Genomic DNA, 72,089 nt, shown 5'->3' with positions numbered 1-72,089 from the left:
GACAGCTGGTGCTTAAAGCTAGTGAGGGAGATATGAGTCTCCAGCTTCAGTGATTTTTGCAGTTCGTTCCAGTCATCGGCAGCAGAGAACTGGAAGGAAAGGAGGCCAAAGGAAGAATTGGCTTTATAGGGGTGACCAGTGAGATATACCTGCTGGAACGCGTGCTACGGGTAGGTGCTGCTATGGTGACCAGTGAGCTGAGGTAAGGCGGGGCTTTACTTAGCAGAGACTTGTAGATGACTTAGAGCCAGTGGGTTTGGCGACGAGTATGAAGGGAGGGCCAGCCAACGAGAGCATACAGGTCGCAGTGGTGGGAAGTATATGGGGCTTTGGTGACAAAACGGATGGATGGCACTGTGATAGACTGCTGTGGTGGCTAATTTCTGCATTACCAAATGAGGAGAGTTACAAACACACCAGTCTGAGTTAACTACATCTTTAATACTTAAGATACTTTTGCAAAAGCACTTGACCTTCAATAATGCACTCTCTCGAATGAACCAGGAAGGTGACAACACCTTCAATACAAAGAGCTTTTATACTCAAGGACCACCCCTCTCAACGTACATGACAAACCACAGATACATAGAATGGGTCACAAGGTTAAGTTTTGTATGACAGATATCCATAAAACACAGCAGGCAGTAACTGCTATATCAACAAGGTTCATTGTATAGCCCAGTATCTGGTCCCCTTAGAACCGTCCCTCCCTGGTATGGTATTGAACAGAACTATTAGCTCATGTCCTCTGGAATGCTTTTTAGGCGTTCTTATCAAAATACATCATAAATCTCCTCTGTCAGTGCTATCTCATAGAGGCCCATCCTCAGTAAAACACCTCTTGTTCCCACTCCTGGACAGGCTCACTGGGGGGAGTGAGCCTCTAGGCAATATACTATCACAGGATAAGTGCGAGATCTAAGAGAGGACATACAATGGTCCCAGACACTACCATAAACCTCCCCACAATAAAGAAAAGGAGGGAGTGACTTGCTCACAGACATTGTGGAGACAAGTCATTGGTTCCCTATTAATCACGCCATCCCTTCACATGGTTTAAGAATAGGTAAAGAAACATTCACATATAAAAGACAAGTCTGACCTCTCCCCTCTCTGGGCCCCAAGTGACTGAGCCCCAGCTAAGGGAAACGTGAAACTGAAACATACCAGAGTCCAAAGGACACTTTCTAATGACAAGTATCTCACATAAGCATATTATACTAATAAAACATCTTAATCATCTATGTTACCCAACTAATTCTGATTCATCCACCACACTGCATCCAATTTGTTGAATAGAGTGTTGGAGGCTATTTTGTAAATGACATCGTCGAGGATCGGTGGGATGGTCGGTTTTACGAGGGTATGTTTGGCAGCATGAGTGAAGGATGCTTTGTTGCGAAATAGGAAGCCAATTCTAGATTTCATTTTGGATTGGAGATGCTTAATGTGAGTCTGGAAGGAGAGTTTACAGTCTAACCAGACACCTAGGTATTTGTAGTGGTCCACATACTCTAAGTCAGAACCATCCAGAGCAGTGATGCTGGACGGGCGGGCAGGTGCAGGCAGCGATCGGTTGAAGAGCATGCATTTAGTTTTACTTGCATTTAAGAGCAGTTGGAGGCCACGGAAGGAGAGTTGTATGGCATTGAAGCTCGTCTGGAGGTTAGTTAACACAGTGTCCAAAGAAGGGCCAGAGGTATACAGAATGGTGTCGTTTGCGTAGAAGTGGATCAGAGAATCACCAGCAGCAAGAGCGACATCATTGATGTATACAGAGAAGAGAGTCGGCCCGAGAATTGAACCCTGTGGCACCCCCATAGAGACTGCCAGAGGTCCGGACAACAGGCCCTCCGATTTGACACACTGAACTCTATCAGAGAAGTATTTGCTGAACCAGGCAAGGCAACCATTTGAGAAACCAAGGCTGTTGAGTCTGCCGATAAGAATGTGGTGATTGACAGAGTTGAAAGCCTTGGCCAGGTCGGTGAATACGGCTGCACAGTAATGTCTCTTAACGATGACGGCTATGATATCGTTTAGGACCTTGAGCGTGGCTGAGGTGCACCCATGACCAGCTCTGAAACCAGATTTCATAGCAGAGAAGGTGTGGTGGGATTCGAAATGGTCGGTAATCTGTTTGTTAACTTGGCTTTCGAAGACCTTAGAAAGGCAGGGTAGGATAGATATAGGTCTGTAGCAGTTTGGGTCTAGAGTGTCTCCCCCTTTGAAGAGGGTCCAGGTGAAAAGGTTCAGAGCTTGCGGTAGGAATCTGGGGATATGGAGAGAAAATGGTCTGGGATGCTCTGGTTTGAGTCACGTTGTACAAACTGGCGAGAGGTTAGCTGATGACCACTAGCAGTGTTTAGCTGACTACTAGCTAGTAGCTAGTGAGCTGGCTAGCTTCTGTTGGGGGATTCCGTTTCCAAGGTAAAGAAAAATACTTTAGAAAAAAACAGATCCAAACCACATTGGGTGAGGCGGGTTGCAGGAGAGTATTTTGAGGTTGAGGTTTAGAAAAATATAAAAAGATATGCGAAGAAAAATATATAAAAAGATATATACATGGGACACGACAAGATGAAGGACAATGACGTCTCACTGCTCCTCGATCTTGGATTCCTGTGGACATCTGTTCTGCAATGAGCCAGCAGAGCATGATACCCTTTGTTGGCATAATTGATCTCTTTCAGGCAGAGTACACCTGGCATACCCCTTTTTATCCACTGTATTGAAAAAGTGTGAGAGGGAAAGTGTGTGGTGTTCCTTTCACCTCTATAGTAGCATCCAGCTTAAGCCAGGCCCAGCTCCAGCTACAGTTGTTTAATAAGCAATGTCTCATTTTCTCATTCTAAAAATTAACCACATACTGTGGAGGGAAAACATTAGTTCACAGATAGTAGTTTGTTCGTTAGCTAACTATAATTAGTTAACATTTCACACAGATTGCCAGGGTCCAGTAAGAATCTAACACATTATAACTTGAGGAAAGGCAAGGAGTCGTAGCGAATTGGTTAGATTACTAACGTTAGCTCATCTTACGTTGTAACGTTAACTGTCTGAATTTATTAGCCAGCCAATTTTCACCCATTATACTCAATTATTTGATCAATTAAGTTGGCTAATGCTCATCATTTCTCTGGCTAGCTAACAGATAATTCAAACCAGCTAGCAAGATACTTAACAATGCTAACAATACTTGGTCCACCACACTTTTCTTTTTGTGTGATGTAACTTAAAACATCACACTTCACTGCACCTATCCGGTGTATGTGACAATAATAATAAAAACACAATAGAATGAACTTGCCTGTGCAATCTAGCAAGGCGTTTCTGAGAGCTGGTTAGCGTTTTTCGTCATGAATCTTATTTTGGAGGCAGCTCTGCAGAGTGTTCACTAGCTGGCACAGCCACAAAGTCAAAAAATCTTAATTTTAACTTTGCAGCTGGCCTATCTAATGCCAAATTGCTCAGTTATGCCTCCAGGACAAGACTCATGACAATAAACGTCAACCTGCTTTCTGGGAAAGACTTACTCTAAAGAGAAACTCTCTCCTCCTCCTGCCCCTCTCCTCTCTCCCTCCCTTCCACACTCCTCCCTCTTCCTCTCCTCCCCCTTTCCTCTCTCCCTTCCCCTCTCTCCCTCCCCAGAGGTCAAATTCCAAGGAGCTTGGACAGGAATCTCTGACTCAGACAAAAAATAACTGAACAGTGTGAAACGACCGTTTCTCTCGGGCTGCTTCCCAAATGGCACTTTATTCACCAAAGGGCTCTGGTCAAAAGTATTACACTACATAGGGAGCCAACTTTATTTATGGCACACACATTTATAGGACCCGTTAGTTCATGCACTCACTAACTTTCACTTTCTCTCTCTTCAAACCACTTTGTCTTTATCTTACTTCTTTTTACAATTACTCTGAAAACGGGTTTCTCAACCATTGGAATTGGTGTGTGTGTGTGAGAGAGAGTATTAGTATTGATAATAATAGCAATGATTTCTTCTCTCTCTCCCACCCACACTATATTTTTATTTCTCTCTCTCGCTCTCTCTAGGCGCAACAGACACTGGAGCATTCAGCACTACACAGCTACCTTCGAGCAACACCAAACTCTCTGCCCCCTCCGGCCATACCCCTTACCACCCCCGGCTGCCCGCTCCTGCCCCTCTCCAAGTCAACTATTTCCCCCATGACTACCCCTGGACCCTCTGTGTCCAGGCTCTCCCCCTCTCCACTCTCACCACTGTTGCTTCAGCTACCCATGTGACCAACCCCTACCCTATGCTTCCATTCAGCCACAAGAGCATTAGTGAGGTCAGGCATTGATGTTGGGCGATTAGACCTGGCTCGCAGTCAGCGTTCCAATTCATCTCAAAGGTGTTCGATGGGGTTGAGGTCAGGGCTCTGTGCAGGCCAGTCAAGTTCTTCCACACCGATCTCAAAAAATAATTTCTGTATGGACCTTGCTTTGCGCACGGGGCAGTGTCATGCTTAAACAGGAAAGGGCCTTCCCCAAACTGTTGCCACAAGGTTGGAAGCATAGAATGTCATTGTATGCTGTAGTGTTAAGATTTTTCCTTTCACTGGATCTAAGGGCCCAGCCCGAACCATGAAAAACAGCCCCAGACCATTATTCCTCCTCCACCAAACTTTACAGAAGGCACTATGCATTCGGAAGTGCCAGATGGTGAAACATGATTCATCACGTGATTCATCACTCCAGGGAACATGTTTCCACTGCTCCAGAGTCCAATGGCGGCGAGCTTTACACTACTCCAGCCGACTCTTGGCATTGCGTATGGTGATATTAGGCTTGTGTGCAGCTGCTCGGGCCATGGAAACCCATTTCATGTAGCTCCCGACGAACGAACAGTTCTTGAGTTGATGTTGCTTCCAGAGGCAGTTTGGAACTCGGTAGTGAGTGTTGCAACCGAGGACAGACGATTTTTACTCGCTACTCGCTTCAGCACTCGGCGGTCCCGTTCTGTGAGCTTGTGTGGCCTACCACTTCGCAGCTTAGCCATTGTTGTTCTTTGACTTTTCCACTTCACAATAACAGCACTTACAGTTGACTAGAGCAGCTTTAGCAGGGCAGCAATTTGACGAACTGGAAAAATGGCATCGTATGACAGTGCCAAGTTGAAAGTCACTGAGCTCTTCAGTAAGATCATTCTCCTGCCAATGTTTGTCTACCGAGGCTGTGTGCTCGATTTCATAAACTTGTCAGCAATGGGTGTGGCTGATTTGAAGAGGCATCCACTAACTTTTGTATATATAGCAGTGGCGGTCAGTGCCGTTTAAGATGAGGGAGGACACATTTTTTTTCTCATGAGCATGGCCTTATTTCTATTACAGCATATTAGATGACTATCATTCATATTCCATTCAGCCAGTTCAATGTAACAGCAATGGATTTTGGCTATTACATGATACTCTAATTTTCCCTATACCTATCATGAGGTTGTTACAACCTAGCCTATGAATGAAGGTTTACAACGTAGGTGCGCGCAGGTCGAGAGAAAATTGAGGTGACAGACAGTGACACATGGACAGACAGTGACACATTCAATATTGCCTTGCACACTCTTACTTGCATCTAGCTGATATAGGGTGTAATCATCAGTCCAGGTATGTTTATCCCTGTTTTGTTCCGTTTAAATGTTTTTCAATCATGCGTAAACACAGTTCACTTTCATAACAGCCATGTTGTATTCCTTCTCGCATCTATGCGCTCTCCTCCTCTCATCTTTTCCCTTAGTCGTTTGTAGACGTCAATGTACAACACATCAGTTGTATGTGACCAGGCGAAAAAGTATTTCCAAGCCAAACCATATCATAACTGCTACACACAGCACACATCGTTGTCACCATATTAGCACTAACTAACGCGTTAGTAAACCTGCTACAATCATGCAGTAATGTTACAGCGAACAGTCAGTAAGCAGTTTAGCACTTACTTCGGCGGGCCCCGGTGGCAAAAAATTAGTAAAACCAAAAGCTTACCTTGATTTGGGTTGTGCTGTTCCTATGTTATGTTGGTGTAACGGCTGTCTGAGGAAGAAGTGGAGCAAAATGCGGCGGAGTTAGGGTTCGTCATATTTAATTAAACGAACACTATGCAATTTACAAAAACAACAAAACTGACAGCCAACACAGTCCTGTCAGGTGCAACCACAATGACAAGAACAATTACCCACGAAACACAAAGGAAACGTAGGCAACTTATGTGTGACTCCCAATCAACCACAACCCTCTACAGCTGTGCCTGATTGGAAGTCACACGGCCAAAATCAATGAAACAATAAAAAACACACACTCCCTTCTGCCACATCCTGACCCAACTACACCCTCAACTGGTCAGGACGTGACAGTACCCCCCCCCTCAAAGGTGCATACCCCGAAATGCACCTACACAAAACACAGAAGAAAAAAAAAACGACAACAAACCAAAAAAATCCCCTAAACAAAAAAAGGGAGGGAAGGGAGGGTGGCTGCCGTCAACGACGGCACTGTGCTACACCCGCCCTCCCCAACCCACTTATCCTGGAGGTGGCTCAGGTGCAGGACGTGGACCTCGCTCCACCTTCGGCATCGCCCACTTCGGTGGCGCCGATAGCTGCGCCGGGCAGACGGGCCACTCGGGCTGACCCTGGCAGACGGACAACTCTGGCTGGGCCCGGAGGACAGACGGGCCACTCGGGCTGACCCTGGCAGACGGACCACTCGGGCTGGGCCGGAGGACAGGAGGGCCACTCTGGCAGCTCCGGGCAGTCTGGCCACTCTGGCAGCTCTGGGCAGTCTGGCCGCTCTGGCAGCTCTGGGCAGTCTGGCAGCTCTGGCAGCTCCGGGCAGTCTGGCCGCTCTGGCAGCTCCGGGCAGTCTGGCCACTCTGGCAGCTCCGGGCAGTCTGGCCACTCTGGCAGCTCCGGGCAGTCTGGCCACTCTGGCAGCTCCTGACTGGCGGGCAGCTCTGGTGACTGTTGACTGGCGGGCAGCTCTGGCGACTTCGGACTGGTGGGCAGCTCTGGCGACTTCGGACTGGCGGGCAGCTCTGGTGACTCTTGACTGGGGAGACGTAACGGAGGCCTGGCTCTGGGCGCAGGCCCTGGACTCACCAGTCTGGGAAGACCCGCTGGAGGCCTGGTTTGAGGAGGTGGCACAGGAGGGACCAGGGTGGAGAGACCCACTGGAGGACTGGTCCGTGGAGGAGACACGGGCTTGACCAGGATAGGGAGACCCACTGGAGGACTGGTCCGTGGAGGAGGCATGGTCTTTACCAAGATAGGGAGACCCACTGGAGGACTGGTCCGTGGAGGAGGCACGGGCTTGACCAGGATAGGGAGACCCACTGGAGGACTGGTCCGTGGAGGAAGCACGGGCTTGACCAAGATAGGGAGACCCACTGGAGGACTGGTCCGTGGAGGAGGCACGGGCTTGACCAGGATGGAAAGACATGCAGGAGGCCTGGTTCTGGGCGTAGGCACAGGATGTGCAGGGCTGGGAAGACATGCAGGAGGCCTGTTTCTGGGCGCAGGCACAGTCTTTACCAGACAACCAGCACGCACCTCAGGACGAGTATGGAGAGCTGCCTCAGGTGACATCATTCCCACAACACGCTCATTAGGGCGAATGCCGTACTTTATGCACCACACTAGCAGCTCTCTCATCTCTCTCTCTCCTAATTTCCCCATTAACCCCGTCACAGTCTCTGCCTCATATCCCTCGCTCACCTCCAATGTCATCCCGACTGGCTCTGGTTCCGACCTCAGCTCCACCGACTGTCCCGTGTGCCCCCCCCCAAAAAAATTATTGGAGCTGCCTCTCGCGCTCGTTGCGCTCTCTCTCCTCGTAATAGCGCCTCTCCGCTCTCGCCGCTTCAATCTCCCACTGCGGGAGGCGATAATCCCCAGCCTGAGTCCATGGTCCCTCTCCGTCCAGGATCTGTTCCCAAGTCCATTGGTCCATCACGCTGTACTCCTGCTGCTCCTTCCTCTTCCGCCGCTTGGTCCTGGTTTGGTGGGTAATTCTGTAACGGCTGTCTGAGGAAGAAGTGGACCAAAATGCGGCGGAGTTAGGGTTCGTCATATTTAATTAAACGAACACTATGCAATTTACAAAAACAACAAAACTGACAGCCAACACAGTCCTGTCAGGTGCAACCACAATGACAAGAACAATTACCCACGAAACACAAAGGAAACGTAGGCAACTTATGTGTGACTCCCAATCAACCACAACCCTCTACAGCTGTGCCTGATTGGAAGTCACACGGCCAAAATCAATGAAACAATAAAAAACACACACTCCCTTCTGCCACATCCTGACCCAACTACACCCTCAACTGGTCAGGACGTGACAGTTGGATAGTCATAGCGAGTTTGAGCAGGGTTTTTGAGTAGGCTGAACTATCTAGCTGCATTTGCTAGCTAAGTAAGTGAAACTGTTAAAAAATGATGAAATCTCTCTCTCTCTTGCTTCTCCTTCATTTTGGAAGAAATGAATTTGTTCAAAACTGTTCAACTATTGTCTTTCTCTCTCTGAATCAACTACTCACCACATGTTATGCACTGCAGTGCTAGTTAGCTGTATCTTATGCTTTCAGTACTAGATTCATTCTCTGATCCTTTGATTGGGTGGATTGTTGCAAGAGCTCTGATAGGTTGGAGGACCTCCTCTGGAAATTGTAATAATTACTGTGTAAGTCTATGGAAGGGGGTGAGAACCATGACCCTCCTAGGTTTTGTTTTGAAGTCAATGTACCCAGAGGAGGACGGAAGCTTGCTGTCCCCCGGCTACACCATGGTGCTACCCTACAGAGTGCTGTTGAGGCAACTGTAGACCATTGCAAAATAGTATTTTTAATCAATTATTTGGTGAGTTGATTATATTTAGTATAGTTTTATCTAAATAGGATAACTTGTGTTAATGTTTAATAAAAACAATTCTGATAATGGGGTTCACCACACCAAAATCCTTGAGTACTGACTTCTCACATAGAAAGTGAGTGTATATGAAAGTGGTTATATGGAGAAAGAATAAAAAAGAATAACCATAAGTATTGGCAATATTTACAGGCCCATAGAGTATTGAGATCCTGAGGGAAGAAGTGCTGCCAGAGTCACCTGAGCTTGATCGGGTCCATCGGACTTTCCAACCTATGCCAGCACCCGGCGCGAAAGGTTCCATCAATACTCGGTGAAGGAGAGGGTCCTTCGCTCAGCAAGCAGAAAAACACTTGAGTTCCAAGGATATCAAATCCGGCTGACCTCAAGCTACTCCAGCTAGGTGACCAAGGATCGGGCTGCATTCCATAACATCAAGACTGAGCTGTAAAACAAGGGGGTGAGATCGGCACTGCGTTTTCCAGCAACTCTGAAAGTCTTCCATAACAGAGAGGAATTCCCGTTCAATGCAGCAAAAGACGCAGAAAGTACTACAAAGAAAAAATACTTCCTCACTGTAAGCACAAGACGGTCTGTCACGTCCTGACCTGTAAAAGGGGTTGTTTGTTATTGTAGTGTGGTCAGAGCGTGGCAGGGGGTGTTTGTTTAGTGTGTTTCGGGGTTTTGGTTTATGTTCTATGTTTTCTATTTCTATGTGGGTTTTCTAGTTTTTCTATATCTATGTTAGTTTTGGGAACAACCTCCAATTAGAGGCAGCTGGTTGTTGTTGCTTCTAATTGGAGGCCATATTTAAGTGGGTTTATTTTCTCTTGTGTTTGTGGGTGGTTGTTTCCGGTGTATAGTCTGAGCACCTAACAGGACTGTTTTCATCGTTTGTTTTGTGTAAGTGTTTTGTTTGGTTTTTCTTCAATAAAAGGAAGATGAGCATTCACATAACCGCTGCGTTTTGGTCTACATACAACGACACTTATGACACGGTCGAGGAGTATATAACTGATATTGAAATAGTCATATGAATGTAGCCAAGTATGACTTTTTACTTTACTAGAGACAATAAGGGAATAATTCAGAGAAACTCATGTGAATGAAGGCTCCTTTTATTATTATTTTTTATCTTTTACCAATGGTTATAAATCATGGTCATTGGGCTTGTTTTCACTCTGTAATAATGGCTAAGCTACTTTGTATTTATTTTTTTATTTAATTTCAAACACCATTTGAAATTCGACCAAAAGAAGAAAGGGGAATTACACATTATTCCTCATAAATAACACAAAGAACTTTACTTTGAGCAGAATAACTTTCAAGAGGAAAATATATTACAGTTTTTCACAATTGCTAAAACACAATTTTGCAAACTAGGCTGGTTTTATCAAAATACTTAACACAATTCACAAAACCACACACCCAAACTGCAAAATACCTCATATATCCTGCAAAATGAAGCACTGCCACCAAAACTACATATAGCATTATCAAAATCAAACGTTTGCACGAAATGGCACAAACTTCATTCATATTACCAGATTTTTGTCTAACCAACTACACACTGTTGGGCATAATGAAAAGCACTCTCATCTTTAGTATGCTTTGCCATAATACTAAAATAGTTCAAATTGTAGAAAATTTGTCAGATGCACAGAAATATTTGCAGATACACACACACATGCTGTTGAAACATTTTATTTTTTTATTTTTCACCAAACAAGTCAGTGCAACATATGCACAGCAGATATATTTACATTGGACTGAACAAAAATATGCTCACAAAAAAACAGTAAACTGAAATAGAAAATTGCAGAAAAAATGTGCAGAAAAAAATATATAGAAAAAAAAAGAGGCAAGAAAAAAAAAAGAGGCAAGAAAAATAATTAGGCAGCATCTTGCCGCACAGCAGGGTCTGGCCACAACGTCTCGTCCACATCACAGGCAATATCTTCCCTTGCCAGACATCGAGGGAATCGCACCCACATCAATCTCATCACATGCCTCTTCCATAGCCTGCACAAGAGGCATGCGCACAAAGGGCAGCCGGTCATATACCTTCCACCGCCATGCCAAAAAGAACTCTTCTATGGGGTTCAGAAATGGTGAGTATGGTGGGAGGTATTGCACAAGAAATGGTGGGTGGTCAGCAAACCAGTTTTGGACTGGGGCTGCACGATGAAAGCTCACGTTGTCCCATACTACAATGTACCTGGTTCTTTGATGGTCTGCATCATTCATACACTCTGGTGGTATGAGAATGTTGTGGAGTCTGTCCAGAAATGTGAGAATATGGGCTGTGTTGTATGGTCCAAGGTTGACATGATGGTGGAGGACACCATGCGTATTGGAGATGGCAGCGCACATTGTGATGTTCCCACCACGTTGGCCAGGAACATCTATAATGGCTCTGTGGCCAATGACGTTTCTCCCCCTTCTTCTGGTCTTTGCTAGGTTGAACCCAGCCTCATCTATAAAGATGAATTCATGTGGGATTGCATGAGCATCCATTTCCAGTACTCCCTGAAAACAAAGAACAAAAGCAGTCAATATGGTGTTATCCAGTACACTGGGAAACAATGTTGCGTGTAGTGTACTGCAGTCAATATTGTACTTACATCCACATATGCTCGTCTGACCTCTTTGTTTCTTTGAGAGTTTCTCTCAAACGGCACCTTATAAAGTTGTTTCATTCTGATTTGGTTTCGCTTGAGAATGCGAGCCAATGTGGACAGACTGACTCGTTGAATGTTGTTGAATATGGTGTTGTCTTGGATGATGTGGCTTTGCATTTCTCGTAATCTGATTTCATTATTTTCCAAAACCAAGTTTACAATGGCAGCTTCCTGTACCCCGGTGAACATTTGGCCCCTTTCTCCACCATGGTTGCGTCTCTCAGTCCTTTAGAAAAACAAATAAACAAAAATATAGGGCTTGGACAATGCAGCCTAAAGATATTTCCCCCACAGCAGAGTAAATTCTACAGGGAATTTGTGCAGTTAGTGTATGACATCAGCCATTCATGAAGTAAACAGGTGTCACCCAACTGATACACTATGACATGGGGTGTACTACATAGTGTGAAAGACATTTTGGTTACATACCTGTACTCCAGTCTAAATGTGCGGATGACACAGGCGACAGTAAAGCGGCTCAAGTTGGGCTGCACTCTCCTGTCCAGCCTCTCGCATTATCAGCCCATGGTTGATGACATGATCAACTAAGGTTGCTCTGATTTCATTTGAAAGTTGTTGTCTTCTTTGGCCATGAACTCCTCTACCAGCTCTACCCCTACCTCTCACTCCTCCTCCCCCTCTCATTCTCACCCTCCCTCTTCCTCTTCCTCTCTCTGCAACGGCTTCCATTGTTGTTGTAAAACAAAAGGTGCTCACCTGTGGTCTTTTCATAGTGCTTACAACCTGATTGAAGTCGTAACAATTAACCATTGAGGTGTTTGGCCAGGTGGCACATGTATTGGCCAATTAGCTCATGTAGTGTCATTTTGAATGGCAGTGTTTTGAAATGGCAAACATGTGACTTTATGTCAGATTGTTGTGTCTTATGCAGAGAACCGTGTGCAGTGCATTTAAAAAGTGCCCTTTTGAATTGCAAAATGTGTCTAAAGCAGAAAATGTGTTTAGACTTTTGGAGACTTGAGAAGAGGTTTTGCTCTCTGTGTGTCAGTTTAAATAATTGTGCTGTGCATGTCATTTTAGTGTGTTAGCAATTGGAAAAAACTGTAACAATAGCAATGAACTTTGACTCCACTGGACACATGAACATTGTCCACACAATTAAATGAACTATGACATTGAAAAACAGGATAATTCAAGAGAAGAATCATACACTGTAAGACTTTTCTGTAATTTCAACAGTAAAACACTGTAGAATGCACAGTAAAATACCTGAAATGTGTTTTACAGCATTAATGCTATAGATTACACTGCATTACAGGTAAAATGCAAAAAAATACTGTTATTAAGTGTAATTGTAAGCCTCCTGTAAAAATGACTCTAACTTACTGTATTTCTTTACAGTAGTACCCAAACACTGCTGTAGTTGGTAGCGACAAACGGTCTGTTGTGTGTGTGTGTGTGTGTGTGTGAGTGAGTGAGTGAGTGAGTGAGTGAGTGAGTGAGTGAGTGAGTGAGTGAGTGAGTGAGTGAGTGAGTGAGTGAGTGAGTGAGTTAGCGAGCGAGCGAGCGAGCGAGCGTGTGTGTGAGAGAGAGAGAGAAAGAGAGCTGTATCTCATAGTTGAAACCAAGACTGTTTTCAGGGCAGGTCTGCCGGTTTTGACTAGCAAAAGTTACTTTTCGTAGCAGGTTACGAGAATTAACGCAGCAGTTTAGGATAATTAGGTAAAGGTTAGGGAAATCTAAAATGCTAACAATGTCCCCGACGCGACTCGACCCTATCTACAACCAGGCCTGCCCTGAGAACAGACTTGATTTCCACTAATGCAATGTTCCGCGCCAAACGGTCTGTGAGGGAAGGCTCATGAGTAAATAAGCTTTCTGTTCTACTCTAGCTATGTTATTTTTTATTTTTGTGGAAAAGTCACCTAAATATTTTTGAGCAGCTGCTAGGTATGTACTAATTCCATATACTATATACTTCTATACCGACTGCAGGTTTTCTTAACTAACCTACTAACTAGGCTACTAAGCTACTAACTTGTTTGCATTGTGTTAGCTAACAGTAACAAAGTTGACATGTCGGTCTGATCTTTCTTGCTGGTAAAATTATCAGTGATATTGTAGCTATAGAGCAAATCATTTTAGTATTAACAACGTGCAGAAATCTCTATGTGTGTTTCTTTGGATAGGCTACTTAACTGGTGGGTGCATTACATGGGTGGCATGGTGTTAACTATGGTATTAGTGGCAAAGTTGTTCAGTTGTGCACCGGGGCCTCCCACTCCTCTTTCTATTCTGATTATAGCCAGTTTTCACTGTTCAGTGAAGGGAGTAGTACACAGCGTTGTACAAGATCAGTTTCTTGGCAATTTCTCGCATGGAATAGCCTTCATTTCTCAGAACAAGAATAGACTGATGAATTTCAGAAGAAAGTTCTTTGTTTCTGGACATTTTGAGCCTGTAATCGAACCCACAAATGCTGATGCTCCAGATACTCAACTAGTCTAAAGAAGGCCAGTTTTATTGCTTTTTTAATCAGAACAACTGTTTTCAGCTGTGCTAACATAATTGCAAAAGGGTTTTCTAATGATCAATTAGCCTTTTAAAATGTATAAACTCGGATTAGCTAACACAACATGTCATTGGAACACATGAGTGATGGTTGCTGACAATGGGCATCTGTACGCCTATGAAGATATTCCGAAAAAAATCAGCCGTTTCCAGCTACAATAGTCATTTACAACATTAACAATGTCTACACTGTATTTCTGATCAATTATATATAGTTTTAATGAACAAAAAATGTGCTTTTCTTTAAAAAACAAGGACATTTCTAAGTGACCCCAAACTTTTGAAATGTAGTGTACACTAAAGGCCTTGTTGTAATGGGAGAAAATGATGGCGGAAACACATTTAGAAAGATCTCACTGATTTTGGTCACAGAATCACAGGTTCATTTAATTGTTGGGGTGTATCAGTTTGTGTCACTGGTCGATCTCGGGGTTAATTTTATACCAGATTCTCTGATTAATTATGTGTGTTAATGCAGCTAGTCTGAGTGATTTATTACCCACTACCAGTTTATAAAGTGTCAGGTTTCTCTGTTTCCCTGCATCACACAGTGTGCTCTCCTTAAACCAGTGTAGGCATGGAGGGTCTTCAAGATGCAATTAAACACCAATTGCCCGAGTTGGATACTGAGACGGTAAGATCTTTGTCGACGCATCTGAGGGCAAACGTTGGAGTGGAGAATATTAAAGACCTTGGATATGTTCAGCCGGAGGACATAAAATACCATTTGATGCCAATATAGTGCCGGAATTGCTTCAGTCCTTCAACCAAAGAGGTGAGATCTTGATTGATAAATGTAACTGTTATGAAAAAAGGTGCTATCTAGAACCTAAAATGGTTACTTGGCTGTCCCCATAGGAGAACCCTTTGAAGATCCCTTTTTGATTCCAGGTACATGTATAAGCCTTTTGGTTCCAGTTAGAACTCTTCTGGGTTCCATGTAGAACCCTCTGTGGAAAGGGTTCTACCTGGAACCAAAAAGGGTTCTACTATGGGGACAGCCAAATAACCCTTTTTTCTAATAGTGTACACACAAGGTTAAAAGGGTTCTGTAAATAGTTAATTTGTTTGCCCTCAAAATAAATGGTTTATGCTATGAGGGAGCGAGGCATATGCAATAAAAGGGACAGAAATAACAAAAGTACATAAATATACAAATGTTTCTGTAAATGGTTTGTCCTCTTGTGCTGGTATGGAGTGCATAGCCTAACAGTTTTTTTTCTATAGGATCTGTAACAATGGATAGGACACTTGTCCTCCAAGCATCAGTGACCCTGTCACGGTTGTTGTAAGAACGGGACCAAGGCGCAGAATGTGTAGAGATCCACATGTTTATTCCAAAGTGAAACCTCAAGAAAAAACAAATAAATCAAATAAACGAACGCCTAAACGTGACTACGCGATGCACAGGCACAAAACAATATCCCACAAACACAGGTGGGAAAATATGATCCCCAATTAGAGACAACGATTACCGTCTGCCTCTAATTGGGAGTCATACAAAACACCAACATAGAAAATATAAACTAGAACACAACATAGAAATATAAACTAGACTACCCCCTGACCTACTACACCATAGAGAAACAAGGGCTCTCTATGGTCAGGGCGTGACAGTACCCACCCCAAAGGTGCGGACTCCGGCCGCAGATCCTGAAACCAAATGGGCGGTTAGGCGGGGTGACTAGTGGCGGTGGCGGGCTCCGGTGCGGGTCGTAGCCCCCCCCAGACCCCAGATCTGACCATGGCACCGGGCTGAACGCTATGCCTGGACTGGGCACCGGCGCAGAGGAGGTCTCCGGCCCTGGAGCTGGGTTGGACGCCATGCCTGGACTGGGCACCGGCGCAGAAGAAGGCTCCGACCTTGGAGCTGGACTGGATGCCGTGCCTGGACTGGCACCGGCGCAACGGAGGGCTCCGGCCATGGAGCGGGACTGGAAGCCGTTCCTGGACTGGCCACGGGCGCAGAGGAAGGCTCCTGCCCTGGAGCTGGACTGGATGCCGTGCCTGGACTGGGCATCGGTGCAGGGGAAGGAGGTTGGAGCTGGAGGTCGTAAGAACGGGACCAAGGCTCAGCGTATGTAGAGTTCCACATCTTTATTCCAAAGTGAATCCTCAAGCAAAAACAAATAAATCAAATAAACGAACAACTAAACGTGACTACGTGGTGCACAGGCACAAACACAAAACAATATCCCACAAACACAGGTGGGAAAAATAGCTTCTTAAATATGATCCCCAATTAGAGACAATGATTACCAGCTGCCTCTAATTGGGAATCATACAAAACACCAACATAGAAAATATAAACTAGAACACAACATAGAAATATAAACTAGACTAACCCCTAGTCACGCCCTGAACTACTACACCATAGAGAAACAAGGGCTCTCTATGGTCAGGGTGTGACAGACCCCCAGGAACAGTGGCCTTTCCTTTTCACCAAGTTATGGGTCTGCGACCACTTCAATACCCTCACTGGCATCGTGATTGACAGTCACCTGACTCAAGCTCTCCTGAACAAGGGTAAGAGAATTGTCAACTTTTTAAAAAGCCAAAAGACCAAGTTGAGGAGAGCGATCCAGTGCCTGTTGAATGAAATCAACGGTTACATCAGAGGCAATGATGATCTAACAGCCACTGCTGCCATTCTTTTGTTGATGACCCACTTCAAAGAGAAGGATGAATCTCTGTTTCTCTTGGCAGATGTAAGGAATAGTGCTTTTATACTTTTAAAGTTTATATGATTAATGGTGTTTATACTGTACTATTACACATGATTTGAATATTTTTAATATGTATGTTTTGTGATTTTAGGTCACTGCAACTCGGCTTGATGTCGAGGCGCAAATTCCTTTGCCAGACACACCAAGGCTAATCATCCTTGGTAATACACTTTTTGATTTAAGGTGGAACAGAAATATATAGTATTGTGGTACCTATCTAGAAATGTCTAGTAAGTATACACTAACAACCTTACTTTTGTGTATTTCAGGGAATACTCTATTGGGTTCCTCAAAATGGATGGCATCGATCGAGGGGAGAGTGGTCTGTGTTTTGGACAGTGAGTCCAACTTTGCTGCTGCCCTCTCTGTGCTCTTCAGCACTTTCTATGTTTTTAACATAGAATACCAGGAGTCTGCAACCTTGGAGCTGATACAGAGGTAAGCATTAAACATTCATTGATCCAACACTTACATTTAGCATTTGTTAGTTACATTGCAATGATATTTCTTATTGTTATTTTTTCAATGCCTCAACTGATTTAATATACTCTATGTTGGGTTCGAATAAACCCTGAAGGAACCAAATGCACAGTGAAAGCAGAAGTGAGCCGGAAGACTGGAAAGGTTGTTCAGAGGGAGCCATTGCCAATTAACCCACATGTTACATGCTTTCTGTTACATGTTACATGCAGACCTGAAGGAGTTAGAGTGGAAAAACTCCAACATGTAAGTACACAAACACACACCTGATGAACACAAACTTTATTTGCCAGTTGTCATCTGCCATTTTACCCAGCGAGTAATTGCAATCGCTCTTTCTATTCTTTCTATTTCCACGTCTGTCCTAGTTGACGTATCAGAGCTAAGGAGGATCACAGTTTCAAAGATTGTGATCCACCGAGACTTGTTTGCGTCTCTCTTTCTCTCAGAAATCCTGCCATGCGGGTTGGATCAGCAAATGGTCTGCTTGCGCCATCCCGGAGCCTGTGTTGGCTTGCGGTAGCGTGCTTCTCAAGCCCTGCTCACTCCTCTCTATCATCCTTATCTCAGTCACTTTCTCTCTCGATCTCTTTCTCGTTTCTCTCTCAAAGACAGGCAGGCAAGCAGTTCTTGTTAAAGTTTTTTTGTAAACATTTCTCCCTGTTCAACTGTTGTTTCCCTATTTTTCATTGATCTGTTTAGATTCGATTTTTTCTTACATAATCCTGTATTTTCAAGAATGACCTATTCTGATGTCTTGATTTGTGTATTATTGGCCAGTATTTGTCAATGTTTTTATCACTGTATCTCTGTCTCTGTTTCTCTCTCTCTCTTTCTCACCCCTACTATCTGAAGTTGTAATGTTGCTCTTTTCAAATGTTGTTCTTTGTGGTTAAAGTGCAAATCATGTGAAATTCATGTTATGAATTTCTATATATATATATATATATATATATATATATATATATATATATATATATATATATATATATATATATATATATATATTTGTACACATTGTTTTTCTTGCAATATTACATTTCAGGGAGCTGTCTTCTAAAGACAACATGCAATGTTGCTTAGTACTGTAAAATAATTGTATATTACTGTAGGTATTTCCCTGTAAATTTACAGCATTATACTGGCACCACCGTTGCCAGTTAAATACTGTAATTTTGCTTTACAGCAGTCATGCTGTAATATAGTTCACAGTATGATTTTCCTTACTGTAAAGCATATTACAGCATCCCTGCTGTAAATTTACAGCAGGGATGCTGTAATATGTTACAGTATAATGCTGTAAATATACAGGGAAAAGTTTTACAGTGTAGGCATACATGTCAATTTTTCCATTGTCTGGGGTCTTATTTTTGTTCCTATATCATTGACAGCGATTATAGTTATTTTGTTTTCATTTCATCTATTTATTATTTCCATTCCCAGATGTCCATTTAAAATCCCTTTCGGGGGAAGCCTTTTAGGATCAATGATACTTTAAAAATAAAAAGGGTATTAACTAATCGTGTTTAAAACTTAAAATAAAACTTTAAAAACGTTTTCATATAGACATAAGTTTGGGAGATGTAGGAGTGGTTTTGTTAACTCAGGAATTGGATCATAGGGCAGGTGGAGGAGAGTAAAGGAGGAGCAATGGGTACAGTGCATTTGGAAAGTATTCACACCCCTTGACTTTTTCCACATTTTGTTTTGTTACAGCCTTATCCTAAAATGCATTAAAAAAAACATCAATCTGCACACAATACCCCATAATGACAACGCAAAAACAGGTTTTTGATTATTGCTAATTTACTAAAAATAAAAAACCTTTATGACATTTACATAAGTATTCAGACCCTTTACTTACTACTTTGTTGGAGCACCTTTAGCAGGGATTACAGCCTCGAGTCTTCTTGGGTATGGCGCTGCAAGCTTGGCAAGCCTGTATTTGGGAGTTTCTCCCATTCTTCTCTGAAGATCCTCTCAAGCTCTGTCAGGTTGGATGGGGAGCGTTGCTACACAGCTATTTTCTGGTCTCTCCAGAGACGTTTGATTGGGTTCAAGTCCGGGCTCTGGCTGGGCCACTCAAGGACATTCAGAGACTTGTCCCGAAGCCACTCATGTGTTGTCTTGGCTGTGTGCTTAGGGTCGTTGTCCTGTTGGAATGTGAACCTTCGCCCCAGTAAAAACATCCCCACAGCATGATGCTGCCACCATCATGCTTCACTGTAGGGATGGTGCCAGGTTTCCTCCAGACCTGACGCTTGGCATTCAGGCCAAAGAGTTCAATCTTGGTTTCATCAGACCAGGGAATCTTGTTTCTCATGGTCTGAGATTCCTTTAGGTGCCTCTTGGCAAACTCCAAGCTGGCTGTCATCTGCCTTTTACTGAGGAGTGGCTTCCGTCTGGCCACTACCATAAAGGCCTGTTTGGTGGAATGCTGCAGAGATGGTTGACCTTCTGGAAGGTTCTCCCATCTCCACAGAGGAACTCTGGAGCTCTGTCAGAGTGACCATTGGGTTCTTGGTCACCTCCTTGAGGAAAGCCCTTCTCCCCCGATTGCTCAGTTTGGCTGGGCGGCCAGCTCTAGGAAGAGTCTTGATTGTTCCAAACTTCTTCCATTTAAGAATGATGGAGGCCACTGTGTTCTTGGTGACCTTCAATGCTGCAGACATTTTTTGGTACCCTTCGCCAGATCTGTGCCTCGACACAATCCTGTCTCGGAGTTCTACGGACAAGTTCTTCGACCTCATGGCTTCATTTTCGCTCTGACATGCACTGTCAACTGTGGGACCTTATATAGACAGGCGTGTGCCTTTTCAAATCATGTCCAATCAATTGAATTTACCACAGGTGGACTCCAAGTTGTAGAAACATCTCAAGGATGATCAATGGAAACAGGATGCACCTGAGCTCAATTTCGAGTCTCATAGCAATGGGTCTGATTACTTTTGTAAATAAGGTATTTCTGTCTATTTTTAATACATTTGCAAAAATGTCTAAAAACCCTGTTTTATGTTTGCCATTATGGGGTATTGTGTGTAGATTGCTGAGGAGTTTGATTTATTCAATCCATTTTAGAATAAGGCAGTTACGTAAGAAAATGTGGAAAAAGTCAAGTTGTGAATACTTTCCCAAGGCACTGTAACCATTGATTACAATCCCGTGAACATACCCATCTCGTGACCACTGTGCTCGAGCTCAGCACCATCTCCTGTTATCCAAATTGCTACCCGCTCACCTGTGCAAGGAGAGGTGACAACAAGAGAGAGGAGGAGAGAGAATGAGAGAAATGCTTACTTAAGGCAAAAACTCAAATTAGCAACTTTTCAACTACTTACTTCTTTTTAGCTAATTTGCAACTAATTAGCATGTTAGCTAACCCTCCCCCTAACCCTAACCTTAATCCTTTTAACTAACCCTTCACCTAACCCTAACTCTTTAACCTAACTCCTAAACTTAATCCTAACCTTAACCCTTACCCTCAACCCCTAGCCAAGCTAACGTTAGCCACCTCCTTTTTGCAAATTCTTAACATATTGTACATTTTGCAATTCGTAATATATTGTATGTTTTGAAAATTCATACCATATAATACGAACTGTAATTCGTAACATTTAATACAAAATGGGTGATGGCAATCCACAAATGAATACATAGGCCTACAATACGAAACTTAACATAAATGGAGTGTCTCGGGTTTGCATACAGAATAATATGAAATGCTCTGAGACCAGGTTGGAGAGAGAGGCAGCATTACGACACCACTGGAGAGACGTAGAACAGTGATAATAAACGATAACGGCTAGGCTTACTAACTGGGTTAATACAGATGATTACATCATAAGCATTGCGCGTGCAGACACCAGGCACTAGAGCGCATGCAGTGACCGGTTGCGCAATTGAGAGTGAGAAACTGGGTTAGAACAAATGGAGGAGAGGAAGAAGGAAGGCATGTACAATGGTTTACCTAGTCTGTAGACACTATCAGCCTCAAACTAATGTAGACACGCACAGAGGGGAGGAAAGAAAGGGGTGAAGGAGGAAGAGAGAGGGAGGAGAGAATGGCACAGACACATAGAGACAGTGGTGAACAATCGGTGGACGAAGCCTAGCTAAAGAAACAGAAGGAGAGGACAGGAGGATGGATAAAAGGGATAAACGATGTTCTTTTTTATTTAAAGATGGGGAATGAAAAGAAGGAGTGTGCGCCCTCGGCGTCATAACGCATCCACGGATTAGCCCAAGCCAAGCGCTCCACCGCCCGTCCATGGCGTAAAGACAGGGGTACATAAATATATCTGAAATAATTAAATAATTCGCTGTGGCGAGAAGAGCGTCAGCCGCAGTGTGTCTCTCCTTGCACCACGTAAGCGCAGCCGAAACAGAGAGGAGGACAGGGAGGACGGAGAGAGAGAGAACAAGCCATCCCTTTCCTAACCGAACCAAGGAGAGAGGAAACGCGACAGGCAGACAACAATGGGAATATAGGTCTATATATACCTAACCCATCTATGAGCAACCAGCACAGCGGAGGTTTTTGTGGTGTTTTTAGCGGTTAGCTATAAAGGAGACGGGGATTCGGTGTTGCAGCGGCCGCGCTGAAGAACCGCACATGTCAACACGTTCAAGCTCCACATCTCCATCCCCGCCCTGCGCGGATCGCAGATCCGTCTGTAACGGCAGCGCCAGGCAGGTTACCGAATAACAGAACCGTTAACGGAACCGGGGAACAGTGATGAGAAGGACTCAGATCAATGGTTTTATGATATGAGCCTTTATAAGCTAATCAATTAATGAATTACTTATCATCGATGAGAAAGGACCAATCAAACAATTGATTTTATGGATTCATGTTGTTGACATTTTCGGGAACGATCCTTATAACCAGCGCTCGGAATAAGCCTGCTTTATCGGTGTGATGTGCTTTATCTAAGGATCCATAGGCTATGGGCTCTATTCATGACAGAAATATATACATAAATACCACATTTAGGCTGATGACTTAGTAGTAGTCTTAACAACCCATGCGTTTCTTCCCATCTCTATCGATAGATACATGGACAATTAGGCCTACCCGTTAGATCTATGCGTTTTTCTTTGCATAAAAATATGTTTCGGTTAATTTAAAAACGAGGGAAGCAACCGTTTTTTTCCTCCCTCTGCTGTATTGAGACGTTAGGCAGCAGGCAGGCAGGCAGTCACAAGCAACACACACCATCCGTCCCTCTCTGGACTGCACCTCTCCATCTCTATCCCTCCCTCCTTCCTCCCTCCTCTATCCCCCCTCCTCTAATCCTCCACATCCCTCTGTTCCATTCCCAGATTATCCATTTTTATTAATTTGTTAACGTATTATCTCTATAAAGGATTAAAAACTGTTCACCCTATCTCAATCCTATACGCCTCTCCTTCACTAGCATCTCATCGGCGCATCCAGACACACAGACACACAAACTTGACATAGACACCGGACCGCTCGCCACTACAACACAGCAGCGATGGAGACCACCAAACTGCCCCCGACCAGCCCGTCCTCCCCGACCACCGGGTTCTCGGTACCGTCAGCGGAGAAGGTGGATGGGTTTCCCCGGCGCTCGATGCGTAGAGCCCGGCAGAGGCGCTCCCACTCCTCGTCCCAGTTCCGCTACCAGAGCTCCCAGGTCGAGCTAACGCCACTGCCGCTGCTCAAAGGTGGGTCCTCTGCTTTCTCCTCAATGTCTATTCTATGTAGTAGACCTATTGTAGTACGCTACTATTTTATGTCCTATCAATGTGTATTCTATCTGTCTTACCTTATCCTATGTTTATAGTAGGCCTGCCTTTGCTCAAAGATGGGTCCAATACCTGCTTATCAAGGTCTATTCTATGTAGTATGGCCTGTAATATGATTTAGGTTGCAACCTATTTCCTTGATAGCCTATTTCCTCAATAGTGTACTTTTGACCAGGGCCCAAAGGCGTGTCCTACATCTCCATCAACTTCGATTCTATCTTTATTTTATACAGCCTAGGCCTATTCCTGAAAGGTGGATAGCCTACCCCTCATCAATGCTTATTCTATGTAATAGGCCTATTGATCAAATGTAGTGCACTACATAGGGAATAGGATGTCAAAGTAGTGCATTACATATGGAATAAGTAGGGCACTACAGTACATCAACAACATTTATTCTACTGATTTGATTTTGTCATTTAAAATCATAAGCCTATGAACGTGCATGGTATAGTCCATGAGGCTGTACTATATGTAGGCTAATAGACAGTATATACAATTACACTACATGGCCAAAAGTATGTGGACACCCCTTCAAATTAGTGGATTCGGCTATTTCAGCCACACTGGATGCTGACAGGTGTATAAAATTGAGCAGACAGCCATGCAATCTCCACAGACAAACATTGGCAGTAGAATGGCCTGTACTGAAGAGCTCAGTGACATTCAACATGGCACTGTCATAGGATGCCACCTTTACAACAAGTCAGTTTGTCAAATTTCTGCCCTGCTAGAGCTGCCCTGGTCAACTGTAAGTGCTGTTATTGTGAAGTGGAAACGTCTCGGCGCAACAACGGCTTAGCCGTGAAGTGGTAGGCCACACAAGCTCACAAAACGGAACCGCCGAGTGCTGAAGCGCGTAGTACTTAAAAATCGTCTGTCCTCGGTTGCAACACTCACTACTGAGTTCCAAATTGCCTCTGGAAGCAACATCAGCACAATACATTTTAGTCGGGAGTTTCTTGCACACAAGCCTAAGGTCACCATGCACAATGCCAAGCGTCGGCTGGAGTAGTGTAAGCTCGCCGCCATTGGACTCTGGAACAGTAGAAACGCGTTCTTTGGAATGATGAATCACGCTTCAACATCAGGCAGTCCGATGGACAAATCTGTGTTTGGCGTATGCCAGGAGAACGTTACTTGCCCGAATGCATAGTGCCAACTGTAAAGTTTGGTGGAGGAGGAATAATGGTCTGGGGCTGTTTTTCATGGTTCAGGTTAGGCCCCTTAGTTCCAATGAAGGAAAATCTTAATGCTACAGCATACAATGACATTCTAGACGACACTATGCTTCCAACTTTGTGGCAACAGTTTGGGGAAGGCCATTTCCTGTTTCAGCATGACAATGCCCCCGTGCACAAAGCGAGGTCTATACAGAAATGGTTTGTTGAGATCAGTGTGGAAGAACTTGACTGGCCTGCATAGAGCCCTGACCTCAACCCCATCGAACACATTTGGGATGAATTGGAATGCTGACTGCGAGCCAGGCCTAATCGCCCAACATCAGTGCCAGAGCTCACTAATGCTCATGACTGTATGGAAGCCAGTCCCTGCAGAAATGTTCCAACATCTAGTGGAAAGCCTTCCCAGAAAAGCGCAGGCTGTTGTAGCAGCAAAGGGGGGGACCAATTCTATATTAAATGCCCATGTTTTTGGAATGAGATGTTCGACGAGCAGGTGTCCACATACCTTGGGCCATGTAGTGTATGTTTGATGTAGGCTAATTAAGTAATTTCTAATCAATATCAAAGTGGATGAATCCAGAACAGAGCATCCCATAATGCAGGGGTTCCCAAACCTTTTTGGCCCATGACTCAATTTTGTTATCAACATTTATTTGTAACCCCACCATGTAAAAGGAAGTAATTTAATCAATGGCCAATGTTTACTTTTTTAATTGGGGATATGACAGTCTTACAGATCAGTCTGACAGTACTTTTGACAGTATTTCAATCTGAAGGAAGGATGATTTGTAGTGATTGAAATCAGAATCAGAAAGGTATTATGAAGTTAAGAAGTTCATCAGGCAATAATTTTGTATCGTCTCCTGTGTAGAAAAGAAAATCATCATTTATTCATAAAGTATCTCAGAGTAGGAGTGCTGATATAGGATCAGTTTGGTCTTTTAGATCATAATGAATAAGATTACAGGGGACCTGATCCTACATAACCACTTCTACTCCGAGAAGCTTTGTGAGTACACATGCAACAATACAGTAAAATAAATAAGTATTTGTCCTCCAGACCTCCACATCTCCCTCAAACAGGCTGTTAGCTTGGCACTCATCCCCAGCTTTGATGTCCTCCCCTCAGGCTACAGCATCAGCCTGCCTCCCTGGTCATGGGTCTCCACGCTTTAGCTAACACGCTAACGATGCTAAGGTCACATTTTCACCCACAGGGTAGACTTTCCTCCTCTCCCCTCCTCTCCTCTTCCCTCCTCTTCTCTCCCCTTTTTAGTTTTATTATGTATTATTTTACCTTTATTTGACTAGGAAGTTGAGGCAGAGAATCTGTTTATCAAGAGTTAATTCGACCCAAGAGTTATTGCAACCCAAATGGAAATCTATTCCCTTTATAGTGCATTACTTTTGACCAGAGCCCTATGCTCAATAGTAGTGCACTACATAGGAAATAAGCTGCCATTTGAAACACAGCCAGTCAACCTTTAACAGAGGATTGGTCGTATTTTTAGAACATTATAACATTATTCATACAGATTCTTTACTGAATCCAATTCAATTCTGAATCAATTACAAGCAAATTAAATACAGCAGTGTTTTTTAATCCTAATCCTGGGAACCAAAAAGGGTTCACATTATAGTTTTTGCCCTACACACCTGTTTCACCTAATCAACTCATCATCAAACCTTTGATAAGTGGAATCAGGTGTGTTAGTGCTTGGGCAAAAACTAAAATGTACACCCCTTTGGGTCCCCAAAACCAGGATTAGGAAACAGTGGAATACAACAATCAATTAAAATACAGTTGGATAAGTGATAGAATATGCAGACGATGCACATCTTATGTATAAAGGGCACACAGTTAGAATCCAGAGGCATAAGGGGGTTCTGTCTGAGCACTGAAGCCGTTGGCAGAGCCTTGCTCCCTAAGATAGACCAGAGAGTTTATCTCGTGATCGCCCTGTTGCACGCACGCACGCACGCACGCACGCACGCACGCACGCACGCACGCACGCACGCACGCACGCACGCACGCACGCACGCACGCACGCACGCACGCACGCACGCACGCACACACACACACACACACACACACACACACACACACACACACACACACACACACACACACACACACACACACACACACACACACACACACACACACACACACACACACACACACACACACACACACACACACACACACACACACACACACACACACACACACACACACAATTGTACTCTTGCAAATTGTACTTTAAAAGAGCCAATAGTGTACTTTTAGGGGGCAAAATAGTATCTTTCTTACATATAGTCTACAGGTACAAAAGCGTAACTGTAGAAAAGGTACAAATGTGCCTTTTCAGGGTATCACCACAGTGACAAAACCGTTTTTTCCTTTTAAGTGATGAAAATGTACCGGTTCTCTATACCAAGTCCTCAAATGTAAACACCTCGCCGTCATACAACTTCTGACACCAATGTAGCAAATTTAAGGGTAGCCCTGACTGGGACTTGAATGTGGGTCCAGCAACTATCAAGCCAACACCTTAACCATTATGCCATGAAGTCCATACCTCATGGCAGTGTTATGTTAAGGTCACTACGTTATCCATTACAGCTATTTAGTGTGAAATGCTCTTATGTAAGCCTTTATAAAGACTTCAGAAGTGGCAGCAGACATGCTCAAACTTTAACTAACTTAACTATAGACTTTTTAAACTGGCACAACACTTCCACTCATGGGTGGCGAAAAATAACTAACTGAAAGCCACACACCCTCTAAGCCACGCCTCCAATACAAGCCTGGCACAGGTGTATTCATCATTGTACCTTATCCTCTCTAGGGGAGGTGGGACGAAATCATCCCACACTATTCAACAGCCAGTGACAAATCAGAGCGCCAAATTTAAAACCACAAAATGTCATAATTCAAAGTTCTCAAACATAGGACTATTTTACACCATTTTATAGATACACTTCTGAATCGAACCACGTTGTCCGATTTCCAAAAGGCTTTACAGCGAAAGCAAAACATTAGATTATGTTAGGAGAGTACATAGACACAAAAAAACACACAGCCATTTCCAAGCAACTAGCATGCATCACAAATACCCAAAACACAGCTAAATGCAGCACTAACCTTTGATGATCTTCATCAGATGACACTCCTAGGACATTATGTTATACATGAATCAAGTTCATATTTATATCAAAAACCCGCTTTTTATATTAGCATGTGATGTTCAGAACTAGCATACCCACCGAAAACTTCCGGTGAATTTACTAAATTACTCACGATAAACGTTGACAAAATACATAACAATTATTTTAAGAATTATAGATACAGAACTCCTTTATGCAATCGCTATGTCCGATGTTAAAATAGCTTTTCGGCGAAAGCACATTTTGCAATATTCTGAGTACATAGCTCGGCCATCATGGCTAGCTAATTTGACACCCACCAAGTTTGGGACAACCTAAACTCAGAATTACTATTAGAAAGATTGGATTACCTTTGCTGTTCTTCGTCAGAATGCACTCCCAGGACTTCTACTTCAACAACAAATGTTGTTTTGGTTCCAAATAATCCATAGTTATATCCAAATACCGCCGTTTTGTTCGTGCGTTCAGGTCACTATCTGAAGGGTAATTCGCGAGCGCATTTCGTGACAATTTTTTTTTTAATATTCCATTACCGTACTTAGAAGCATGTCAAACTCTGTTTAAAATAAATGTTTATGCTACTTTTCTCATAAAATAGCGATAATATTCCAACCGGGCAACGTTGTATTCATTCAAAGACTGAAAGAAAAAAATAGAGAAGTCTCGTGAATGCTCATCTCCAGTCTCACTGTCCCCAGGCTGACCACTTACAAACTCTGCTGCTGTACTTTGCCCAGAGACAGCAGACACCCCATTCCACTTTCTGGCGGCTTTAGAGAGCCAATGGAAGCCTTAGAAAGTGTCACGTTACAGCACAGATGCTGTAATGTCGATAGAGATGCAACAGAAGGACAACAAATTGTCAGACGGGGCACTTCCTGCATGGAATCTTCTCAGGTTTTGGCCTGCCATATGAGTTCTGTTATACTCACAGACACCATTCAAACAGTTTTAGAAATGTTAGAATGTTTTCTATCTAGATCTACTAATTATATGGATATTCTAGTTTCTGGGCAGGAGTAGTAACCAGATTAAATCGGGTACGTTTTTTATCCGGCCGTGAAAATACTGCCCCCTATACCACAACAGGTTAAGTTGGGTACAAATATGTAACTTTCTTCAATACATTGTCAATTTGTAGCTTTTCTGCTAAGCAAAGGTACAGATTAGTACCAATAAGAATTGTTTTTAATATCTGTGTTTTTGCATGTACTGTACATTGAGTGATTTATTGTTTGATTGATCTTATGCTACACAAAGATAAATACAAAAAATGATAACTAATCCAATAATTTTTTGCACCAGTTACTGAAATGGTTGTTCCAGTTTGAATTACTTCGGTAGACTCCTCACACTGTTTCTAATGCTGGCAGCCATTATAAATGCAAGTTGCGGGTGAATACAGATTTCAACTGTTGGATAGACTAACTCTGGCTGGATTCCTATAGGATTTACTAAACACTTTGCAAGCCAGCATAATGTGACTTGCAGGTAGGGTTTCAAAATTCTGGTAAATTTCCCTTGTTTTCAAGAAATCCCAGTTTGAAGATTCCTGGATATCCTTCAAACAGGTTTTAAACTTCGGAATTTTGGGAGACTTACCAGAATTTTGCAAATTTACTTGCAGGCCCGATGTGGCCTGTAAACCATGAGTTTCAGGCCACTGTATTATGATAAAGCTAGGTCTCAAAATAAGGCCTTTTGAGATATGTAATTTATTGTGATAAAGACTTTAATTATAATAATAACATTCACCTAAGAACTCATTTGATGAAGGCCACAGGACTGAAAATGAATTAATTCAACAACCACGTCTCTTTCACTAAAGGTCATGAACAGTCAAAATCATGTTTCTCATGAAATTTGATGATATTTGCATGAAACCAGAACAAAGTATGAACAAGTACTGTTGCTTCTGCATAAATAAAGTTTGATCATAAAGTTACTGGTCCCCTCCATCACGTCAAACTCTTGGATTCAGGAGGCGGGATTATTAAAGGGAATGGCTGATATCACCCTAATTCACTTTTTAATACACCAATGGTAACATTATATTCTCTTACCTAATAAAAAAACAGTGCCTTGTAACCAACATCAGAGAAGGCATGTTTGCAGAGTTACGTGGTTTATAGCCAGATAGCTTCTCTACTGGTGCCAATATTTGACTGTAGGGTGTCAGCAAATATAATTAAAAGTGTACACTATTCATCTATGGCAAAGATATTTATATGATTCCCTTTCATCTGTGTCTGGTGTTAGCTGGTTACTTCAGCCAGCATGGAACAAAAGGGGGGGAAGGGTTGTTCAAAACTATGACACAGTTGTCACATCCGTCTGTGCTGCGGTGAACCGCATCACAAGAGACATGCCAAATTGGAGATGTGTAAAATACAGTTGAAGTCGGAAGTTTACATATATCTTAGCCAAATACATTTAAACTCAGTTTTTCACAATTCCTGACATTTAATCCCAGTAAAAAGTCCCTGTCTTAGGTCAGTTAGGATCTCACTTTATTTTAAGAATGTGAAATGTCAGAATAATAGTAGAGAGAATGATTTATGTCAGCTTTAATTTCTTTCATCACATTCCCAGTGGGTCAGAAGTTTGCATACACTCAATTAGTATTTGTTAGCATTGCCTTTAAATTGTTTAACTTGGGTCAAACGTTTCAGGTAGCCTTTCACAAGCTTCCCACAATAAGTTGGGTGAATTTTGGCCCATTCCGCCTGACAGAGCTGGTGTAACTGAGTCAGGTTTGTAGGCCTCCTTGCTCGTGCACACTTTTTCTATGGGATTGAGATCAGGGCTTTGTGATGGCCACTCCAATACCTTGACTTTGTTGTCCTTAAGCCATTTTGCCACAACTTTGGAAGTATGCTTGGGGTCATTGTCTATTTGGAAGACCCATTTGCGACCAAGCTTTAACTTCCTGACTGATGTCTTGAGATGTTGCTTCAATATATCCACATTATTTTCCTGCCATCTATTTTGTGAAGTGCACCAGTCCCTCCTGCAGCAAAGCACCCCAACAAGATGATGCTGCCACCCCTGTGCTTCACGGTTGGGATGGTGTTCTTCGACCCCCGCCATAAAAAAGCCTCCCCTTTTTCCTCCAAACATAATGATGGTCATTATGGCCAGACAGTTCTATTTTTGTTTCATCAGACAAGAGGACATTTCTCCAAAAAGTACGATCTTTGTCCCCATGTGCAGTTGCAAACCGTAGTCTCTTTAATGGTGGTTTTGGAGCAGTGGCTTCTTCCTTGCTGAGCGGCCTTTCAGGTTATGTCGATATAGGACTCGTTTTACTGTGGATATAGATACTTTTGTACCTGTTTCCTCCAGCATCTTCACAAGGTCCTTTGCTGTTGTTCTGGGATTGATTTGCACTTTTCCCACCAAAGTACGTTCATCTCTAGGAGACAGAACGCGTCTCCTTCCTGAGCGGTGTGACGGCTACGTGGTCCCATGGTGTTTATAGTTGCGTACTATTGTTTGTACAGATGAACGTGGTACCTTCAGGTGTTTGGAAATTGCTCCCAAGGATGAACCAGACTTGTGGAGGTCTACAATTTTGGCTTATTTCTTTTGATTTTCCCATAATGTCAGGCAAAGAGGCACTGAGTTTGAAGGTAGGCCTTGAAATACATCCACAGGTACACCTCCAATTGACTGAAATGATGTCAATTAGCCTATCAGAAGCTTCTAAAGCCATGACATAATTTTCTGGAATTTTCCAAGCTGTTTAAAGGCACTGATGGATGGAATTTCAATGTATTTTGAGCTTTGTGTGTCAGCAAATTTACTTGAGATGATTTTACTCTTACCAGTTGTGTGAAGTACTTAAGTAAAACTACTGTAAAATACTACTTAAGAAGTTTTTTGGGGTTTATTTTTGACAACCTTTACTTCACTACTTTCCTAAAGAAATGAATGTACTTTTTACTCCATACATTTTCCCTGACACCCAAACATACTCGTTACATTTTGAATACTTAGCAGGACAGGAAATTCCTCAATTCCCTCACTTATCAAGAGAACATCCCTGGTCATCCCTACTGCCTCTGATCTGGCGAACTCACTAAACACAAATGCTTTGTTTGCAAATTATGTCTGAGTGTTGGAGTGTGCCCCTGGCTATCTGTAAATAAAATCGTTTCCCCCCCTCATCAATCTACACACAATACCCCATAAACACCCCAACACAAAGAAAAAACAGGGTTTTAGAAATGTTTGCAAATGTATTAGAAATAAAAATTTGATATCATATTTACATAAGTATTCAGACCCTCAACATCTACGGCAGGGGTGGGCAACACCAGTCCTCGAGGGCCTGATTGGTGTCACATTTTTTCTCCATCCCTAGCAAACAGTTTGATTTGAACCCCTGCTGTCTCTGGGTCCACATCCACCCTGCCTGGCCATCTAGATGTGTGAAAGTTAGTGTATAAGCTAATGATCCATCATGTATGACATTCCTGGGTGTGTGTAAACTAACATTTTGTATTACCATAACATTTTTGTATGTTCTCTATAGTTATGTACTTGAAAATGTATCAATTGACCAATTCAGCACATTTGGGGAGACTTGATACAAAATACTGTGCAGTATTGTAATGCTTCACTGGATGAATCTGGAACTTTGCACACACACTGCTGCCATCTAGTGGCCAAAATCTAACTAGTGCCTAATCTGCAATATTATAGTATGGCCTTTCTCTTGCATTTCAAAGACGATGATGATTTTTTTTTAAATAACGCATCTTTCAATGTTTGTATTATCTTTTACCAGATCTAATGTGTTATATTCTCCTACATTAATTTCACATTTCTATCCTGAGCTACAGGCAGTTAGATTTGGGTATGTCATTTTAGACGAAAATTGAAAAAAATGGTCCGATCCTTAAAATTAACTCAGTACTTTGTTGAAGCACCTTTGGCAGCGATTACAACCTTGAGTCTTCTTGGGCATGACACAACATACATGGCACACATGTATTTGGGGAGTTTCTCCCATTCTTCGCTGCAGATCCTCTCAAGCTCTGTCAGGTTGGACGGGGAGCGTCGCTGCACAGCTATTTTCAGGTCTCTCCAGAGACGCTCAATCGGGTTCAAGTCCGGGCTCATATTTGATAGTGATTCATACACTTTGTCCTGTTGGAATTTAGAATTCCCAAATCAAAGCTTTTGATTAACGCCACATGACCAAGGATATTCAGAGACTTGTCCCGAAGCCACTTCTGCGTTTTCTTGGCTGTGTGCTTATGGTCGTTGTCCTGTTGGAAGATTAAATTTCGCCCCAGTTGGAGGTCCTGAGTGCTCTGGAGCAGGTTTTCATCAAGGATCTCTCAGTACTTTGCTCCGTTCATCTTTCCTTCGATCCTAACTAGTCTTCCAGTCCCTGCCGCCTAAAAAGATCCCCACTGCATGATGCTGTCACCACCATGCTTCACCGTAGTTATGGTGCCACGTTTCAAATCAAATCAATTTTTTTTTAAATATATAGCCCTTCGTACATCAGCTGATATCTCAAAGTGCTGTACAGAAACCCAGCCTAAAACCCCAAACAGCAAGCAAAGCATGTGAAAGAAGCACGGTGGCTAGGAAAAACTCCCTAGGAAAAACTCCCTAGAAAGGCCAAAAACCTAGGAAGAAACCTAGAGAGGAACCAGGCTATGAGGGGTGGCCAGTCCTCTTCTGGCTGTGCAGGGTGGATATTATAACAGAACATGGTCAAGATGTTAAAATGTTCATAAATGACCAGCTTGGTCAAATAATAATAATCATAGTAGGTGTCGAGGGTGCAACAAGCACGTCCGGTGAACAGGTCAGGGTTCCATAGCCGCAGGCAGAACAGTTGAAACTGGAGCAGCAGCACAGCCAGGTGGACTGGGGACAGCAAGGAGTCATCATACCAGGTAGTCCTGAGGCATGGTCCTAGGGCTCAGGTCCTCCGAGAGAAAGACAGAAAGAGAGAAAGAGAGAATTAGAGAGAGCATATTTAAATTCACACAGGACATGGGATAAGACAAGAGAAATACTCCAGATGTAACAGACTGACCCTAGCCCCCCGACACATAAACTACTGCAGCATAAATACTGGAGGCTGAGACAGGAGGGATCAGAAGACACTGTGGCCCCATCCGATGATACCCCCGGACAGGGCCAAACAGGCAGGATATAACCCCACCCACTTTGCCAAAGCACAGCCCCCACACCACTAGAGTGATGTCTCCAACCACCAACTTACCGTCCTAAGACAAGGCCGAGTATAGCCCACAACGATCTCCGCCATGGCACAACCCAAGGGGGGGCGCCAACCCAGACAGGAAGACCACGTCAGTGACTCAACCCACTCAAGTGACGCACCCCTCCCATGGACGGCATGGAAGAACACCAGTAAGCCAGTGACTCAGCCCCTGTAAAAGGGTTAGAGGCAGAGAATCCCAGTGGAAAGAGGGGAACCGGCAAGGCAAAGACAGCAAGGGCGGTTCGTTGCTCCAGCCTTTCCGTTCACCTTCACACTCCTGGGCCAGACTATACTTAATCATAGGACCTACTGAAGAGATACGTCTTCAGTAAAGACTTAAAGGTTGAGACTGAGTCTGCGTCTCTCACATTGGTAGGCAGACCATTCCATAAAAAATGGAGCTCTATAGGAGAAAGCCCTACCTCCAGCCGTTTGCTTAGAAATTCTAGGGACAATTAGGAGGCCTGCGTCTTGTGACCGTAGCGTACGTGTAGGTATGTACGGCAGGACCAAATCGGAAAGATAGGTAGGAGCAAGCCCATGTAATGCTTTGTAGGTTAGCAGTAAAACCTTGAAATCAGCCCTTGCCTTAACAGGAAGCCAGTGTAGGGAGGCTAGCACTGGAGTAATATGATCAAATTTTTTGGTTCTAGTCAGGATTCTAGCAGCCGTATTTAGCACTAACTGAAGTTTGTTTAGTGCTTTATCCGGGTAGCTGGAAAGTAGAGCATTGCAGTAGTCCAGCCTAGAAGTAACAAAAGCATGGATACATTTTTCTGCGTCATTTTTGGACAGAAAGTTTCTGATTTTTGCAATGTTACGTAGATGGAAAAAAGCTGTCCTTGAAACATATGTTCTTCAAAAGAGAGATCAGGGTCCAGAGTAACGCCGAGGTCCTTCACAGTTTTATTTGAGACGACTGTACAACCATCCAGATTAATTGTCAGATTCAACAGAAGATCTCTTTGTTTCTTGGGACCTAGAACAAGCATCTCTGTTTTGTCCGAGTTTAAAAGTAGAAAGTTTGCAGCCATCCACTTTATGTCTGAAACACAGGCTTCTAGCGAGGGCAATTTTGGGGCTTCACCATGTTTCATTGAAATGTACAGCTGTGTGTCGTCCGCATAGCAGTGAAATTTAACATTATGTTTTCGAATGACATCCCCAAGAGGTAAAATATATAGATGTGATGCTTGGCATTCAGCCCAAAGAGTTCAATCTTGGTTTTCATCAGACCAGAGAATCTTGTCCTTTAGGTGCTTTTTGGCAAACTCCAAGCGGGCTGTCATGTGACTTTTACTGAGGAGTGGCTTCCGTCAGGCCACTACAATAAAGACCTGATTGGTGGAGTGCTGCAGAGATGGTTGTCATTCTGGAAGGTTCTCCCATCTCCACAGAGGAACTCTGCAGCTTTGTCAGACAGTGGATGATCCTCAAAGGAGGAAGGGGAGGACCATCCTCCGCAGTGAATTTCATAAAAATGTAAATTGTAAAACATTAAAAAAGTTATCATTTTTAGATAAAACTATGCTAAATATAATCACGTCACCAAATAGTTGATTAAAAAACACTATTTTGCAAAGGTCTACAGTAGCCTTCTTTGTAGCCGGAGGACAGCTAGCTTCTGTCCTCCTCTGGGTACATTGACTTCAACACAAAACCTAGGAGGCTCATGGTTCTCACCCCCTTCCATAGACTTACACAGTAATTAATGCAGGACGTCCTCCAGCCTATCAGAGCTCTTGCAGAAACTGACATGTTGCCCACCCAATCAAAGGATCAGAGAATTAATCTAGTACTGAAAGCATAAGCTACAGCTAGCTAGCACTGCAGTGTATAAAATGTATTGAGTAGTTGACTCAAAGAGAGAGAAAGACAATAGTTGAACAGTTTTGAATAAATTAATTACTTCCTAAATGAAGAAGCAAGAGAGAAATATAGTGTCATTTCCTTCCACTTTCAGTTTTACTTACTTAGCTAGTAAATGCAGCTGGCTAGTTTAGCCTACTGAAACACCCTGCTCAAACAGGGATGCTATGTTAGCTTGCTGGCAATGACTTTCCAACACAACACTGGAACTCTTCCAAGTCAAGGTAAGCTTTTGGTATTACTAATTTATTGCCACTGAGGCCCGCCAGTGTAACTGCTTACTGACTGTACACTGTAACGTTACTGCATGATTGTTTACTAATACGTTAGTTCTATTAGCTATACTGACTGTGATGTTACTTTAGCTAATATGGTGACAACGATGTAGGCTGTGTGTAGCGGTTTGGCTTGGAAAGGTTTCTTCGCCTGGTCCCATACAGCTGATGTGTGGTGCATTGTAGTCCACAAGCGAATGGAAGAGGTGAAAGGAGGAGAGATGCGAGAAGGAATACAACTTGGCTACTATGAAAGTGAACTGTGTTTACACGTGATCAGGGGTGTATTCATTCCGCCGATTCTGTTAAAAAATGTTTCTTAAATGGAAGCAAACGGAACAAAACGCGGATAACATACCTGAATTTGTCCAATAGAAACTCTAGTTTGCAACTGTTGGACTAATGATAACACACTATATCAGCAAGATGCAGGCAAGAGTGTGCAAGGCGGTATTGAATGTCACTGTCTGTCCATGTGTGCACCTACATTGTAAACTTTCATTCATAGGCTAGGTCGTAGCAACCTCTTGATGGGTATTGGGAACATTTGAGTATCATGTAGTAGCCTAAACCTATCGCTGTTACATTGAACTGGGTGAATGGAATATGAATGAGAGTAATCCAATATGCTGTACTAGAAAAAAGGCTACGCTCATTAAAATAAAATCGTCCTCCCTCATCTTAAACAAGACTGACCGCCACTGCTGTCCGAATGACCCTCAGGTTCTTGGCCACCTCCGTGACCAAGGCCCTTCTCCCCAGACTGCTCAGTTTGGCCAGGCGGCCAGCTCTAGGAAGTGTCTTTCCATTTAAGAATGATGCAGGCCGCTGTGACCTTCAATGATGCAGAATTGTTTTGGTACCCTTCCCCAGATCTGTGCCTCGACACAATCCTGTCTCGGAGCTCTATGGACAATTCTTTTGAACTCATGGCTTGATTTTTTGCTCTGTAATGCACTGTCAACTGTGGAACCTTATATAGACAGGTGTGTGCCTTTCCAAATCATGTCCAATCAATTGAATTTACCACAGGTGAACTCTAATCAAGTTCTAGAAACATCTCAAGGATAATCAATGGAAACAGGATGCAACTGAGCTCAATTTTGAGGCTCATAACAATGGGTCTGAATACTTATGTAAATAAGGTATTTTTGTTTTTAATATATTTGCATAAAAAAAAAATTGGAACACAGGAGTGAAGGTTGCTGATAATGGGCCTCTGTACGCCTATTTAGATATTCCATAAAACATCTGTCGTTTCCAGCTACAATAGTAATTTACAACATTAACAATGTCTACACTGTATTTCGGATCAAGTTGATGTTATTTTAATAGACAAAAAATGTGCTTTTCTTTCAAAAACAAGGACATTTCTAAGTGACCCCAAACTTTTGAACGGTAGTGTATATAGGACGATTTTCAGGTGGTTGTCTTCCGAATTGTATTGCATTCAGCTTCTTGTATTTCGCCACTTGTATTAGCTATATAGACAGTGGTGTATTATGTTAGTATTGTGAAAGGCAAATGTATTCAGTGTGAAGTCAAGTGATTCATACATACATGTGGAGCTAAAAACTTGGGTTTTTGTGTGTGTGTGTGTGTGTTTGTGTGTAGAAGAGCTGTATAAATCCATGTTATTGATTCATTCTGGATCTGAACATATGATCCAAATTATGAACTGAACTGTATCCATATGTGTTGTCTGCTGTAATTATTGCTTGATTTACATTGTATTTGCGTCGTTATGCACGGGGGGATGTCCAAAAATGTCACCCCTCCCCACCGATAAAAATATTTTCACATGACCCTCCCCTTATAATGAAAAAAAAGTGTACACCCTTCCCCCTCAAAATTAGCTCTAAATAATGTTTACGGCCACAAATAACAATAACTGTAGCGACCCTGTGTTTATAAACATGGATATTAACTTTACCACTCAGCATGCTTTTCATGGCACAGTTGATTCCACGTAGGGCTATGGGCCAGAAGGTTGAGGGTTTGCCGACCACCACGGGCCAGCTCACCCTCCCTGCTTGTTTCAATACACTATGTTCAGAGCCAGCTGCAGACAATGATCAGCTAGGGGGAAATCAGATTTTCACCATTTTGATGCTATATTTTTTATTATATAAAATATATCCAACACATTTCCCACCAACAGTTTTCTGTGCCAATGCACCACACAACCAATAAGCAAAGAAAACCGGCTTCAGGCGCTTCAATATCATGGCTTGCGATTTCAACACCACAATCAAAAAGAGACTCTAACCACATTTCCATCCACAGTTTTTATGTGAATAAAGTCATTCCGTATAAACAAAAAATCAAGACAGCTGTGATGGAAACAGGGAAGTTTCGGTACAATTGAATAAATGCCGACAGATAATTAATTTGTTCGAAGTTGTGAGATTTCTTTGTGTCTGTAAAATTAACTATGCAAGAAATGGTGGTGGAAACACCTTTATGAAAACACTTTTTATGAAAAAATATTGCATCAAGCTCTTTAATTATTTTATTTTTTATATTTAACATTTTTTACTTATCTATTTTTAACTTAACACTTATTTTTCTTAAAACTGCATTGTTGTTTAAAGGCTTGTAAGTAAGCATTTCACTGTAAGGTCTACACCTGTTGTATTCGGTGCATGTGACCAATAAAAGTTGATTTGATTTGATGTTACATGTGCAACCAGAGGAAACAAAACTCTAGACCATCTTTACTCCAGACAGAGAGATGCTTACAAAGCTCTCCCTCGCCCTCCATTTGGAAAATCTGACCATAACTCTATCATCCTGATTCCTGCTTACAAGCAAAAACTAAAGCAGGAAGTACCAGTGACTCGCTCAATATGGAAGTGGTCAGATGATGCAGATGCTAAGCTACAGGACTGTTTTGCTAGCACAGACTGGAATATGTTCCGGGATTCTTCTGATGGCATTCAGGAGTACACCTTCAGTCACCGGCTTCATCAATAAGTGCATCGATGACGTCGTCCCCACAGTGACTGTACGTACCTACTCCAACCAGAAGCCATGGATTACAGGCAACATCCTCACTGAGCTAAAGGGTAGAGCTGCCACTTTCAAGGAGCGGGACTCTAACCCGGGATGCTTTAAAAAATCCTGCTGTGTCCGCCGACGAACCATCAAACAGGCAAAGCGGCAATACAGGACTAAGAATTTAATCCTACCACACCGGCTTTGACGCTCGTCGGATGTGGCAGGGCTTGCAAACTATTACAGACTACAAAGGGATTCACAGCCGAGAGCTGCCCAGTGACACAAGCCTACCAGATGAGCTATGCACGCTTCAAGGCAAGCAACACTGAAGCATGCATGAGAGCATACATGTTTCAAGCAGACCACCATAGTCCCTGTGCGCAAGAACACCAAGGTTACCTGCCTAAATGACTACCAGACCGTAGCATTCATGTCCGTAGCCATGAAGTGCTTTGAAAGGCTGGTCATGGCTCACATCAACACCATTATCCCAGAAACCCTAGACCCACTCCAATTTGCTTACCATTGCTTACTAGCTGTTCCGGACGACTGTGTGATCACGCTTTCCATAGTCGATGTGAGTAAGACCTTCCAACAGGTCAACATTCACAAGGCCGCAGGGCCAGACGGATTACCAGGACGTGTACTCCGAGCATGCATTTTCAACTTGTCCGTGACCAAGTCTGTAATACCAACATGTTTCAAGCAGACCACCATAGTCCCTGTGCCCAAGAACACCAAGGTAACCTGCCTAAATGACTACCAGCCCGTAGCATTCATTCATGAAGTGCTTTGAAAGGCTGGTCATGGCTCACATCAACACCATTATCCCAGAAACCCTAGACCCACTCCAATTTGCTTACCATCCCAACAGATCCACAGATGATGCAATCTCTAGTTCACTCCACACTGCCCTTTGCCAACTAGACAAAAGGAACACCTATGTGAGAATGCTATTCATTGACTACAGCTCAGCATTCAACACCATTGTGCCCTCAAAGCTCATCAACACCTCCCTCTGCAACCAGATCCTGGACTTCCTGATGGGTCACATCCAGGTGGTAAGGGTAGGTAACAACACATCTGCCACGCTGATCCTCAACACAGGGGCACCTCAGGGGTGCGTGCTAAGTCCTCTCCTGTACTCCCTGTTCACCCATGACTGCATGGCCAAGCATGACTCCAACATCATCATTACATTTGCAGACGACACAATACTGGTAGGCCTGATCACCGACAACTATCAGGCCTACCTGACAGCCTATAGGGAAGAAGTCAGAGACCTGGCAGTGTGGTGCCAGGATAACAACCTGTCCCTCAACGTGATCAAGACAAACGAGATGATCGTGGACTACAGGAAAAGGAGGGCCAAACATTCCCCCATTCTCATCGATGGTGCTGTAATGGAGCAGGTTGACAGCTTCATATTCCTTGGTGTTCACATCACCAACAAACTGTCATGAGGGAACGACAACGCCTATTCCCCCTCAAGACACTGAAAAGATTTGGCATGGGTTCTCAGATACTCAAAAAGTTGTACAGCTGCACCATCAAGAGCATCCTGACTGGTTGCATCACCGCCTGGTATGGCAACTGCTTGGCCTTTGACTGCAAGGCACTACAGAGGGTAGTGCGTACGGCCAAGCTTCCTGCCATCCAGGACCTCTATACCAGGCTGTGTCAGTGAAAGGTCCAAAAAATTGCAAAAGACTCCAGCCACCCTAGTCATAGACTGTTCTCTCTGCTACTGCATGGCAAGCGGTACCGGAGCACCAAGTCTAGGTCCAAAAGGCTTCTTAACAGCTTCTACCCCCAAGCCATAAGACTTCTGAACAGCTAACCAAATGGCTACCTGGACTATTTGCATTGACCACCCCCCAGTTTTTATGCTGCTGCTACTCTCTGTTTATTATCTATGCATAGTCACTTTACCTCTACCTACATGTACATATTACCTCAACTAACATGTGCCCCCGCACATTGACTCTGTACCGATACCCCCTTTATATGGCCTTGTTACTGTTATTTTATTGTTGCTCTTTAATTATAATTTTTGTCTTCTATTTTTGTCATTTTTTAATTTTTATTTATTTATTGTATATTTCAGTTTATTAATTTTTTCTAAAAACTGCATTGTTGGTTAAGTAAGCATTTCACTGTAAGGTCTACTGTTTTATTCGGTGCAATTGACAAATAAAATTTGATTTGATTTGTTTCTCAAACGTCAAATTTCAAACTTCTTCCAAACGTCACACTTCAAAGTGTTTAAGGTTAAGTTTAGGCATTAACTCCAATTGTTAAGGTTAGGCATTAACTCCAATTGTTAAGGTTAGGCATTAACTCCGAATGGTTCAGGTAAGGGTTAAAGTTTGGAAAAATGTAAAAAACAACTTTTTATCGTTAACATGCAACCTTTCAAACCAGAGACAGATGCTTGCACCCATCTGCCATTCCCTTCCACAACACACTAGCAAAACCGAAACCTACTTGAACGTAACTGTGCTCACTGTTGCCCCTAGTGGCCAGTTTCCACGCCATCTCCCTTCGTCTTCAGACATTGATTGACGTTGAATACTGACTTGTATCACGGGTGACCTGCCTGAATATTGATATAATAACCGTCATATCGAAGTAAACTTGGAGTCATGCAATGATATGGTGTGTGATCCTCCCACTACGACTCGGGAAACCATGCAGTTAATGTCAGTGTTAAATAACGTATGATGAACTTCACAGGGTGGTGAAAGTGCACAGTGATCTTTTAATGCTCCTTTCCAATAAATATTGAGTGTCTGATTCTGGTGACGTGATGGCAGATGCTTGGCTGCTTGGATGCCATAATAATGTCATCATGTAGACTAGCCTACCAGCACAGCCTACCCGCACTGTATCTGCAAGCTGTTGGCTAGAGTGCATGTGCCATGACCAGAGTAGGCACATTTGCTATTTAACGCAAAAGTCTTTGTGACAAAACTATCAGTAGAGCTGAAAATGTGATGTAAACACACCGAACTTCAGATTTTTATTCAGTACATGAAAACTTAAGCGAAAAAGTAAATTTTGCGTGCACTATGTTATCACACAGTGATTTTTAGTCTATTTGGTGGAAACACCATTGGTGGGAAAATACGCATATTTTTTGTGGATTTTTAAATATTCACATGGAAATCTTTTGCCAATTGAATGGAAGCCTAATTTATGTCAATCTCAATAAACAGAAAATAATTCTGTTTGTAGGCCTATCCAGTATCGAAGGCTTTGTTTGACAATTTCCAAATGTCATTAAACCTTTCGGTGTTTTGTAACAGATGTTTTTTTCCATTTATCAGATGGCTGCTGCACAGTTTTTAATGCTAGAATTATATTTTGGAAGAACGTGCGTAGGTAGCCTAATCAGATTAAAACATTGTGACTGGTTGTGTTTATGCCACATATAAAAGGTAATACATTGTAAAATATAAATGACAAATCTTTAGGCTATATTAAAGAGTTAGGCTCAAGGTGCGCGAGGAGTAGTCGTACGGATTGGAGAGGAGGCAGAGCACCGTTAAGCTTTCCTTAATAACTGGGCCTGCTGGGAGGATATGTCTTCGTTTACACAGGCAGCCCAATTATGGTATTCTTTTCCCTAATTGGTCTTTTGACCATTCAGATCAGCTCTGAAAAAGATCTGATGTGAACATTTATGATGTGATTGGTCAAAAGACCAATTAGTGGAAAAAAGATCAGAATTGGGTTGCCTGTGTAAACGCAGTTTATGTGGTCACATAGGACGACTTGGGAGAATGATGATCCACAACAGACAGCATATCTCAGAATGAGAATTGAAAATACTACCATTGTCACTATGAATGGTGGGTAGAGGTCAAGATATACAGTTAGACTGGTGGACCATATTGACCTGGTGGTATAGTAATAGTTAGCGCACGGAAAAGCATAGTGCATAAGGGAAGTAACAAAACACCTTGATATACAGTGGGAAGAAAAAGTATGTGAACCCTTCAGAATTACCTGGATTTCTGCATAAATTGGTCATAAAATTGTATCTGATCTTCATCTAAGTCACAACAATAGACAAACACAGTCTGCTTAAACTAATAACACACAAACAATTATAATTTTTCATGTCTTTATTGAACACACCGTGTAAACATTCACAATGCAGGTTGGAAAAAGTATGTGAATTTAAAAACAGGTTGACCCTCCTTTGGCAGCAATAACGTCAACCAAAAGTTTTCTGTAGTTACGGATCAGACCTGCACGATGGTCAGGAGGAATTTTGGACCATTCCTCTTTATAAAACTGTTTCAGTTCCACAATATTCTTGGGCTGTCTGGTGTGAACTGCTCTATTGAGGTCATGCCATAGCATCTCAATCGGGTTGAGATCAGGACTGACTGGGCCACTCCAGAAGGTGTATTTCTTCTGTTAAAGCCATTCTGTTGTTGATTTACTTCTGTATTTGTGGTTGTTGTCCTGTTACATCACGTAACTTCTGTTGAGCTTCAATTGACGGACAGATACATTCTCCTGCAAAATGTCTTGATAAACTTGAGAATTCATTTTCCCATCGATAATAGCAAGCTGTCCAGCCTTGAGGCAGCAAAGCAGCCCCAAACCATGATGTCCCCTAAGAAGAGACTTGCTTGGGCCAAGAAACACAAGCAATGGACATTAGAATGGTGGAAATCTGTCCTTTGGTCTGCTGAATCCAAATTTGAGATTTTTGGTTCCAACCACCGTTTCTTTGTGAGACGCAGAGTAGGTGAATGAATGATCTCTGCATGTGTGATTCCCACTGTGAAGCATGGAGGAGGAGGTGTGATGGTTTGGGGGAGCTTTGCTGGTGACGCTGTTGGTGATTTATTCAGAATTGAAGGCACATTTAACCAGCATGGCTACCACAGCATTCTGCTCTGCAGCGATACGCCATCCCATCTGGTTTGCGCTTAGTGGGACTGTCATTTGTTTTTCAACAGGTCAATGACCCAACACACCTCCAGGCTGTGTAAGGGCTATTTGACCAAGAAGGAGAGTGATGGAGTGCTGCATCAGGTGACCTGGCCTCCACAATCACCCGACCTCAACCCAATTGAGATGGTTTGGGATGAGTTGGACCGCAGAGTGAAGGAAAAGCAGCCAACAAGTGTTCAGCATATCTGGGAAATCCTTCAAGACTGATGGAAAATCATTCCAGGTGAAGCTTGTGAAGAGAATGCCAAGAGTGTGCAAATCTGTCATCAAGGCAAAGGCTGGCTACTTTGAAAAATCTAAAATATTTGGTTACTACATGATTCCATATGTATTATTTCATAGTTTTGATGTCTTCACTATTATTCTACAATGTAGAAAATAGGAGAAATAAAGAAAACCCCTTGAATGAGTAGGTGTGTCCAAACTTTTGACTGGTGCATGCAAGCAGATCAGGAAATTTGACTAGGATGGAAGAAATTATGCAGCAAAACCTGCAAAAGGGTGAATGTTAACCAGGGAAAAAACGCACTACCTTCTTCTGTGCCAAATAAAAAACCCTCCCCAAAGCAGAAAAAAAGTTAGACAACCCTGCCTAATTCTGTACCCACCCCAGCCCAGTACATTTTGGACTGTCCCTTATGTGGTGATGCTGTGTAGTGTTTTTTTTTTAGATGTAAGACACATTTCCTGAAAGGGACATAGTAAAGAAATTATTGTTCTATATCTTCTCTACCTCTCTATCTTTCTCTCTCTCTCTCTGTCTATCTCGCTTTACCTCTGACTCTGTCTCTTTCTTTCTCTTTCTCCATCTGTCTCTCTCCCTTTCTCTCTCTCACTCACTGCGTCACAATGTGGGTGAGGTTAGACAATGAGAGAGAGACGGAGGAGGGCTGCAGCTAAAATAGAGTGGCTCTTCGTCACACACACACACACACACACACACACACACACACACACACACACACACACACACACACACACACACACACACACACACACACACACACACACACACACACACACACACACACACACACACACACACACACACACACACACACACACACACAGCCAAAACAGAAAAAGTGTTTTTTAAAGACGAGAGTAGTAATTGCTCATCTCATTTAGAAAGCCACAGAGACAGGGAGGGAGGGAGGGAGGGAGGGGAAAGAGAGTAAGACAGAAGAGCAACAGAGATGATGTCATCCTTTAAAACAGTATACCTCTCCCTTCTCTCTCTCTCTTTCGACCTTACCCCCATCTCTCTCCTCTCCCTCTCTCTTTCTCTTTTCGTTTACCTGTATCTCTCTCCTCTCCCTCTGTCTCTCCCTTTCCCCCATCTCTGTCCTGTCTCTCTCCTCCCTCTCTCTGTGGTAGTACTATATTTAGCTGTGTGTGTGTGTGTGTGTGTGTGTGTGTGTGTGTGTGTGTGTGTGTGTGTGTGTGTGTGTGTGTGTGTGTGTGTGTGTGTGTGTGTGTGTGTGTGTGTGGTGCGCGCTGCCGGGTGTCTGAATCGGTGATGCTTCTTCATGTCTGCCCCTTAAAGATGTCTGCTTCAACTGTCCCAATAGGATAACCCTTTTTGGTTCCATGTAAATGTATTTTTAGTTCCAGGTAGAACTATTTTGGGTTCTACCTGTGTAAAGGGTTTTACAATGAACTTAAAAGGGTTCTACCTGGAACCAAAAGGGTTTTACCTGGAACCACAAATGGAACCTTTTAGGTTGTAGATAGCACCTTTTTTTCTAAGATTGTATCTCTCGCTCTCTCCCTCTCTCTCTCTCTGTCTCTCTCTCTTATTCTAGTTCACTCCCCCTCTCTCCATCCCTTTCCCTACCACCCCCTCCTCCTGTATCCCTAATCTTCCCTACCAAGCAAAAAGGTATCATTAAATGATACCCTATTCCCTATTTAGTCCACTACTTTTGAACAGAGCCCCATGGGTCCATTGGGGACGAACACTCTATTCCCAGCACAATTCCTTTCCTTGATACTGTAGCCCAGGGATGGGCAACTTTGATGGGGATTGGGGCCACAAAAAATTGGAACTCATCATGAGGCGACGCAGTGGCTTGCGGGTCTGCGTACCCACATCCATTCCCACACATGCAGTCAAGTGATTTATGCAATCAATATATTTGTGCAGTTAAACTACTTAAATCTCTTAACTAAACCCCCTGTATATAGCTTCACTATTGTTATTTTATTGCTGCTCTTTAATTATTTGCAACAGTTTTTTTAGTTGTTTTTACTTATCTATTTTTTATTTATAACTGCATTGTTGGATAAGGGCTTGTAAGTAAGCTGTTGTAATCGGCACTGTTGTAATCGGCATGTGTGACAAATAACATTTGATTTGATTTAAATGCAGGGCCAGCCTTAACCTTTTTAAAATTTTACTGGCCCGCGTCTTGATGGCACAGAGAAATATTTCATACAATTCTACACATTTTGCCATGGGTCGCAGAGAACATTTTCTGCAATTCTACATATTTTACCATTGGGCAGAGAGAAAATTTTGCAATTTTACAACAAATTTCATACAATTCTACTAATTTTGCCATGACTTATGCCATGTTAATATGATATCTGATTGCAAGTGACTTACAAAATCAATGGGGGCCCACTGGAGGTCAGGGCCCCTGGGCATGTGCCTTGTGTGCCCTGTCAATATTTGGCCATGATTACTCGTTGGCCATGATAACTAGTTTAGATAACTGGCTAGAGTAACTTACCAAGCTCCCGAGTGGCGCAGTGGTCTAGGGCACTGCAGACACCCTGGTTCAAATCCAGGCTGTATCACAACCACCTGTGATTGGGAGTCCCATAGGGCAGTGCTCAATTGGCCCAGTGTTGTCTGGGTTTGGCCAGTGTAGGCTGTCATTGAAAATAAGAATTTGTTCTTAATTGACTTGCCTGGTTAAATAAAAACAATGTTAACTGACATGGCTATTTGAGTGACTGACATACTGTAACAAAAGAAAAACTGCTGATGCACAACCACATTTTTAAATTGCATCTTGTGTATTCTACTATTCTAATTCTCAACAGTAAGTTGAGATCCAGACTGAGTTTTAAAAAATGTAAACGTTTTGCGGGAGGGGCCCCCCGTTTTTGGAAATCGATCCGCGGGCCTCCGTGGGCCATCAGTTGCCCATCCCTACTGTAGCAATACTCCTTTGCTCTCTCTCTCTCTTTCTCTCTATTTTCCCTCCCTTTTTCGATCTGTTCTTTCTGGTTCCTAGTTCGGCTCTTCTTCATACCATTACTCTCTATTAAAAACTGATTTGATTTCTCCTTCATAGTCTGAATATGGAGGGAGAGAGAAAGGAATGAATGGAGGGAGTAGAAAAGAATGGAGGAGTGAGACAGAGCTCTACAGTTCGACCATTTTACTCGCATATGCACCTAAATGTTTTGCAGTGCGACCTGGAAGTTTTATTTAGGAGCACCAGTGAGCCAAACAATATTTGGGTATTCTAGCATTAATGTCTAAAATATTTTTCATTGTGTTACAATTTTTTTGTGTGTGCGCCTACATTTTTCAACTTAAGCGCACATGTGCTCCTTATAAAAAAGGTCAGCGTAGAGCCTTGTGAGAGGGAAGGAGGGATCGGGGAAAGGGTTGGAGAGGTGCAAAGAGGGAAGGGATGGATGTACACTTTTAACAGAGACTTTGAACATTTAGTTCTCACAAATTAATGTTTGGTGTTACCTTGATGTGATCAAAAGTGCAGCCTGTTGGTTTAACGGTTTTAACTGTTTGCAGGAGTGTTGTGTGTTTAAATTCTCTGTCTCTCCATCCCCCTCACTCTCCCTCTCTCCATACCTCCCCAGATGCCCCTGTGGCAGAGCTCCATGACCTGTTCTGTAAGAAGTTGCAGCAGTGCTGCGTCCTCTTTGACTTCCTGGACTGTGTGGCTGACCTGAAGGGGAAAGAGATCAAACGAGCTGCGCTCAACGAACTGGTGGAGTCTGTTGCTACAAGCAGAGGAGTTCTGATAGAGCCACTCTACCCAGAGGCTATTAAGATGGTGAGAGAGGAGTGAGGGAGTGAGGAGGAGGCAGGAGGGAGAAGAGAACGTGAGAGGAGAGAGGGAAGGATAGGGGGATAATAGTAGCAGAAAGGGGGTGGAGAGTGTATAGAGAGGTGTAGAAGACTGGAGAAAGGGAGAGAGGGAGGGACGAGAGGAGGTGGAGAGATGTAAAGAACTCTTCAACCGGAGTGTAGAAGAAAATAAAGGATTGGTTGAAGGAGAGAGAGAAAGAGGGAGGAGAGGAAGAGAGGGACAGGACAAAGGAAAGAGATAGATAGCATTGGAGAAAAGAGAAAGGGTTATGAAGTTCAGAGAAGCCTAGGTTCATTTATTTCCTATTCTCTTTTTTTCATCCTTTTCCTTTCCCCCTGCCTCCTGCCTCCTCCCTCCACCTCTCCTTTCTCCACCTCTCCTCTCGTCTCTTCTCCCTTTCTCCTCCTCTCCTCTCCTCTCCTCTCCTCTCCTCTCCTCTCCTCTCCTCTCCTCTCCTCTCCTCTCCTCTCCTCTCCTCTCCTCTCCTCTCCTCCCTCTCCTCTCCTCTCCTCTCCTCTCCTCCCTCTCCTCTCCTCTCCTCTCCTCTCCTCCCTCCACCACTCTATCCTATTTTAGATCTCAGTGAATATCTTCAGGACATTACCTCCCAGTGACAACCCAGAGTTTGACCCGGAGGAGGATGAACCCACTCTAGAGGCCTCCTGGCCACACCTGCAGGTACACACACACACACACACACACACACACACACACACACATATGGGCAGTCATACGATTAAAAACAGATTTGAAATCTATGTTTGTAAAGATGACTCCATCTATCACCTTCTGTCCTTTTTATTTTTATTTAACTCTGTCTTAACTGTGTGTGTGTTCTCTGTGTGTATGTTTTCTCAGCTGGTGTATGAATTCTTTCTGCGTTTCCTGGAGAGCCCAGACTTCCAGCCTTCCATGGCCAAACGCTACGTCGACCAGAAGTTTGTTCTTCAGGTAAAAATCTATTTCTTACATGTCTGCCTCTTACAATATGTATTTCAATATGTCTGTCTCTTTTTGTGTATTACTCTGGGTTCTGCATTTTGATCATTTATCTCTCTTTCTCTATGTGTGCTTGTCTGTGTGTGTGTGTGTGTGTGTGCGTGCGTGCGTGCGTGCGTGTAGCTGTTGGAATTGTTTGACAGTGAAGATCCAAGGGAGAGAGAGTACCTAAAGACCATCCTGCATCGTGTCTACGGCAAACTGCTCGGCCTGCGGGCATACATACGCAAACAGATCAACAATATCTTCCTCAGGTACCACACACACACACGCTCAGGTATACACGCACGCATGTACACACTCACACACTCACTCACTAACACGCGAACACACACAGACACTCATGTACACTCACACGTTAACATTGCAAATTATGCATTTGTGTGACAGTGTGTGTGTGACCTGTCTCTGTTCTTCCAGGTTTATCTATGAGACCGAGCACTTCAACGGTGTGGCAGAGCTACTGGAGATCCTGGGCAGGTGTGTATCTTCTTGTATCACACACTCTTTACCCTCTATGGGGTGCAGGCACTCAAGTTCTGTTAGATCAATACATGTCACTGAAAGGTCTATGCACACTCTAAAGCAGTTTTTCTTATTCCTGGTCCTAGGGACCAAAAGTGGTGCGCATTTAGCACTACACACTTGATTCCACTAATCAAGTCATTATTAAACCTTTGATTTGTGGAATTAGGTGTGTAGTGCTAGGGCAAAAACTAAAATGTGGAATAAGAAACACTAGTCTAGAGAGTGCAGACTGTAGAACTTTCGCCAAGGGAAAACCAATTTCTAATAAAATATTATGAAAACCAGCCGACATTGCCGTCCTTGAGGACTGAAGCTGCGCATCTCCTCTACACTCTACACCAGGAATGTGCAACTTTGATGGAGGTGGGGGCCACAAAAAATCTGAACTTGTGGGTCTGCGCATCCACATCCATACTCACACATGCAGTCAAATGATTTGTGCAATCAATCCATTTGTGCAATTAAACTATTCTTAACTCTGTTAACTAAATACATTATACCCTCCTAGCCTTTTGGGGGCCCTAAGCAAGATTTGGGCCCCCTACCCCCTACCTCGCAGGCAATTATTTTTACTGGCCCATGTCTTGAATAATGAAGAGAAAATATTTAGTTTTAAAGGGATAGTTCACCCAAATTACAAAATGACACATTGATTTCTTTACCCTGTCAGAGTTTTAGCATTTGATGCACAAATGCCATTCGTCATGGAACAGATATTATCATTTTTCAAACATCATGTTCAAAACCTCTATAAGTGACGTTTTTGAGCTTCCCAATCAATTGTAAATACTTTTTTGTAATTTGGGTGAACTATCCCTTTCAAGCCAAAGTGCAGTCAAAAAGGTGATTTCCCTGTGTTTTATATATATTTACACACTATGAGTTTGGAACAATACTATGGCATTTTTTAGATGATGATGCCCCTCCCTGCTCTACACAGTTTCTCTTTCTCCCTTACAACAAGTGACACACTGTTATCTTTCTCCCAAGTCAACAAAACATACCTTTGATTTTAGGTTTCTTCATGCTGGGACTGAGAGATTGAGAGATAGAGATATGGAGTGAGGGAGGGTGAAGGAGTGAGGGAGTGAGTCAATGTTTTGGGGGAAGGGGGGGTGGGCTTCAGGTTGATGCTGACTGAGTATTTATAGACCCTCCCACAAACTCACTGATAGATAGAAGAAAAAGAGAGAGAGGGAGAGGGTGGAGAAACAGACGGGAGGGGAGGGAGAATGAAATAGAGGGGTATATAGGGGTGCCGTAGACAGAAGAGAGAGGATGAGAAAGGGAGGATTAGATAGGGATGCGATAGAGAGAGAGGCAATAGAGAGAGGCAGATATAGAAAAGGAATGGAAGAGAAAAACATTTGTTCTATTTTATCCTCCATAGCTTCTTCTCTCTCTTTCATTCCTCAAATAGGAAGAGAGGAAACAAGGGAAGAAAAGGTCGATTAAAGGATTTTAAAAAAACGATAAATGGAAGACACACAAATAACAACTATGTGAGAGTGAGGGAGAGAGAGAGAGAGAGAACTATACATACCTCTGCCTAAACATCAGTGCCACAGGCAGGGGTGCAACTTTGGTTTTAGAAGTGGGGGGAGGGGACATAATAATATATATTTTTTAATCGGATAAACACTCCAAACAGCCTACCTAGCCACTCGGAGGCATCCGCAAGGATCTGGCAAAAAATATTTGAATCAGTTAGAGAACCCATTGCCCTTTATGGTTGTGAGATTTTCGTCACCAACCAAGAATTCACAAAATGGGACAAACACCAAATTGAGACTCTGCATGCAGAATTCTGTAAAAATATTGTCTGTGTACAACGTAAAACACCAAATAATGCATACAGAGCAAAATTAGGCTAATTATCAAAATCCAGAAAAGACCCGTTAAATTCTACAACAACCTAAAAAGAGGCGATTCCCAAACCTTCCATAACTAAGCCATCACCTACAGAGAGATGAACTTGGAGAAGAGTCCCCTAAGCAAGCTGGTCCTGGGGCTCTGTTAACAAACACAAACAGACCCCACAGAGCCCCAGGAGAGCAACACAATTAGACCCAAACAAATCATGAGAAAACAAAAAGATAAGTACTTGACACATTGGAAAGAATTAACAAAAAACAGAGCAAACTAGAATGCTATTTGGCCCTAAACAGAAAGTACACAGTGGCAGAATACCTGACCACTGTGACTGATCCAAAATTAAGGAAAGCTTTGGCTATGTACAGACTCGGTGAGCATAGCCTTGCTATTGAGAAAGGCCGCCGTAGGCAGACCTGGCTCTCAAGAGAAGACAGGCTATGTGCACACTGCCGCCAAAATGAGGTGGAAACTAAGCTGCACTTCCTAACCTCCTGCCAAATGTATGACCATATTAGAGACACATATTTCTCTCAGAACTCCCTCAGACCCCAGACCTCACAACCATAAACGACAATGGGTATTTTTAGTCAGATTCTATGTTGAATTTTATGTTCCTTTTGATGGCGTAGAACGCCCTTCTTGCCTTGTCTCTCAGATCATTCACAGCTTTGTGGAAGTTACCTGTGGCATTGATGTTTAGGCCGAGATATGCATAGCTTTGTGTGTGCTCTAGGGCAACGGTGTCTAGATGGAATTTATATTTGTGGTCCCAGCAAACTGGACCTTTTTTGGAGCACCATTATTTTGTCTTCCTGAGATTTACTGTCAGGGCCCAGGTCTGACAGAATCAGTGTAGAAGCTCTGGGTGCTGCTGTAGGCCCTCCTTGGTTGGGGAAAGAAGCACCAGATCATCAGCAATGTCACGGGTGTCGTATAGATTAGACCAAGGCGCAGCGGGTTGCGTGCTCATCATCATATTTTATTAAATACGTGAACACGGAAAAACAAGAAAATAGAGAAACCACGACAGCAAACAGTTTTGCAGGCTATAACTACAAGCAGTGCAAAAACAACTACCCACAAACAAACAGGTGAAAACAAGCTCTTTAAATATGACTCTCAATCAGGAACAACGATGAACAGCTGTTCCTGATCGAGATCCACACAGACCACAAAGAAATATACAAACTAGAAACCTAGAATACAAAAAACCAGTACATACACCAAAACCCCGGAACCCATAAATAAAACACCCCTCTACAATAACCATAACCCCCTAACCACATAAAACAAATACCCTCTGCCACGTCCTGACCAAACTACAATAACAAATAATCCCTATTACTGGTCAGGACGTGACATTACCCCCCCCCCCCCCCAAAGGTGCAGACCCCGTATGCACCTTAACAAAAAATAAAAAAATAAACCCCTAACTAAAGGGAGGGAAGGGAGGGTGGCTGCCGTCAACGACGGCTCCTGTGATACACCCCCCCTCCCCAACCCACCTATACTGGAGGTGGCTCAGGTTCCGGTCTACAACCACCCCCTGACCAGTCCACCCCTGCAGAATGTTCAGGGCTGTAGAGCGTCTCTGGGGGCTCCGGACTGTGGGCCGACTCTGGAAGCTCCAGACTTTAGGCAGACTCACTCTGTTCCGGACCGTAGGCAGACTCATTCCGTTCCTGACCGTAGGCAGACTCGCTCGGTTCCGGACCGTAGGCAGACTCGCTCGGTTCCGGAACGTAGGCAGACTCGCTCGGTTCCGAGCCGCAGGAGAATATAACACAATAGATCTGGTAGAAGAAAATACAAAGAAAAAAACGACAGTTTTTTTCTACCACCATCTTTGAAATACAACAGAAAGGTCCCAGTTCCAGTCATCACTCTGGTTGTAATTCTGATGGTGTCCACAAGATAGTAGCAGTGTATTTGCAAAGTTTCAGATGGATAACTTGAAGTATGAGCAACCTTCATGACATTTAGTGTGAAGTCACCCAGGTACATTTGGGCATATCGTGAAGGAGGCATTTGTATTCATATTACATTTTTCTGCAAGAATATCTTTAAATCTGTATACTTGGACTTTGATTTAGCTTTTTCAGTATTAGTAGCCATATTATAAGTTCAACATTTGCAAAACAACCAGTTTTCCTAACTTCATAACTCTGAATATTCTTGTAATTTTTGTCCAAAAGTAAAAGGCATGCTGTCGTACAAGATTAGTAGCTACATTTTACGACCGATACAGGGTTTCTGCATACTCCCGTAAAGCCCAGCTCATTGGCTGTCTAGCTAGCTTTGTTTGACCCCGATTGGTGCTTATTTGACAAAGTTAGAGTTGTTCAAGTGAAGACTGCCCGCGTCATCGGCGTGCCATGAAGGCGTCGCTATCTCACCAAATATGGTGTTCTATAGGATATACTACACCCCTAATGATATAGTGAAGTCTGGTTACGTTCTAGGATTTCTGAGGAATACATCCAAACATGATTTGACTGGTTGAAACAACATTATAGGATTAGATTTTCACAGATTCCTTTCTTTGCAAATTGAACAAGTGGAAATACAAAATCGATCATGATATATGGACCTTTTTAGAATATGAAAAAGGATTTTATCTAACAAAACGACACTTCATGTTATCTCTGGGACCCTTTGGATAATAAATCAGAGCAAGATTTCAAAATGTAAGTACACATTTCACTTTCAGAGGTGAATTTATCAAACCTATCGGGGTGAAAAAAGTGTTTTGTTGTTAGGAGCTCTCCTCAAGCAATAGCATGGCATTTTTTCGCAGTAATAGCTACTGTAAATTGGACATTGCAGTTATATTAACAAGAATTTAAGCTTTCAGCCGATGCAATTGATTGTTGTTTCTCTAAAATCTGCGATCGTGACAAGGCGCTGCATGATTTACAACTTTTCCGTTGACGGGACGCCTTTCCAACATTTGCAAAAATTTCTAAAAAACAGTTTTTTGCATTCTTTATCAAACAATTTGTCATTGTTGTAAATTTCCTTAGGCTGTTTGCTTGACTTTTTTTGATTTTATAGGGAAGCTTCTCTCTCTGTCTACAGCATTATAAACGGGTTTGCTCTGCCCTTGAAGTCAGAACACAAGCAGTTCCTGGTTCGAGTCCTGATCCCTCTACACACAGCCAAGTCTCTGTCCATCTTCCATGCACAGGTCAGTCACTCTCTCTGACTCTGACTCTGACTCTGTCTCTCTCTGACTCTGTCTGTCTGTCTGTCTGTCTGTCTGTCTGTCTGTCTGTCTGTCTGTCTGTCTGTCTGTCTGTCTGTCTGTCTGTCTGTCTGTCTGTCTGTCTCTGTTTGTCTGTCTCACTGTCTGTCTGTCTGTCTGTCTGTCTGTCTGTCTGTCTGTCTGTCTGTTTGTCTGTCTCACTGTTTGTCTGTCTCACTGTCTGTGTCTCTGTTTGTCTGTCTCACTGTTTGTCTGTCTCACTGTTTGTCTGTCTCACTGTCTGTGTCTCTGTTTGTCTGTCTCTCTCTGTATGTCTCTCTCTGTGTCTGTCTCTCTGTCTGTGTCTGTGTCTGTCTCTCTGTCTGTGTCTGTCTCTCTGTCTGTCTCTGTATGTCTGTCTCTCTCTCTGTCTCTGTATGTCTGTCTCTCTCTCTGTCTCTCTCTCTGTTTGTCTGTCTGTCTGCCTGTGTCTGTCTGCCTCTCTGTGTGTCTGCCTCTCTGTGTCTGTCTGTCTGTCTGTCTGTCTGTCTGTCTGTCTGTCTGTCTGTCTGTCTGTCTGTCTGTCTGTCTGTCTGTCTGTCTGTCTTTGTTTGTCTCACTGTCTGTCTGTTTGTCTGTCTGTTTGTCTGTCTGTCTGTTTGTCTGTCTCACTGTTTGTCTATCTCACTGTCTGTGTCTCTGTTTGTCTGTCTCACTGTTTGTCTGTCTCACTGTCTGTGTCTCTGTTTGTCTGTCTCTCTCTGTATGTCTCTCTCTGTGTCTGTCTCTCTGTCTGTGTCTGTCTCTCTGTCTGTCTCTCTGTCTGTGTCTGTCTCTCTGTCTGTCTCTGTATGTCTGTCTCTCTCTCTGTCTCTGTATGTCTGTCTCTCTCTCTGTCTCTCTCTCTGTTTGTCTGTCTCTCTGTCTGTGTCTGTCTGTCTCTCTCTCTGTCTGTGTCTGTCTGTCTCTCTCTCTGTCTGTGTCTGTCTGTCTCTCTCTCTGTCTGTGTCTGTATGTCTGGCTGTCTCTGTCTGGCTGTCTCTGGCTGTCTCTGTCTGTGCCTGTGTCTGTCTGCCTGTGTCTGTCTGCCTCTCTGTGTGTCTGTCTCTCTGTGTGTCTTTCTCTCTGTCTCTGTATGTCTTTCTGGCTGTGTGTGTCTTTCTGTCTGTGTGTGTGTCTGCCTCTCTGTGTGTCTGCCTCTCTGTGTCTGTCTGTATGTCTGTCTGTCTGTCTGTCTGTCTGTCTGTCTGTCTGTCTGTCTGTCTGTCTGTCTGTCTGTCTGTCTGTCTGTCTGTCTGTCTGTCTGTCTGTCTGTCTGTCTGTCTGTCTGTCTGTCTGTCTGTCTGTCTGTCTGTCTGTTCCCCAGTGCTAAGAGTTAAAGGTGCGCTATGGAGAAATAATTTTCTGGTTGCTAAAATTTGAATACTTCAGGTTATGTGACAAAACAAGGAATTATAGTGTAGAAAATCATTCTATAATCTAAACCGCTGTGAAATATATTTTCCATAACCAAAATAAGTCACATTTCTATGTGCATTTGGTTGCCCAAAAAGTTACACATTGCAGCTTTAGATATTAAATGAGAGAGACTGCATTGTGCACCCATGACTACTAGAGACCGGCCTGGAGTCACACTACAGACTGACTGCACATCCAGCTGTGATCACAACTCACACTAACGTCTTATAGACACACACAACCAGTATCTGTGAATGTCTGTGTCAATGTGTAGGTTTCTATAAATGCATGTGTGCTCTATTCAATCTGTATGTACTTGTATGTTTGCATCTCAGCCTTGGTGTGTGTGTGCATATATATGTGTTTGTGAATGTGTCAGTGTTTGTGTCTTCTGAGTATAAACGTCAGCTTGCCCTACATTTCTCTCTTCAGACTCCATGTATTATTTATTAACACACACACCACGGCCTGCCAAACACACATGCCCACTTGCTCTGTTTCCCAGTACTAAGAGTTAAAGGTGCATTATGGAGAAATCATTTCCTGGTTGCTAAAACTCTACTACTTCGCCTAATTTCAGTGACAAAACAAGCAAGTATAGTGTAGAGAATCATTGTACAATCTAAACTGCTGTGAAATATATTTTCAATAACCAAAAATATTGTTTGAAGCAAAAATGAAGCTTAAGAACGGGAAGCATAGAAATAGCGCACATAGAACAGATCTACCACTTCTTTGACTTGCTTTCAGAATGACAGATCTATAACTCACATTTCTATGTGAAATTTGTCAGGTTGCCCAAAAAGTTAAATATTGAGGCTTTAAATATTAAATGAGAGACTGTAATGTGCACCCATGACCACTAGGGACCGGCGTCGAGTCACACTACAGACTGACTGACTGCACATCCAGCTGTGATCACAACTCACACCATCCTTTACACACACACACACAACCAGTATCTGTGAATGTGTGTCTACGTGTAGGTTTCTATATGCGTATGTGTGCTCTATTCAATCTGTATGTACTTGTATGTGTGCATCTCCGCCTTAGTGTGTGTGCATATGTGTGTGTGTGTATTAGTGTGTATGTATTCTAAGTCTAAACGTCGGCTTGCCCTGCATTTCTCTCTTCAGACTCCATGTATTATTTATTAACACAGACAGCATGGCCTGCCAACCACACAAACACACAGTTCCCTCAGGGAAAGAGCATGGTTAGCAAACCCCATTCACTCCAGCTAGGATCAGCTCAAACTGCCCAAATAAAAACCATTAGCAGTGCTGGTCGGTTGGTTTATCTCAGGGATATTCAACTCTTACCCTAAGCGGTCCAGAGCCTGCTGGTTTTCTGTTCTACCTGATCATTAACTGCATCCACCTCTAAATCAGTCCCTGAGCAGAGGGGAACAATGAAAAACGCAGTGGAACTGGCTTTGACTTCCAGAGTTGAGTTTGAGGGGTCTAGCTGGTCTGACCAGCATGGTCTAGCTCATTGTTTCCCTAACTAGGGGTAGCAACCCCATGTGGGGTGCCTGATTTAAAAAATGTGGTTGTGAGAAGCAGTTATAATAAACAGAACGGTTTCTGTTTTCTTACTACAAATGTGCCTCTATATTTTTAAAGGGATACTTCGGGATTTTTGAATGAAGCCCTTTATCTACTTCCCCAGAGTTAGATGAACTCATGGATACCATTTTTGTGTCTCTGCATCCAGTATGAAGGAAGTTCGAGGTAAGTTTTGTGAGCCAATGCTAACTAGCTTTAGCACAATGACTGGAAGTCTATGGTATCTACTAGTATGCTAGCAGTTACCATAGACTTCCAGGCATTGTGCTAACGCTAGTTAGCAATTGAGCTAACTCTTGTTAGCAAATTCCTTCAAACTGCAGGCAGAGACATAAATGGTATCCATCCTCTGGCAAAGTAGATAAAAAGGCTTCATTTTTAAAATCCTGACGTATACTACATTATTATTATTATTATGACCTCATCACTGAAAGATAAGATGTTTCCCTCTACAATACCCACTAGCCGCACAGGACTAATGAGAAAAGAGTGGACAAGACCAGGCACTAAATCAGACTAAGGGAAAAATAACATCCATGATGTACTTCTTTACACAGAAGATCATACAAAATGATTGCCTGATGATCTTCTTAACTTCCCAATACCATTCTGATTTCAGTCACTTCAAATCATACTTCCTTCAGATTGAAAAACGATCAAAATTACTGTCAGACTGATTTGTCATTGACTGTCATAGCCCCAATTTAAAAAGTAAACATTGGCAGTCGATTAAATCACGTTTTTTACATGGTCGCAAAAATATTTGAATATCAAAATGGGTCGCGGGCCAAAATAGTTTGGAACCCATGATCTAGATGGTTCTGCTGGCTGACCAGCATGGTCTAGCTGGCTCTGTTGGCAGACCAGCGTGGTCTAGCTCAGGGGTATTCAACTCTTACCCCACAAGGGCCAGAGCCTGCTAGTTGTCTGTTCTCCCTGGTGAATTGCATCCACCTGGTGTCCCAGGTCTAAATCAGTCCCTGACTAGAGTTGAACAATGAAAAAAAGCAGTGGAACTCAGAGTTGAGTTTAAGGGGTTTAGCTGGTCTGACTAGTCTGACTAGCTGGTCTGACTAGCTGGTGACCCATGCTGGTCACCAGCCTATGCTGGTCCTTGCTGTTTTTTTTTCAGCAAGGTGGGAGGGAATAATGGCCTGTTTCTCAAATGGGACCCTATTCCCTATATAGTGCACCAGTTTTGACCAAAGCCTTTGGGACCTGGTCAAAAGTAGCGTACTACTGATAATAGGGTGGGGACTCTGGTTAAAAGTAGCCCATGGTTTAGGCCAGTGTTTCCCAACTCCAGTCCTCGAGTACCCCCAACAGTATTAGTCCCTGAAAAGCACACCTGATTCAACTTGTCAACTAATCGTCAAGCCCTCCATGAGTTGAATTAGGTGAGTTTGTCTGGGGCTCCAAAACAAATGTGTGTGTGTGCGTGTGAGTGTGTGTGTGTGTGTGTGTGTGAGTGTGGTTCGGGGTACTCGAGGACTGGAGTTGGCAAACACTGGCTGCTGTATTTACATTATTAAAGTCACCAGTTGTCACCTCTTATTAGCCTGGAACTACAAACACCATAAACTCTATCCTAACAGACTACAATACCAATAATCCCTCACCTAACAACAGAAAACAACTCTGTATTTACCCTAGGCTTGTCACTAATCTGACTTTAATACTTTAAACGCTTCAACTCCTGTCTTATTTTAATCACTGGTTCTTTCCTGCTTTTCTCATTCATCCCTCCCTCCATTCACCCTCTACCTCCGCTCCAACCCTCCGTTGATCTTTCCATATAATGTGCATTGGGAGAAAGGGATGGAGAAAGTCAGGGATGAAGACAGAAAGAAAAGCGAAAAAGATGGAGAGAGGGGAAAAGGTGAATGGGAGGCAGAGAGGTAGAAAGTGAATGAATTATAGAGAAAAAGAAAGTGAGACAGATAGTTAGGAAGAGAGAGAGAGAGAAAGATTGAGAGAGAGAGAGAGAGAGAGAGAGAGAAAGGAGAGGTATAAGCTCTATGTCATATCCCCTCAGGGCAGGCTGTGACATCACTCCTTCCGAAGTAAACACACACACTCCGTAGCCATGGTGCCCACTCGCCATGGCAACGCGCCTAGGCGGAGGGTCTACCGCGAAACACACACACATGCAGGCACCAACTTGGAAAACGTATCTTTCCGATCCTTAGAGCAGTAATCCGGTGGGATCAGGGTTTTACATCCCATTGTATTCCCACTCTAGGGCAGGGTTTCCCAAACTCGGTCCTGGGCTCCCCCCTGGGTGCACGTTTAGTTTTTTGCCCTAGCACTACACAACTGATTCAAATAACCAACTCATCATCAAGCTTGGATTATTTGAATCAGCTGTGTAGTGCTAGGGCAAAAAAACTAAACTTGCACCCAGGGGGGTGGGCCCCAGGACCGAGTTTGGGAAACCCTACTCTAGGGAACATGTGGGTGGGTGTGTGTGTGGGTGTGTATTCTGACTCTAGGGAATGCTGCAACAAGAAAAAACTACAGATTACTGCGATACCACTGCTCATAACACGACACATGGGGTGTGAGTGTGTGCAATGTTTGTGTGTGGGTATACACACAGTATTTGAATGTGTGTGCGTGCATGTGTAAAATACAATATTTTAGTGCGTACACAGTACTCCCAGCTAGCCCATTTGATTCCTTGGAAGTTGTTGGAACGTACGTCCTTGGTTTCCCATTGGTTCTGGGAACAATCTCCTGACCGGTAAAACTGAACATTTTTAAATGTTTTGAGAACTTACATTTTTAGGTTGCAGGGAGGTTCTAAGAGCATTTTACTATGGTTCCTTGAAAGTTTTCCTGATAGGTTTTATTAACGTTCTGAGAACAGAAATTATAGGTTATTTGAAGGTTTTTGAATAATTTCCTTTAAACTTTCACTGAATGTTTCAATAAGACTTTTAATAACACTGCTAGCCCAGCTAGCACAATGTTCTGAGAACCATATGTTTCTCAGAGCTTGGTGAGAGCATGGTTGTCCAATGGTTATATTGCATACAACCTTCCCACAGCATTCTGGGAATGGTGCAGGATACCCAGCTAGCACATAACGTTCTGAGAACCATTTTTCTCAGGTGGGAATTTCAGTACTTCATCATAAAGTTTTTTACTGTTTCCTCATATTCCTATTTAAAGTCATGTTCTCTGAACGTTCAGAGAACGGTAATAAACCATGTTCTTCAGTGGGAATTTCAATACTTCATCATAAAGTTTTTTGAAGGTTTCCTCGTGGTTCTATTTAAAGTCATGTTCTCAGAACATTAAGAAACCGTTCCATAAAAACCACAATAAAACATTAAGAATGTTATAAAAAAAATACACATTATTTTCAGCGTCAGCAAAACTCTCTCTATCCTCTATCATGTTAAGTATGTTCAGGTGTGTTAGCTGCGCCCACTATTTGCCCACAGCTGATCTTAATGAATGCTCGTTTCCTTTGAAATGGTGTCTGATTGAATATACTAAAATTAACAGCTTTGTATGAGTTAAAAAACATGGCATCCTAGCTCCATCCTGGACAAATTCCATGGATAGAGAACAGAATATCATTGGTTAAAATCTCACTGATGCCGTGCCACAACAAAATTATATGTTTTTGCATGATTAATGCCAAAAAATATGAAATTCCATGTGTTATATCTGTGCTTGGAGTTCAACAGAGTTAAGCTAGCAGTGTTATTAAAAGTCTTATTGAAACATTTTCTCAGAACATTATTTAATTACCTTCAAATAACCTAGAATTTCCATTCTCAGAATGTTAATAAGACCTCCCAGGAAAACTTTCAGGGAACTATAGTAAAATGTTCTCAGAAAACATTATGCAGAAATACTGAAATTCCCACAGAAGAACGTTATTTCTTAACGTTCTTGGAACAATTTGAGAACATTTCCAATGTCAAACCAGTTGAAGAATATTCCTAGAACATTATCAAACTGAAATTAAATATAACCATGTTTGAACTTTTAGGAAATGTTCTCTTAATATAAGACTTTTTTTTTTGTTAAGTTCCTTTAATATGCTGAGCAACTATACGGCGCCATTCCCAGAAAGTTATGGGAAGGTTGAATGCAAAATAACCATAGGACAACCATGCTCTCACCAAGCTCTAAGAAACATATGGTTTCCAGAACATTATGTACTAGCTGGGTTGTGTGTGTGTTAACCTGCTGTATGTATCTACCACTCTACAGCTGGCGTACTGTGTGGTCCAGTTTATGGAGAAAGATTCTACAGTCACAGAATACGTAAGGAACACCTTTTCTGTCATTTAGGATTGTAAAATTACAGTAACTTTACTAAAAATCCCAGGCCTTCCAGAAATCCTGATTTGCAGGATTTCCTGCATATTCCCTACTGATTCCAGGCATACTCCAACCAGGATTTTGGGAAAACCTGGAAATTTTGGATTATTGTTTACCGGAATTTTGCAACCTTACTGTCGTTAGTCACTGCTCACACTGGAACTTCCAGTATACATAAAACACTGTAACACCGTGCTGGACTTTGTTTGTTTTCTGTTCAGATCATACGAGGGCTCCTCAAATACTGGCCCAAAACATGCACCCAGAAAGAGGTGAGACATCTTTGTGTGTGTGTTTTTTATAAACTCATGGTGTGATTCTCTCATATGTGTGTGAGCCTGTGTGTGTGCATCTGTGTGTGTGTCCGTCCGTGCATGTGTATATTTGTGTGCATCCGTCTCTTCATCTGTGTGCGTGTTTTTCTTTTTGTGTGTGTGTGTGTGTGTGTGTGTGTGTGTGTGCATGTGCATCTGAAGGTGATGTTCCTAGGGGAGATAGAGGAGATACTGGATGTGATCGAGCCATCTCAGTTTATCCGTGTTCAGGAGCCTCTCTTCAAACAGATCGCTGCCTGCATCTCCAGCCCACACTTCCAGGTACACACACACATTAAAATTAAAGCACACATACATACACATGCACGCACGCACATACACACACAGATCTCTGCCTGCATCTCCAGCCCACACTCCCAGGTTAGGCCATGCCCACCACATCTGGGCAGCCAATCCCTGTCCTCTCACATTGATCTAACAAACTGCAAAGGACAAATTCTCTGGACAATAAAGATTTGTTCTACTGTTATACACTGAGTGTACAAAACATTAAGAACATTACTGACTTACCAGGTGAATCCAGGTGAAAGCTATGATCCCTTATTTATGTCACTTGTTAAATCCACTTCAATCAGTGTAGATAAAGGGGAGGAGACCGGTTATAGAAGGATTTTTAAGCCTTGAGACAATTAAGACATGGATTGTGTATGTGTGCCATTCAGAGGGTAAATGGGGAGAGAAAAGATTTAACTGCCTTTGAACGGGGTATGGTAGTAGGTGCCATTTTGTATCAAGAACTGCAATGCTGCTGGGTTTTTCACGCTCAACAGTTTCCCGTGTGTATCAAGAATGGCCTACCACCCAAAGGACATCCAGCCAACATGACACAACTATGGGAAGCATTAGAGTCAACATGGGCCAGCATCCCTGTCGAACACTTCCAACACCTTGAAGAGTCCATACCCTGACGAATTGAGGCTGTTATGAGGGCAAAAGGGGGGTGCAACTCAATAGTAGGAAGGTATTTCTAATGTTTTGTACAGTCACTGTATATAACCTAAGCTTTCTCGTTCTTCCTCCCTCTATTCCCCTTCTGCTCACACTCCATCCATCCCTTCCTCCCTCTCTCCCTCTTCTTTCCTTCTCCCTCACTACTTCTCTCTCTCTCCATCCCTTTCTCTCTCTCTCCCTCCATCCCTTTCTCTCCCTCTCCTTCTCCCTCCGTCTCTCCATCTCTCTCTCCCTCCCTGCTGTAGGTAGCAGAGAGGGCTTTGTACTTCTGGAACAACGAGTACATCCTGTCTCTGATAGAGGAGAACTGTCAGGTGATTCTACCACTGGTCTTCGCCACACTCTACAGAGTGTCCAAGGAACACTGGAACCAGTGAGTGACCTCTACCCCTTAACCTCTAACGCATAACCTATAACCTTTGCTCTCTAAGTCTGTATGAACTGTGAATCTCTGCAGATATACCTCTCTAACCCCACCTTCACTCGTTCTCTGTCCTCTCTTCCTCACCTCTCCATCTCTTTTTCTCTCTCCCCCTCCATCCATCCTTCTCTCCATCTTGCTCTCTCTCTCTCTCTCTCTCTCTCTCTCTCTCTCTCTCTCTCTGCAGGACTATAGTCTCTCTGATCTACAACGTTCTGAAGACCTTTATGGAGATGAACAGCAAGCTGTTTGATGACCTCACTGCCTCTTACAAAGTGGAAAAACAGAAGTGAGCGTGCGTGTACTAATATGTGTGTGTATAACACCCCTGTTTCTCATCCTTCTGTCTTTCTACTTTTCTCTTTGTGTTCACTTGCATTAAATTGACAACAATGTTCCCTCTAAGCTACGCGCATACGCAGGTGCGCAGCTCCCTGGGACTGCCCGGCAGAAGAAATATCAGCCCGCGCAGAGAAGCACAAGATTGAACTTCACTGAACTTCCTACAGTGTTCCTCCTTAGTTAACACTATTAACATTTCCCTTTCCTGTGGGAATTGTGATCGAATCAATGCAACATTAGCCACTTTCAATGCAACATACCGAAACAAAATGAACTATGCAAGAGATTTTGTTGTAGGCAGAACGTTTCAGAGTAAGATTCTATTGCATTGACACGCATGACTTAGCCCGTACTCTACACAGACTGGTGCGTCATAACCAATCAGAGCTGCAGTAGACCTATATGCAAATAGGCCATTGCTGTATATGGATCTGTGCCATTCACTTTGAACTGGACTGTGTTTACAGCATGAGTGGTCGTGTGTAGATACGCTTGTTTTAAGATCAAAGCGAGAGCCACATGTGCAGATTTGTTCATATCCTTTAATAATTAGTGAATTATTAGCCCAGTTATTGATCATTTGTAGTCAGCAATGGGGGAGGGATTACTTCCTACAAGAGCACAAAACGTGTATCTTTGAAAAACGAGTTGGGTAAAGAGCATTTTTTTGTCTTAATTGTGTAAATTGAGACAGTCTTGAATTAGCTAAATTGCCAATAGGCAAAGGGTAGAATAATTTGTCTGATTCTCTGTAATAATAATATGGAAATAATAATGCATTTTATTTTGTAAAGTGGTTTCTTGCATCAAACAACAAGACAACATTTTCAGTCACCTCCTCGTCTGAAGGATAAGTGGATAAATAGGTTAATGTCAAGCCCTGCATGTTTTCTTTTAATCTCATGGAATGTAGGCCTACGTACATTGAACACCACACATTGGCTTCTACTGTTAGAACAGATATTTCCATGTTAAAATGTTATGGGATGCATTTTCTCATTTGGAAGTTGCATTGATTGACACCACAAGTCATTATCTTCAATCAATCAAATGTATTTTATAAAGCCCTTTATCCATCAGCAGTTATCACAAAGTGCTATACAGATTATTTTAAATGTCTCTGTCTCAATTCCCCCCCCCCCCCCCCCCACAACTTGACAAAACTGGGGGAAGCATTGAAGTCAACATGGGCCAGTATCCCTGAGGAACGCTTTTGATACCATGCCCTGACGAATTGAAGCTGTTCTGAGGGCAAAATAGGGGGTGCAACTCAATAGTAGGAAGGTGTTCCTAATGTTTTGTACACTCAGTGTGTATATAACCTAAGCTGTCTCTCTTCCTACCTCTTCCCCTTCTGCTCTCCCTCCCTCCCTCCCTCCCTCCCTCCCTCCCTCCCTCCCTCCCTCCCTCCCTCCCTCCCTCCCTCCCTCCCTCCCTCCCTCCCTCACCTTTCCCCTCAAGGGAGTTGAAGAGGGAGTGTGAGCGTGCAGAGCTGTGGCGGGGGCTGGAGGAGCAGCAGGAGAGGAGACTGCAGATCCTGGGGGAGGCCAGTCGCAATCAGAAGAACCTCCAGGAGAGAGGGGAGCCTCCTCAGCCCTCCTCCCCACAGACGGCATTCCCTGAGCAGCCAAACCCCGAGCTCAGTGGAGCCTCTTCTAACACCTAGAAGCAGACAGCGGAGGATCAGTACCAGGATACATAGAGTACTTAGAGGACATACAGAGACAGTATGAACATAGCCAAACACACACATGTACACACGAAGGAGCAGACGCACACGCTCAAACACACACACACACACACTGAGAACACACACTGAGAACATGAACACACACATAGTCGCACACAGGCATATACTGTACACACACACACACACACTCATGCAGAATGTAAACAAAAGATGAATCAACTCAAACACATAGACTGACACTCACCTACATTGAAGTGCAAACACAGCCCTCTACATACTCACTGGAAGACTACCCACACAAACTGCCCATCTTAAACAAGACATATTTCTCTCTCTCTTACACACACTCACACTCACACACACACACACAGGTACTGGTTCTAGCTGTCTTCTAGCTGGTTCTAGCTGTCAGTTTTGACGTGGAACCGTTTTCCCGGTTCTCTGACAAAGGACTTTATACCGTCCCAAAAGATACAGAGGAATGATGACGTAAATGCTACATAATATTGTTGCTTCTTCTTCTATTCTTCTCTACTCTACTACTACTACTGATGTTTATATATATATATATATATATATATATATATATATATATATATATATATATATATATGTATGTATGTCTGAATATTATGATTATTATAGTGTTGGTGGGAGAATCTTTAGTGTAGAACTCCTAAAGCTTTAGCATAACTAGAGCATGGTCCAAATCACACCCTATTCGCTACAGAGCGAGCGCACTATTGGCCAAATGTAGTACACTATATGGGGCCTAATCCCCATATTGTAGTGCAATACTACTGACCAAAAGCAGTGCACTATAATGGGGAAAGAGGCTACTTCCCAAATGGCACCCTATTCCCTACATAGTGCACTACTTTTGACAAGCGCCCTGTGGACCCTAGTCAAAACTAGTGTACTATTTAGGGAATAGGGTGCCATTTGGGACGTACCCAGTGTATGATTTTGGGCAACCCCTAATCTTCTAAACTAAAATAATGTTCTGATATGTTATTATTCTTGTCCATTCATAATTGGGCATAGAGAGAAGGAAGAGAGTCAGAAAACCACGTTTTTCTAGTAATATTCTAATTTGTTTTGAATAATGTGTGTATTGGGGTTGTGTCCTAAATGGCACCATTTTCCCTATGAAGTGCACTACATTTGACTAGGGCCCATAGAGCTCTGGTCAACAGTAGTACACTATATAGGGGATAGGGTGCCATTTGGGATGCGTACCTCAGTCTACCATCTTGTGGGCTCAGTCTACTAGTCCTTGATATCACACTGTCTTACTGTACTTCTGTGCATCTTATTATGAATCATTCGTTTGATGAAATGATTTTGAATTTGTTTGAATATTTGTATGTTTTTGTGTGTTCATTTTGGCGACATCTGATATTTATGATAGTTTTTTTATTTGATCTCTGGAATTGTGACCTTATTGCAGGAAGTTGGCAAAGATGAGACGTGTGTGTGTGTGTGTGTGTGTGTGTGTGTGTGTGTGTGTGTGTGTGTGTGTGTGTGTGTGTGTGTGTGTGTGTGTGTGTGTGTGTGTGTGTGTGTGTGTGTGAGAGAGAGAGATGGAGAGGTCATGGAAGTGTGTGTGTTCATGTGTGTAAGATGCAGAGGTGATGGAAGTGTGTGTGTGAGAATTCAGTATGAGTGTAACAGTGACAGGAGATGTGTATAGACAGAGTGAGAGAGGTGGCATCGATCCCTCTTTCTCTCTTTCTTCTCTCCCTTTCTCTCCTTTTGTAGGAACAGGATTTGAATCAGAATGTAACACTTTTGATTGATTGTGAATCTGGAGGTTTATCTTGCATCTTGTTACCAAGACAACCAGACCAGCAGCCTTCAACACTCTTTTTAACTGTTTTTAATTTCAACAAAACAAGAAAGGACATAAAGAAACAAACCTCACTATCGTTAAAACACTTCCTGAATTTTGCAAGTTACCCATAATTCCCCCATTTGTCAGTCAGTCAGTTCGCTGGGAGAATAATCTTCCCTTCCACTATTCTGTTCTAGAACGAGAAGAATCCTTCCGGAAATCGGGAATTCCGGAATTGGAACGCAAGTTATCAACAGAAAGAAGAGGTTCCCCTCAGTAGAATTGTAAAACAGCAATAATAATGGAATTGAATATGTACGCATACAAAGCATTGCTAAACTACAATTGCAGTGTCCTCCAGGTCTGGTTTGTAGGCTATCCATGCTCAGAAACATAGAAACGATTGAGGATGACATTGTATTTTTTCCGGGGACCAACAGCTGGTTAGATGAATGTACAGTCAAGTTAAACCGGGATTGTAGAAAGGAAAAGATGATGTGCTAAATTAACTTCACTTTGAGAAAACAATGGAGCGTGTGTGTGTCGTTTTTTAATGGTCTCTTGTGTAATCTCTCTCTCTCTCTCTTTTGTCCCTATCACTTCATCCATCTAATGGGGCATAGATGTTAAGTCCCCTATTTAGGGTGCTGGACCAGTTCCAACTGATATATTGCTGTACAGAGCGCTCTGTGAATTTCACAGGGTTCAGTGCCTTATAGTGCCAGAAAGCCCCATCTGTCTGCTTTCCGCTACCACTCTGTCAGTGGTGCTGACTTGAAGTGTCAGGTTTCACACATTACATTTTCATAGGGAATGAGTGTCACATTTTCTGTTCTATCCAGACAAAGCGAATCCGGTAATCATCGTTTCATCTCGCTGTGATATTCTCAGATGAATTTATAGCTGTCAACATTAAAAAAAACATAAAATAATTTTGTAGAATTGAAACCGACCACTTTCTCTTGGTCAAAGAGGGACGAAATCTGTAGACATTCTAATTGTGTCTCTGCGTTGCTCAGGCGACGCTTGGTAGGAAATGCTCTTTTGTCAGTTATATGAAATGTGGCCAAATTTGTCTCATGTTTATTTTACATTTATAAGAAAGGTGAAATCTTTTCTAATTTGATTGTTACTATATTTAGAAAGCATTTCATTCATTCCTCTACTTTTGGTCAATAGGGAAAAATCATGTATGATTTTTTTATATTTTAATAATATTTGTACTATGTACTTGAGCGTGTGTCCTCAAAAGTGAGTACACCTCAGCAATTTATAACTATTTTTACTAAAAAGGTGAACTCATTACTAGTTATTATTTAGGGCCATCTCATGACTTCTATTTAGGCGGAAATCTACATTTTGCAATAATGTTCAAGATTAAACACACACTATCTACCTTGCTCTCTCTGCCTCTCACTCTCTCCCTCTCATCCTTCACTAATTTCTCCAGCTCTCCCCCCCCCCCCCCCCCCCCCCCAGGAGTCGCAAAGTTTAAGGGCATTTCGTTATAATTGCTATGACGTCAGAGTGTCCGTACAATTTAATTGGACTAAAAGCATCAACAATACATTTGTTCTGAGATAGGGCATATTCAGACAGTGGAGAAGATGCCCAACTGTTGTTTATATAATTAAACTAGTCTTTACGTAGCCTGCCAAACAGATTTGTATAGTCTACTTTCGTTGTTGGGGGTTATCTTTATTTTGACAATATTTGTGAAATGTTAAATTATTTGTTGCTCCTTTAAAATAGATTAATCCTTTTCTTTTTTTGTAGTTAACTCTTGAGGATACCCTAGGATAGGGGGCGCCACAGCGCATTTTGAAAAAAATTCGTTCCCATTTTCAACGGCCTACTAATCAAACTCAGAAGCTAGGACATGCATATACTTATTATATATGGATAGAAAACACCCTAAAGTTTCTAAAACTGTTTGAATGGTGTCTGTGAGTATAACAGAACTCCTATGGCAGTCAAAACCCCGAGACCGATTGAAACAGGAAGTGGAATTCAGAATTGTGGACTCGACTTCTCATCTTTCCCTATTAATCACACCGTTAACCATGGTTCAGTGAGCACTTCCTATTGCTTCCACTAGATGTCGCCAGTCTTTTCACAGTGGTTTGAGCCTTATACAGTCGAAACTCAGTGAATGAGACCCATTGGAAATTGGTCACAGGGGATGGGCCATCACCATTATGACGCCGGCCGCGCTGTCTACCCCCACCTTTGGAAACGTTTCAAAACACTCTACAACCGTCCCCGTCGAATCTGATTGGCTCTCTTGGTGTTACAGGCCCTGAAGATTAATGTTTTACAACGTTTGACATGTTTGAACGAACCTAAATGGGAAAAAAATGTTTTATTTCGAAACGGCTGTGCCCGGCAGAGTATTTGGATACAGCATTCAGACGCGCTAACAACAGAAAGCTAATGGAACATAAATGATGGACTTTTTCGACCGAAAATACATCTGTTGTGGACCTGGGATTCCTGGAAGTACTTTCTGATGAAGACAACTAAAGGTAGGCGATTATTGACAATATTATACAAGATGAGATGTGACATGCGATTGTTCCAAGATGGCGCCGAGCTCGGTTTATTAGCTCATTTTCTGTGTATCGCATCTCCTTTTATCGCAAAGTGTGATTACCCAGTAAAGTTAATTTAAAATCTGGTATGACAGGTGTTCTCAAGAGATATTCATCTATAAATGTTAGATTGACAATATAAATTTAACCTGTTAGGGCTAGGGGGCAGTATTGACACGGCTGGATAAAAAACATACCCGATTTAATCTGGTTACCACTCCTACCCAGTAACTAGAATATGCATATACTTATTACATATGGATAGAAAACACCCTAAATTTTCTAAAACTGTTTGAATGGTCTGTGAGTATAACAGAACTCAAATGGCAGGTCAAAACCTGAGAGATTCCTTTACAGGAAGTGGCCTGTCTGACCATTTCTTGAACTTCTTTTCCATCTCTATCATTTACTAAGGATCTCTGCTCTAACGTGACACTTCCCACGTCGTCCATAGGCGCTCAGAGCCCGGGAAAAAACAGAATGTCGTCATTCCAGCCCCAGGCTGAAACACATTATCGCCTTTCTCAAGTGGCCGATCAAGGGACACTGGGCTTAGGCGCGTGACCCCGACCGCCCCCGCCTTTGGGATTTTTTCCTCTGTTTGCCGAAAAGGAGATTCCCTGTCGGAATATTATCGCTTTTCTACGAGAAAAATGTAGTAAAAATTGATTTTAAACAGCGGTTGACATGCTTCGAAGTACGGTAATGGAATATTTAGAATTTTATTGTCACGAATTGCGCCATGCGCGCGACACTTCTTTACTATTTCGGATAGTGTCTGGAACGCACGAACAAAACGCCGCTATTCGGATATAACGATGGATTATTTTGGACCAAACCAACATTTGTTATTGAAGTAGCAGTCCTGGGTGTGCATTCTGATGAAGACAACAAAAGGTAATCAAACTTTTATAATAGTAAATATGATTATGGTGAGTGCTAAACTTGCCGGGTGTCTAAATAGCGAGCCCGTGATGCCTGGGCTATGTACTTAGAATATTGCAAAATGTGCTTTCACCAAAAAGCTATTTTAAAATCGGACATATCGAGTGCATAGAGGAGGTCTGTATCTATAATTCTTAAAATAATTGTTATGCTTTTTGTGAACGTTTATCGTGAGTAATTTAGTAAAATGTTAGCGAATTCCCCGGAAGTTTGCGGGGGGTATGCTAGTTCTGAACGTCACATGCTAATGTAAAAAGCTGGTTTTTGATATAAATATGAACTTGATTGAACAAAACATGCATGTATTGTCTAACATAATGTCCTAGGGTTGTCATCTGATGAAGATCATCAAAGGTAAGTGCTGCATTTAGCTGTCTTCTGGGTTTTGGTGACATTATATGCTGGCTTGAAAAATGGGTGTCTGATTATTTCTGGCTTGGTACTCTGCTGACATAATCTAATGTTTTGCTTTCGTTGTAAAGCCTTTTTGAAATCGGACAGTGTGGTTAGATTTACGAGAGTCTTGTCTTTAAATAGCTGTAAAATCGTCATATGTTTGAGAAATTGAAGTAATAGGATTTTTAACGTTTTGAAAATCGCGCCACAGGCTGCCAGTGGCTGTTACGTAGGTGGGACGCTTGCTATAGAGCCCATAGAGGTTAAAAAATCGTTTTCGACTAGTAATTTAGGGAATTGTAGCATTGTTTCCCGGGACGCATTTGAGGGGAAAATAGTCAGTCAACGTTACGCGCCGATGTAAAATGCTGTTTTTATATATAAATATGACCTTTATTGAACAAAAGAATGCATGCATTGTGTAACATGATGTCCTAGGTGTGTCATCTGATGAAGTTTGTAAAAGGTTAGTGCTGCATTTAGCTGTTTTTTGGTTATTTGTGATGCAAGTGGTTGGTCGGAAAATGGCTATGTTGCTGCTTTTTACGATGGACTCATCTAACATAATCTAATGATTTGCTTTTCCTGTAAAACCTTTTTGAAATCGGACGACGTGGGTCGATTCAGGAGAGGTGTATCTATAAAACAAACAAAAAATATATAAATTTTTGTAAAAAAAAATTATGATTTTTTTTAATGCTAATTGGCGATATGATTTTTCGCTGGATTTTGATCCCGCTAACGGGATCAGACGCTGAAGAGG

The 72,089-nt window shown here is 42.7% G+C and overlaps 1 protein-coding gene across 1 annotated transcript; it reads left to right on the top strand.

The window, feature by feature from the left end:
• The first annotated feature begins 21,127 nt into the window (after positions 1-21,127).
• LOC106609029 (serine/threonine-protein phosphatase 2A 56 kDa regulatory subunit beta isoform) lies at positions 21,128-65,752 on the top strand. The gene is made up of 13 exons (XM_014207363.3): positions 21,128-22,994; positions 47,636-47,832; positions 48,445-48,546; positions 48,727-48,819; positions 48,991-49,121; positions 49,288-49,347; positions 54,349-54,457; positions 61,711-61,764; positions 62,043-62,093; positions 62,298-62,417; positions 63,353-63,480; positions 63,716-63,817; positions 65,332-65,752. Exons 1-13 carry the CDS (start codon positions 22,802-22,804, stop codon positions 65,534-65,536), a joined length of 1,545 nt encoding a protein of 514 aa, XP_014062838.1. The 5' UTR covers positions 21,128-22,801; the 3' UTR covers positions 65,537-65,752.
• The last annotated feature ends 6,337 nt before the right edge of the window (positions 65,753-72,089 follow it).

This window comes from Salmo salar, chromosome 07 (assembly GCF_965601325.2).
Source record: "Salmo salar chromosome 07, fSalSal1, whole genome shotgun sequence".
Classification (NCBI taxonomy): Eukaryota; Metazoa; Chordata; class Actinopteri; order Salmoniformes; family Salmonidae; genus Salmo; species Salmo salar.
The sequence above is the reverse complement of the archived record's forward strand: the minus strand, read 5'-3'. Positions and strand labels throughout refer to the sequence as shown.

What these genes read in the sequence shown, in the direction of transcription:
- LOC106609029 (XM_014207363.3), top strand. Translation starts at nt 22,802, where the DNA reads ATGGAGACCACCAAACTGCCCCCGACCAGCCCGTCCTCCCCGACCACC. An exon ending in TGTCCATCTTCCATGCACAG is followed by an intron (nt 54,458 to 61,710) that starts GTCAGTCACTCT and finishes ACCACTCTACAG; the next exon opens with CTGGCGTACTGTGTGGTCCA. An exon ending in TCTCCAGCCCACACTTCCAG is followed by an intron (nt 62,418 to 63,352) that starts GTACACACACAC and finishes TCCCTGCTGTAG; the next exon opens with GTAGCAGAGAGGGCTTTGTA.